This window comes from Cibotium barometz, chromosome 31 (genome assembly GCF_041138505.1).
Source record: "Cibotium barometz isolate CiBa-2024 chromosome 31, ASM4113850v1, whole genome shotgun sequence".
Lineage (NCBI taxonomy): Eukaryota > Viridiplantae > Streptophyta > Polypodiopsida > Cyatheales > Cibotiaceae > Cibotium > Cibotium barometz.
The window spans coordinates 19,574,285-19,646,373 of record NC_141076.1 but is presented as its reverse complement, the minus strand read 5'-3'; the positions used below and the strand labels follow the sequence as shown (position 1 = coordinate 19,646,373).

The following is a 72,089-nucleotide window of genomic DNA, read 5'->3' as shown; positions in this document are numbered from 1 at the left end:
CAATTTGCATGCCATTATTAGTTAAATTGGAGGTCTTACTCTAGGTGGTCCATGATGGAGATGTTGAAAGATGTACATAGTAAAATGTATGTATCGATAAGGAAGTGTAACTGTCTAATCTCGAAGCGTGCAACAAACCTTGATACTTGCGAGATATCCTAGCCAAGTGTTCCCATGTCCTTGTCTTTTCTTCCATAGCCTTGCTTCTTGCCTACATACGATTATCTTTGCCAATGGCCTATAAGGTCACTCATTGTGCCCAATCTTCCACTTTCCCATGATTGTTATGACCATGGAAGAAACGAATCAAATTCACCTTTGGGAAAGTCTCTAGTCTCAAGTCTAAGTGATGGATGTTATAAATCTCGATCTTTTTATGGTTTTTAGTGATTTTCGAGCCTAAATCCCAATTAAGCCTAAGCATTGCCTTTAATTTTAATGGATGGAGAGCACATTTTTTTTCGAGCACTGCTTTGGGTGTGAGATAGTGCACAGGCTTCACATCGTGAAAGCATGAGAACCGGAAGAGATGACTTTCTAGTTTACACTAATTTTGGCCTTGTTTTAGTCTCGAGTAAATTAATTCTTTTTTTCAGTCGTACGTGTCTTGTCGTGTATTATTGGGGCTTGTGTAACGTGGAGATGTAGGAGAGGGATGACCAAACAATGCCCCAAAAGGCGAAACTACCTACGTGGTTCTGGGCCTTCTGGCTATACTTTCTCTAGGCAAAAAGCCAAGCCGTCTTTGTTTTTTTTTAATATATAAAATGGATAGGCGTCAAGCCAGGCCATCTTTTCAAGCATGCACACAAATGAATCTTCAAGGCTGGATTCTCTTACTTGAATGCTCCTACCATCTTGACAACTAAAGTAGTCATGTGTGCATGTATATCCTTACAAAGTGTATGTGTATAATTATACAAGTCTACAAATAATGAATACACTAGAAGTTTTTGTGTGTAGAATATTTCCAAGTAGCCAAGTCTCTGTTGGCGTCTTTGTATTCCACCTGGCTTGATTTAAACGTTCTGCCCTTCAATCAATTGTAATTTTACACTTTCCTGTGTGTTAAGAACTCTCACGGTTTCCTTCGATTTCTCATCTTCAGCAATCACATGATTTCCTTTGTAATCAGGCACCTGCATCCAAGCAGCTTCAAGAAGAATCTCTAATAGATTAATCTATGTGGCACTGCATTATATTAATATCTAGTAGTTTTTAGGTTTCATATATTTGTGTCTGGTTTTCTAAAGTTTAGTACACTTAGATCGCAAGTTTGATTAGACAATCTAGATTATCATGAGAAGCTTGGCACCGTGCGCCGATGAATATCATCCACGGCAGCCATGGCTACCACCTGGCTTTCGGTTCCATCCAACGGACGAAGAGCTGGTAAACTTTTATCTCTCCAAGAAGATTGAGGACGCCCACTTTACGGTTCCTGCAGTTGCAGAGGCGGACTTTAACAAGGACGAGCCATGGGAGCTTCCTGGTAGGATTAACGGCCTCGGAGGCTTGGACTTAGCCTAACAATTAAGAATGCAGGGTCTGCGGTCTGTGTATAGGACCGTCCTGTGATGGCGGCAAGAGGTGTTTTGTCGAGACAAGGCTTGGTTCGACAGCTGTTATAGCTCTTAATGTTTGTTGTCATGCTTGATAGGGCGAGCTACGATGGGGGAGAAGGAGTGGTATTTCTACAGCGTGCGTGACCGGAAGTATCCCACGGGGGTGCGCGCCAACCGGGCCACTCAGGCGGGCTACTGGAAGGCCACCGGCAAGGACCGCCAGGTGATCAACACTACCAATGGGCGGCTGGTGGGCTTGAAGAAAACGCTGGTTTTCTACACGGGCCGCGCCCCCAGGGGCAAGAGGACCAACTGGGTCATGCACGAGTACACAAAGACCGACACTCGCGTGAAGGTGACAGTCATAATTTCTTTGCACACAAACCGTTGCTTGTGCAATACGTTAGCAATGCATTGCATGACTTCACAGTTCAGTTACCATTGATCTTAACGTTAAGGTATACGATTCTACACTTTTAATGCTTTGATATGTTCGTCTATTGTGTACTGCTTGGAATAAAAAACACACATTCTACTGCACTGGCGATTCCATTTTAAACGAACCAACATCTTTACGTTCGACACACAAGCACTTGATTTTTGTTTGACAAATGAATGACTTGCAAAATCTCAAACTAATTACTCGAATGGAGAGAGCTAAAATAAATTAATTAACCAATACATACACAATAAGAGAGAGAGGGGGGGGGAGGACCATGAAAAAGGAGGAGTTAATAATTATTTTTTACCATATACTTTCCCCCCCTTTTTTTCTTGAGATGTTCTTTTTTAAAAACCAATATTAAGTATATATATTATCTCAAAACTGAATATACAACTAGATTTTTTCTTGAGATGTTCTAAGCAAATGGAACATATCTTTGTGTGAAAAAGATTTCTTGGCTTCTTTATATAAGAATAGGATTGTTAATGTAGGTCTTTGGGACTTAATGGTCCTTTGAAGTGGAAGCAACTGTGTATCTAGGTATTAATGTAATGAAGGAATTAAGTTTTGCATTAAATATGGCATGGAAGTACCTTCATGCACAAACATAAGGGGGGTTTTAGAGCCACAAATCCTTTTCATTATCACAGCCGATGGTGTAGGCTTGGTGCTCTACGTTTGTTCAAAGACCATGCCACCCTTCAACCGACTATCCCAAGAGAATTCATTTAGACTAGGCCTCTTTAACAAGATTAAAAAACCATCTTGTATAAGTGAAACCTAGAGACTTTAAGATTCGAATCTTGTTGCGTAGCGTGTGTGCTCAACACCACATTTTTTATATACATCAATGTAGACAAATGTGTACTTTTGTGCATAATGAGATGTAGATTTTTTTTGTGTGCTAAGGTTGCCCTTGAATCTACTACAATGCACTCTATAATTCAAGACAATATAGATCACCCTTAATTGTTCTTGCAATTCAGGAGGGAAAAACCTTGATTGCAAGATAAAACATTGAAACACATATGCCAAACAATTAATATAATAGAGATTACTTGTGTGACCTATTTTGATTTTAACATCTAAAAAATGGATGTCTTTGTTTACACAGATATGAATCAAGATGATTCTTAGCTTTTCAATTCACGCATTTCTACTATAGATATAATGCATCTTGTAAAGGCATTATAAATTCTAATGGTCTAATCAAAGTTCTCATGATGTCGCAGGTTGATGAATGGGTTCTTTGTAGAGTATTTTTCAAGAGTGCTGGAGGAAAAAAGGTATTACCACCTAAAGTGCATGAGAACTTTCTCGAAACACAAGTCTACACTAACCCTTCATCATCTTCACACACTATTATTCCCACTAGCTTTACACCTTATCCACCCCTTGATGTGATTTTTTCCTCCCCTTCTTCTTCTCTCCCTTTGTTTTCTCATGAAGAATTACTAAAAGATCTTCTTCACGAATACAGCCACCAATGTAAACCCCAAAATTTTTGCATACCCTCACTTAGCATTGCGGAAGATAAGTTTGCAAACACTAATACTGTTGATGTAGAACAAGATATATCACCACAACACCAAGAGCATGACCTTCATCACCAAAGAAGCTTTAAGAGCATGGCTCTTTTTTCTTCTTTAGAAGATAAAGCAATTACCAATAGAGCTAGTGCTTCCTCAATAAACAACCATGAATTGCACCTCTCTCCTTTCCACGTTGACCTTGAAAGTTTGTTTGATTGAAGTGTAATGCTCATAGGATTTAATTGTGCTTAATTAGCCATCTCATTTCAAAGATTTATGATCCCTAGATGATATATAATTACCATATTTACGAGAATCGTGTATTTCTACATGCCCATACATTGTAACAAATTGGAACTTCATATTGTATTGTTGCTTTTAATAAAAGGAAATTTGTGATTATAGATGTTTAATGGTAAAACACTTTGGTCTATGAAGAAAACCATGGTTAAACTCTATTCCTTTTGAATAAAAATTAGATAATTAAGTGTGTTAATGGTGAAATATGATCTCTTGGCTCGAATATTACCACGTCCATGACAATTCTTCAAACATGTGTTCTCCTTGATACCAAAGGATTGTACCAAGCAACACACAATCCTAAGTTCTTCTTTTAATACATTGTCTACATAATACAATGCACAGTGTGATTATATATATTTAATGAAAAACAGGTCTAGCCTTTATAGTGTACCATGGTGGAACTTTTCTGATTTTGAATAGAAGCATAAGCATACATTGGAATCTTTTTCTAGTTTTGTTGTGCACTCTAAAATGCTTTAATACCTCTTTTTTAGACTCATACAACTAAGACAATTATTATTATGCATACATATAATATTGTAGTTATTATAGTTTATTTAATAAAAAAACATATTTTATTTGCTAAATTTTGTTTAAAGATAAACTTCCTATGGGGGCTCCTTCAAAAAAACAAGAGACATGTTTCCTCCTTGGTAGACGTATAATCATGAACCAAAATCTATGGTGACCTAGAGTACATTTTTGTTGTTTGATCTCTTTCACATAATTCATCAAATTTTTTGGTCTAGGCTTCTATTACTCAATATTTCTTTTTAACAAGAATAATCTCAACTTACAAATGTATTTTAGAATTCTAACAAAGGTTTTATACAAAGGTCATTACAAAATCTGTATGCCTTTAATATCTAGATACCAATTAATGATATTTTTTGGTCGAATATCTTGAATATCTTGATAAGCCTTCACCAATTCTAAAAAGAAAATAAATTATTCTTTCAAAAGATATTTAGCTTAAGTTTAACTTTTAAAGAAGTCATTAACCTTAGTCCTTACTAAAAGAGAATACAAAATCTTATTTTCACTCTAGTTTAGTAGCCTCCCTTGTTTTGGTCTAATCTATAAATATATAACAACCCAAAGGGTGAGAAATATGCCGCCATAATCTTTTGTTGAGTTCTTTTTGGTGGGAGATTAATATTTCATTAAACCATTTAATAGCTATCAAAGCTAATGTGAATATGATATAAATAATGAATATATTTATGATGGATTCAATTGTTTTAATAGATAAATTAGTTCAACCATGTAACACACTTATTAACACTATTCTCATTCTAGAAATCTATCATCTTATTGTTGAAGTTTCACTAACTAACCTAGTAATTATTCAAATAGAAAAGGCCACATAAAGACACAAGGGAGTCGAATCCAAAACCTGATGTTTTCCTTCCATTTATCACTATGAGGAGATAAAACTTCAACTTTCTCTCTATGTGTGTCTGTGTGTGTGTGCATTTGCACATGTGCATTCATGCATGTATGTCTAGCAATTTGCATGCAGCCCTAGCTAGAGGGACTAAAATACTAAACTATGCTTTTTAAAACCTCTTCTACTACCACACTCTATTGCAAAACAAAAAAAGAAAGTTTTTAATATCCACCTTCCATGCTTCTTGGGTAGTTTTATAGGTTGGTGCACTCTAGAAAGTCTTCAAATAGGTATTTTAACACCTTGAAGGTTCATTCTCTCCTAGTTAGGATAGTAATTTTGATTTGAGATCTTCTAATGAAACATGTTACATCACACATAAAGTGGGGCACCAAACGATATAGTCCGATGAGATATCTCACAATGTTTAGTGCATGTCTTATTACATGGATTGCTTGGTTTTGTTAGCTAGTTTTGCACTTTGGACATGCAAGATACTAAGTGCTCAAAATTCTTATAACCTTTTCACCTTAGCTTCAATGAGTTTCCCACTTTAAACTTGACAATTTTACATAATGTAGAGCTTAACTTGATTTAGTGAGATTTGTTTGGGGTGTTATGCTAATTTTTATAGTTATTTTATGGACTTTCATATGTTCAAAAGTTGTAAATTATTTCATACATGATCCTAGCCATTGCAAAGCTCAATTCAAAAGATAAAATTGTGAGAAGATATAGAAAGGTTCGTAGAGTTGTAGGGCTAAAGTCTAGTTACAGTTTTAATGATTGAATTTTCATAGATCTAATCTAGAAAATTCCTTTCGTCTATGAGAAGGCATATGAAAGTTTCATAGTTTAAATATCAAAACTTATAATTAATGCAAATTACTCCATTCTCTTATGGATTAAATAACATGTCATGATAAAAAATCGATCATTTTAAGTAAAAGAATGTCATTTTTCACCCATTTAAATGCATAATACTCTTATTGTGCCACCCAAAGTATAAAGCAAAGCCTAGTTAGGTTTGGTAGTTTAAGCTTGGAATTTCACCCAACCTCGAGCTCATGCATGTGTCAAAGTCATTAGCTTTGGTAACCTAGGATTAGTAGGTATACCACCTACATGTCCATGCAGCCTTGTATTAGGTACAGTCCACATAACCACCTTGCCACCTCAACATGGAACCTCTAAGTTGAGTTGACACCACTTTTTCCACCTTGCATGCCACCTCTTTTATCCTTGCATGGAATACCACCTCACAATTCAACAACATACGTGCATGGGTGCCTACCACATCATCATCCCTCCTAGTTTAAATATTATGACTATAATTATTTAATTTGATAATTAATTTGTTATAGATTGGGAATAAAATAGATATTATATTTATTAGCAAAAAATATCAAACATATATATCTAAATTTATAAATCTAATATAATTAAACAATATAAAGATAATGGAAATATTTTTTTAACTTCTTAGTTTCTTAATTTTAAAAAAATAATAAATTATTTTAAATACCTCTTTTAATACATATTTATAGTTTCATATATATATATAGAGAGAGAGATTGGATTAATAGGGTTTATTTAATAAATATAATATTGGAGCTTATATTTACTAAGTTAAAATATTATATATAAATATCTAGATTATACAATGGATGGTGAGGATGACCTTAGAACCTCGATAAAGGTAATGGACAATGAGGATAAACTAGATAACTCAATCAACGTAATGGACAATCCAGATTATCCACAAGATCATGTCACCTTCTCACGTGACAAAAGAGGTAGTAGTCTACCTATCTAGTGGGACCTCAATCAAGGTAGTCCATATGGCATCTTCGAGTCTATGGTGGTGGGGAGATGTGGTGGTAATGAACTCAATCGAGGTTTGTGATGTGGCTTAGCAACTTAGTGACAAGACCCATGTTGGTCATAATATGTTGATGGACACGCCTCACTTCAGGGTGGTCCAGAATCCTTGATCAAGGTAATTTGGATCTTGATCGAGGTGTTTCTATCCAGCCTCTTTTGGATAAGGAGAATGTCCCACTTTGTCTCGAAACTGCCAAAAATGGCACCCCTTATCTTGTAACCACCCTATAGTGAAAAAACCATAAAGGAATCCTTGGTCACTTTTGGAAAAACATTGGCATTAAAATGTGAGACAAATAATTGGTGTCTTTGACACTTACAAGTGTTAGTGTAGACTGTTATCAACTCTCAAGACAACTTGGATCTCAAACCCAAAACTCTACAATATGTCATAACCAAGGCCCTTAAGTTTTATGGGAAATGACAGCATAAAGGTAATCTAGTAGAACATGTTCTCATGCAAAAGAGTAAAGGTCACTTACTTGATTGTCTCCAAATAGGATTACTAATATCCCCATCACTATAATTTGATGTGCTCAAGAATATGTGGATAAATGAGGTCACCTAAGACTTATAGTTTCGATTTCAATGTTCTTGGAAACCCTTTCTTGTTATTAATATCCTTACATGAACTCCTTATGATTTCAATCAAGGGAAAAGAAAATTTTCTATCACATCACTTGTGATTAATAAAATTGTAAGATGAGACATTGCTCTTTCAAGACTGTTGGAAATAGGGTTGCGACAATGTACACACAGAAATACACACAGTGGAGAAGCTCAAGGGAGAATACAATAAAATGATAGATAGATAATAAATGTGTGTTGTAGAAATATGATAAGTATACCCCTAGATGGGTGTATACTAGCATGGGAGACTACTAAATATGGCTATAAATCCCCCATTGAAGTGATGATGTGAACAAGGAGTGAGCAGGCAGCACTAGAAGTAAAGAGATGTGCCAGGCTCTTTGGACTTTGATAGAGAACCCAGATAAGTCCCCAAAGGGAATTAAGTTTAAAGCTTTGCAAAAAGCGTTAAACTTATCTCGTGTGAGAGAGACTTCGTGAACAAATCTACGAAGTTGTCGTATGTTTGCCTAACATAATGATAGTGTACCTTAATGTGCTTTGTGTGAGTATAAATAATTGGATTCCTAAGAATTGCCATACTACTATGATTGTAAGTGAAGATGATAGTGGTTGAGGACTCACTAATACCCAAATCACCAATAAGGTGCTTGAGCTAAACACACTCAACTATAGCAGTAACATAGCCATGTACTCAACTTCACATCTAGAAGTGGCCACCATGGGTTACTTCTTGCTGAAAGCAATGATATACATGAATCACCAGGGCAAACAAGAAAACCACTCATGGACATGTGTGTGTCATAACATCCAGCCTAGAAAGAGTCTATAAATGCATGCATCTATGATTTACCCCCCTTGGGATAAAATACCCCAAAGTGATTGGTTCCCTTTAGGTAATGGAACACTCATTTGATAGATTTCTAATGCTTTGTGCCTTGGCTATGCATAAATCTACTCAATATTGAGACCATATAATGGATGTCAAGTTTGGTGTTACACAAAAAGATAAGGCATCAAACAACTTCTTAATACAAGCTAGCATCAAAAGGGTCACCTGCATCTTTAAGAATTAGTCATAAATCTAGCTCCATAAGTGTAGCCACATGTTTACAATCTTCAAGATTGAAACTCTTCAACAACGCATCTATGCATTTTCTCTCCAGCATAATAATGCTATCATTATGCTGCTAAAACACAATTCCCAAATAATAGTACAATGGTCCAAGATTTGAAATCCTAAAAGCCTTCTCTAGATCAACTATAAAAGTTGAAATATCATCAAAATTAGAGCCTATGCAAGTAGCATGTCATCAACGTATAACACAATGGCCAAAAAATGCCCTTAGTCTTGTTGATATAGAGGGAATTGTCTGTTGGGCTATTGTAAAAACCTATGTAACCAAGTATGCATGTATCTTTTTGTACCATGCTCTTGGAGCCTGCTTAAGACCATATAAAGCTTTCTTTAATGTATGTACTTTTGATTCCTAGATTTCATGAATGAAATCATCAGTTGAGATACGTAAACCTCTTCATGCAAATCTTCATTCAAGAAAGTAGTTTGGATATCCAACTCATGTACAAGCCAACCTTTATGTGTTGTTAATGTGCAATGATACTTTGCATATGGTAGTCATATGACATGTGGGTGTAAAGGCTTCATCACCATAGTCAATGCCTTTCTTTTGTGCATAACCCTTTGTGACAAGCCTAGATTTGTATCACTCCAATACTACCATCTGTACATTTGAGCTTGTAAACACATTTTGTACTAATGGCATACTTGCCAAGAGGCAAGTCTACCAGATCGCATGTACCATTTTTGAGTATCAAATCTTACTTAAATTGTAAAGCATTCATCCAATTTTCAAATTCCTTCGCTTCATTAAAGGAGACATGTTCCTCTTCATTACATAAGCTGGTAATAAGAGCATGGCTTGCGTCAACATGAGATGTGTGACAAGAACCTCGATGTGTTTTGCTAGGCAAAGGAGTGGCCAATTTTCTGTAATATAGTGTATGCACCAGCCATTTTGGCATAATTTTTAACTCCTCAATTTCCCTTCTTTCCTTATCAAACTGTGCCATCATCCACATTTGTCTCATCAATAAGCTAATCTGTGGGCTAAAAAACGTGTTAATTTGTACCTGTGTGGGAGCCTAATTTTTAACATTCCTTTGAACACCCAAATGCTCTACATCAATGTGTCCTGCATTGAACAATGGAAGGAGAGTGTTGAATATGTCTTGTGAACATAATGTTTTCTATTTAATTTTCTACATGAGAGTAAGGGCTAAATTGTATCTTCCACAAATATAACATCTCTACTCACAAGAATCCACTTGGTATTAGGTTGATAGAGGTGGTAACCTTTACTTTCTCAGTTGTACCCCACAAAAGTACATTTAAAAGCTTTATCGTCATCAAGCTTCTTTGTGAGTTTGCTCAGGCACAGGAACATAAGAAAGATAGAAAAAAATGCATAAGTGAGCCATATAGGGATTTCTTCCATTCCAACCTTCAAAAGGCATAATGATACGCAAAGCCTTTTGTAGGGAACTTGTTTAAAACATATGTTGCACACATGACTATTTCTAGCTAGAAGCCATGAGGTAAATCTTGACTTTTGACCATAAAACGTGCCATCTCTATGAGGGAACATTTTTTGCATTCAGCTACACCACTTTTTTAAGATGTATAGGGAAAAATAAATTGGTGTTGTATCCCATGATCAGCCATGTATGCATGAGACGTCTTAGACATATAATCCCCCCCTTGATTAGTACGTAGGGTACCAATCTTACATGTAGATACATTTTCAACCATGGTAACAAAGTGCCTAAAGAAAATAAAAACCTTTTGTTTTTTTTTCAATGAATACGCCAAGGTATGTCTGGAATAATCATCAATAAATGTTACAAAATAGAGGTATCCCCTAATAGATGGTGTCCTCATAGGACCACATACATCACTATAAGCTATAATATTTAGATGGCTCTAGCTGTTGAACCATCTTTGGGAAATGATGCTTGCTTCATTTTTTTAAGAATACAGACCTCACAAACATATTTGATAGGGGCTTGAATATGTGGCAGCTTAGACACCATGTCATGTTTATGCAAACACAACAAATTGCCAAGGTTCAAGTGATCAAAGCGTGTATGCAACAACTTAGCATCTCTTATTGCCTTTGTGGTTGAAGCTGTACATACAACATGCCTTTATCTTTCATATGCATCTAGCCTGTAAAGTCCATGAGACAAAGTACAAGAAGAAAAAATTATAGTGTGGTCATTGCGATCATGAACAATATATCTATCATCCACAAAATAAACCACTAAGCCAGCCTTAGTAATGGCAGAGATAAATAACATGTTCTTCTTCATCCCTGGTACATATAATACATCTGAAAGCATGATTGTTTCACCATTTGCAGTAGTGAGAAAAATTTTGCCAACTTCTTTTACATTATATGAGGAGTTTTTTACACATGTTATAGTGTTTCCCTATGGAGAAACTTCAAGTGACGAACGAGAACAAACTACAATGAGAGGTAATGTGCTTACCTGGAGCCACTATCAAAATACTATACATATACATATATAACAACCATGCATACATCCTTATGCAAAGGGTCAAAACTACACTACATAATAAAATCCCAATCATCATGTGCAGAGTCTATAGGTTCTTTGTTTTTTGCATTAGATGTTGATGCATCAGCTACAACCATACTCGGGTCTTTCTCTTTCTTCTTTTCTTGAACTCAGTAATGAAGTGACCAAGTTTCCTACAATATTTGCATTTGCCATTCTTCTTTGGCTTGTCAGCTTCCTTGTCTATAGGCTTGCCCAATGAATGTGATTTAGTCTTGTAACTACCATGAGGAAAGGATTTACCTTTGCCTCTTTGTTAGTTGGAGAAAAAGCCTGATCTCATGTATGCATAAAAGATGTTTTTCCCTTGATTGCTCTTATTGCAAGTTCACAAGAAAACAACTTCTCAAAATTTAAGGAATTTGGATTGCCTTTCATCATGAGTCTAATGTTAGAAGAAAAATCTTGATATGAGTCCGGCAACGCTAAGGGGGATTTTCTAAAAACTGGTCTCTATTACCTCCCAAAAGAACCACACTAACAAAGACAAACACTATAGAATTCTTCATCTTAAAAGAAGCATATGGAAGAATAAATTAAATGTAGTATGGGGATTTGTAGTACTTGGCCTAGATGTGAGGCTTGAGAAGGAAGGGGCATCACACCAGATTGGTTGTTCTCCCATAAGATCAAAGCTCATGGGCCATGCATCTAGGTTGGGGCAAATTTATCCCCGTCATTGCATGTCTTAGGGGGTTCACCTAAAAATATTTAAGTATAGCACGTGAGTTCAAATGAAGGGGTTTTTGAATTCAAAAATTTAAAGTAAATTTATAGAAATACATTTAGAGAAGGGTTTTTTAAATTGATTTTGGAAAATAACCATGACTTATAAAGAAAAAGGGGTTATTTTATTCATCAAAAATTTAATTTTAAATACCCCTTGAACACACATGATACATAGGGTTTCTTAGTAGTGCACCCTCTGAGTTTCCTATGCGGGGGTGTTGCCTTTTCCAAGCATCCTACTTGGCATGGATGTAAAGTCTGAGGACATGGATGTCCATTCGATACATGACCTTGGTAAAATGTGCGTGTTGGACTTGGCGACCAAGAAAGATTTGGATTGCCTATTCAAACTCTCTATGACCCATAGGGTTACACCCAATTGAGGGGATTGAGTGGAGGATCCATTTCATCCTGATCTTGTGGGGGATGCGAGGAGATTTCTCCTTTCTCTAGGGGAATAGTACACAATGCGGACCTTGTACTGCGTTGTTATATTCTTGTCGATAAATAATACAATCATTTGGACAAGCATGGTGTGTGTTGTAGTCCATGCCAATCGAGTGCAACATTGCTTTTGCTTAACTACGGTCCACTGTCTCCTCATTATCTTCTAGAAATATTTGATGTTTCAATAAGCTGTTACACAAAATAGACATGCTAAGAAAATGCATATAAAGGTATATAACTCAATAATTGCATATGATATCATCACTTACGCAAAAAGTTTTGATACGCTCGTATCAGACCATCCAAAAATTGATTGCAAGTTCAATATGGATAGGCAAGCACGTAAAACAGACACATGTGCTCCACGATATAGTGGAAAGACGCGCAAGCCTACGTAGCTCTTTCTCTTCTTGGGAAGAGTATTCCACATGTCATGTGATTTCTTCTACCCCTTTGTGTTCCAAACCATGATCTTTTGTTCCATCGTGTAAGGCATTTATCATGTCATCTATGTCATGTTCTAGTATTTGCTCCGAATTCGCCTCAAGTTCCTCGGGTTGTTGGATCATGTCGTTTATGGCTACTCTTGTTGGTCTCCATCGTTCAGGCCAGATATCCATTGGTTCATCATTGTTAAAACATGCATTGCCACTAACTAGATGTTCTAATCGCTCCATCAGAAATATTTCCCATTTTTTTGTATGATCATTGCAAATTCGTCGACATAGAGCCACTTGATTTTTGCTCAGTGATGACGAGTACATGGGCAAAGTGTCTTCTCCTCTAAATCAACAAACTTTGAGGGTGTGGCATCGTTCATGGTTTCCATATTGATTTTCAATGGGAACGGATGCTTATTTTTGGAGGGAAATCCTCCTTTAAGTATTTGTGGAGGGTGGTAGTCGGTGATAGGTAATTTGAAATGTCGGGGCGCGCAAGATCTGGAAAGATTTGAATTTGAATGAAAAGTAACGATCGTCTTGAAATAAGCATCGCAAAGGTCGTTGGAATAGCTGTGGAAAAGGGCATGGAAATTAGTGTGAAAAAAAGCGTTGAAATATTCCTCAAAAAAGCATGGGAATTTTATTTTTTTGACCCTTATTTCCATGCTCTTTTCCACGGACGTTTCGACGCTTTTTTCCACCCTGATTTCGACGCTCTTTTCAACGGTTATTTCAACGCATATATCGACGATGCAAGTTTTTATAGTAAAATAGAACCTCACTTTTTTCTGTGTTTTTGTTCACGCGCGTGCGTTTTGCTACCTCATTAGGTACGCCTCCTTTGCCCTCACTTCCCTCTCCTCTTGGTTACATACATGTGTTGGAAAATGTCTGTGTGTGTGATTAGGGGTAATTTTCTTGTTTTTTGCTTTCTTCTTTGTTTTGCATGTTCTCTCTCTCTCCCAAGCTCTTCTCCACTTGCCTACCACTCAAGCAGGTTCGCCTCCTTCTTTGACCTCCCTCCCTTCTCCTCTTGGTGGTGAGATGTGTGTGTATCAGGGTTGAGGGATAATGAATGTTTTTTTTTGTTCTTTGTTTTACAGGTTCTCTCGCTCTCCCAAGCTCTTCTTCACCTCCTTACAACTCAAGCAGGTTAGCCTCCTTCTTTTCCCTCCCCTCCTCTCTCCTCTTGGTTGTGAGATGTGTGTGTAGTATCAGGGCTGAGGGATAATGAATGTTTTTATTTTTTTTTGTTCTTTGTTTTGCAGGTTCTTTCTCTCTCCCAAGCTCTTCTCCACCTCCTTACCACTCAAGCAGGTTCACCTCCTTCTTTGCTCTCCCTCCCCTCTCCTCATGGTTGTGAGATGTGTGTGTGTGTGTTGAGGGATAATGAATGTTTTTGTTTTTTTTTTGGTTCTTTGTTTTGCAGGTTCTCTCTCACTCCCAAGCTCTTCTCCACCTCCTTACCAGTCAAATAGGTTCTCCTCCTTCTTTGCCCTCCCTCCCCTCTCCTCTTGGTTGCATGTGCGTGTGTTGTGTGTTGTGAGATGTGTGCTCTTATTCATGTGTATGCTCTTATTTTAAGTGCCCATGTGGGCTTTGTTATGTGTGTGTGGAAACATGTCTCGCACTCTCCAGATATGAGACATCGGCTTACTCTCCATCCTTCTCTCCATATGCCATGTCGCCTAACCAGTTTATGGGTTTTTTAGCACAAGCCACGCCCGAGCAAAGAGCAACGGCACAATAATATTTTGGGGGAGCGGTGGGCACTTCGACCGCACCATCGAGCACCACCACCTGTAGAAACCCCACAAAGAGCCGCTAGAACCCCTCCGTTAGGTCGCTCGTCCAACACTCTCGCAGAGAGGACAACGCTCGAGTGGTGGAGGTGTAGGCGGTTGTTGTCCAAGTGGGGGCACAGATGGGTCTACGCCCCCATGTGAGCATCCTTTTCCATCTAGTGCCAGAAGCACTCCATTCTCGCCATCATCTTGCGACGTTTCGACACACAGCCCACACCTGCTGATGGGGAAAAATGTTACACAATTGTCAATGGCAATGTGGTTTTGGATGATGTCGGGCAAGAGATGAAGAGCCGCATCCGTGAGCTTTGCTACATTGTCTTTTCTAATGAGTTTATGACTTTATGGAGGACAAAGTTGGATAAAGCTAAGAAAGATAGAGTCATTAATCAAATCAAGGATGAGTACAAGCTAGCCATCAGTAGTGATGTTGTCTCCATAAGGTGGATAAAGGACCACATGGTGGACGTCATGAAACATTGGCGGGGAGATGTGACTAGGAGAGTGAAGGCAGGGGGTGGTACATCAGCACCAAGGACTAGAATGAGGAGAAGCAAAAGTATGCAAGAAATCCCCAATGCTATAAGCAATAAGAGGATGTAGGCAAAAGCCCGAATGGAGAGCGTAGGAAGCTCTCACCTTGGAAGTGGCGGTTGGGATACATTCCATGTCTACTTTATAAGTATCAACGCTTATCTTGTATGTTTCATTTGATATTATGTCTACTTTGTAAGTATCAATGGTTATCTTGTTATTTTGGTACTTTTAGAATCAAGTGGTTGGTCGGCCGGTAATGGGAGAAGAGGAGGGCATTGCTCGCCGCCATAACACGTACTTTCTTTTGGAGAAACTTGAGCGAGAAGGCGCCAACCTCAATTGGGGGTGCATTGCACATATGGTAAGTGCAGCAAGCCTTAACCTTATGATTTGTATACTTGCTTTGCCATGTCATGTTAGATCATTGTTTTTAAAAAAAAGCATCTTGTATGATTTTTGCAGGGACCAATACTTGACCCTGAGTGAGGGCTCTACTACATAGAGTGGCCTTGCCCATGTCTTTCCTCTTGTACATATATATTTTGGTCAGCTCACATCTTTGTTTGAGCTTGTTTAGCTTGTATGCAACTACTTTATGCAATTTTGGTCATCGAATATAGCTTGTATAGCTTGTATGCAATTTTATGCAACTACTTTATGTAATTTTGGCTTATCTCATCAGAGCTTGTAATATGGTCTTTGATATGCAAATTTCACATCTTGCAATATAATTTGGTCATTGTTTACACTTGTGTACAATGTACCTACTTTGTAATGTCAAAAATGTTATGGCACTCCAACTTTTCCAACAAATTTGCTTCATTCTTTACATCAGAGTATAGTTGCCTTTGATACTCTATAAGTTTCACATCTGAGTACAGTTGCCTTTGATACTCTATAAATTTTGCATAATGGTGCATCTAGCTACAAGACCGTACCTGGCTGCACCATTATGCCAAAAAACAAAATTATACCTGTACGCGTCGAAAGTCTCTTGCATCCATCGAAAAAAGCATCGAAAGTTTCCTGCATCCGTTGAAAAAGCATCGAAAGTTTTCTTTTCGTCAAAAAAAGCGTCAAAAGTATCTTGCATTTGTTCAAATACTCCTCGTAATAGTAGTCAAAATAATAGTAGTCCAAAAAAGCGTGGAAATGGCAGTTGAAATATTTGTTCAAAAGTCCGTCGAAACAAGAGTGGGAAAACATGTTTATTTCGACGTGTATATCGACGGCCGACGGCGGGTATTTCGACGTTTCCATTTCGACACTTTTTTCCATGCGTATTTCGACGTTTTGGGGATTTTTAGCTTAGTTCTAAAGCGTCGAAAAAGGCGTGGATAATGGTCCCACCTCTTTTAGTGTTTTAGCTCTACACTTTCTTCCACAGATAAACAATAAGGAGCTCTACATATAGGTTCTGCACCAAGTTTGAGCTCTATTTCATGATTTCCAAATCTATGCGGAGGAAATTCAGTCAAATCATTAGGAAATAAATTCTGAAATTCTTCAAGCATAGGATGATCATCACTCACCCTTTTTCTGTTCCTTAAGACTTTCTATCTGCAATTCCATGGCATATACATGGCAACCTTTTCTTGCTTTGCTTTAACAAATTGTATAGCTGACATTATTCTAAATTCTCTATCACATCCTTGATCCTATAAACAATAATCTTTACCATCATCTCCAATCATACACACCCGCTTTTCATGACACATTATTCTAGCCTTTCTCGGTACTAACCAATCCATCCCTAAAATGGCATCATACCTTGCTAAAGGCAACACATGGAAATCTGCTTTTGGCTTGAGGTCACCTATGATGAAAGGCATATTCTTGACATAATCCTTACATGTCTGTTGCTTTCCCAAAGCAAGCTCTACCATAAGCTTCTTTTGACAAAATTCAGTTATTCCTAACTGTTTTGTCACGTGGGGTGATAGAAAACTATGGGTGCTTCCCGACTCAATCAACACTTGAAAAACATTATTTGTAATATTGATAGGAATTTTTATAATTGAAGCTCGGTTTTTGGCCTTACCTGCATGAACAACAGCATTGACATGTGCATATTCCTCAATATTCTCATCCACATTTGCAGCAAATTTTCATTTTGCTCCACGAGCATTGTCATTACTTGAAAATCCACATACATTCTCTTGCACATTTTGTATTATTTCTGATTCTTTGTAATTAGTCCCTCACGTTCCTCACGTATTGCTGGTTTGTTTCTGCACATCATAAGTCTTATGACCCCTTTGTAAACAACAAAAACATAAGCCTTCATGTCGCACCTTTTCTACCATTTGTGGGGACAAATATGTGAAAGGTTGATTACCATTGTTCTTCTTGCTAGTCTGTATTCTCCTATTCTGCATAGAATTTCCCTTCTTATCATAAAACAGATTTGATCTCTTTCTTTTATTTCCAAAACTTTCTTCATTCTTTCCTATCATGCACGAAATCATTAAAGATAGAAAATCTCTTCTAAAAACATGCATTCGAACCAAACAGTGGAAAGTGGTGTCGGATTCATTTCGCAAATACCGACCACTCCATGTGGAATCTCCCAATTATCCTTTAATTCATCTCTCTAACAAATAAAGATATCTACACCCTCATGCGAGGCCGTTACTAAAAATTAAGGGTCAATTTGGTGTTCCGGCCCCATTTTCGGGCGCTCAATGCGGTTATATTTATTATGTAAAACCCCATATGAGTTTCCTTTAGGCTAAACCACTCACTATGACCCTCTTATACATTATCTAACATTGTTAAGTATAGAATAGAAATCACATACAAATGACACCATAAAACATGCATAAAAAGTCCCAAAATTGACATATCTAAATTACTAAATTTGTGACCAAACTTAATCTTTTATGTCCTCTAAGTATTTTCTACTTTTCAACATTAAATATAGATTCTAAAAATTATCGAATCAAATGGACCCAAAAAATACGTACATATGAGTACGTTACATTCTCCCTGAGTAAAAAAAAGACCGATGTCCTGAGCGCATGAACTAAGGATAGTGAGTCCTCATATGATCCTCGGACAACCAAGTGGCATCTTCAACTCGATATGTCTTCCATTTTATAAAGAGATTGACTATGTCCCAATGTCTAAGCTTTGTAACCCTGCGATCCAAAATTGTCTATGGTTCTATCTCAAAATTGTCCCTTTTTTCCACCCTTGTACTGTCACCCAATCTGTGATTTGGATTAGCCACGTACTTCTTCAATAAGCTAATGTGAAATACATTATATGCTTTAACTTCTTCTAGAAGCTGTAGGCGATAAGCTTGTGTTCCAATCCTCTTAAGTATCTTGAAAGGTCCTGCATATCTAGGTGCTAATTTCTTAAGTATCTTGAAAGGTCCTGCATATCTAGGTGCTAATTTCTTAAACTTTCCTAGTCTTAAAGAACTCTTCTTTGGTTTCACATTTAAGACTACCATTTCACCTTCATTGAATTCTCTTGGCTTTGTTCTCTTGTCTGCATAACTCTTGACGACTTTGAGCAACTCATGCATTCCCTTATCTACATCTCCATTTCATCAAGCATCTGTTTACTTATCTCAACCTTCCCAACAGGATCATACAATAATACAGGTGAAATGTAATCTTGTCCATATAATGCTTTCAATGCAGACATTCCAAGAGTAGACTCTGGACTACTATTGTGCATATTCCACCACATGTAAGTATTCATCCCACTTTGTGAGTTCATCCATGCAATACATTCTTAACATATCCTCCAAGATTTGATTCACTCTTTCTGTTTTCCCATCACTTTGAGGGTGATATGCAGTACTCATATCAAGTGATGTCCCAGTAGCTTTAAAGATTGCATGTCAAAAATGTGAAGTGAATCGAGAATCTCGATCCGATACTATAGTTTTAGGCATACCATGTAACTTGAAGATATTCTTCACAAATATATCTGCCATATCCATAACGGTGTATGAACTCTTGATAGGCAAGAAATGAGCAGCTTTTGTAAGCCTACCACCACAAAAATGCTATCACATAACCTCCTTTAGTCCTTGGTAGCCCAGTAATAAAGTCCATTGATATACATTGCCATTTCATCTCTAGCACATCTAATGGTAACATAGAACATGGTTTCTTTACATGATCAGCTTTCACCTGTGGCATTTTAGACATTTCGCCACATAATCCCTTACATAAGCTTTCATTCATGGCCAAAAAAAACTCTTTCTAGCCTTAGTGTATGTCTTCTGAAATCTTGGATGTCTTGTTTTGGAAATATCATGAAGGTCATGCATCAACTTACTCTTGATCTCCACAACATCAAGTATGCATAACATTTTCATAATATAATATTCCATCAATTCATACTTTGCAAATGCATCTATTTCCTCTTGTGACCTATATTTCTTTGTCAAATTGCAAAAGCTATTTTGAAGAAATAATCTCTTGGAATCTCACTCTCTACCTATTCTCCCCCCAAACTATTATGTATGACAGTGATTGCACTCACTAAAGCAACTTCTGGTTTTTTGCTCAATGCATTGGCCACTTTGTTTTCTCGTCCTGGTCTATAAATGATTTTAAAATCATATTCTGGTAAAAATTCTATCCACCTTCTTTGCTTTGCATTCAATTCTGCTTGGCTAAACAAATAGGGAAGAAGGGAGCGAGGACGTGGAGAACTTAGATTAGTCATAGAAGTAGTGCTAGCTACTCTTTTTTGTACTTAGCCACTGGCTTGGCTTCGTGCCTCTTGTATATACACTCCTCTTATTTTTGGTACTTGAAGCCACAGGACGTGGCTTAGCTTCGTGCTATATGTACATACAAGCACTTTTTGAGCTATGAATTAACATACACTCTTTTTATTTTTTTGGCTTTCAATTTTCTTGTGCAACATTCTATCAATTAATGCCTCGTAACTAAACGTTTTGGAGTTGTAATGTTTTATTTGGAATTGTAATTAATGTCGGCTATATATGTGCTTGCAAGAGTGCTAATTAAAATGCGGTTATCTGTAAGAATTGAATTACACAATGTGGAAATGGGATTCCTGTAACTACATAGCATACACAACATACACAGCATTCTGTTCAAGCACACAAAATTTAAAAAATATTATATAGCGCGTCTATAATAAATGGGTCTATATACGCGTCTGTTTGTTCGAGAAGCGTCTATTTGCACGTCTACAAATGTGTCTATAAATGCGTCTATAAACACATCTATGCATGTGTCTGTCTATTTTTTAAAATTTCTAGAGCAGAGCGTCTATTTGCGCGTTTATATGCACGTCTATAGGCACATCTGTTTGCTATCTTTTAAACATGCCTTTAGACGCGGGTCTGTAGACGCGCTAATAGACGTGCAAATAGACGTGCCCATAAGTTTTTTTTTTAGTTGAGTAAACGCATCTGTGTGCACGTTTGTAGATGCTTTGTCTTGTTGTGTTCGTAATGGTTTTGTCACGTGGGGTGATAGAAAACTATGGGTGCTTTCGGAGTCAATCAACACTTGAAAAACATTATTTACAACCTTGATAGGAATTTTTATAATTGACGCTTGGTTTTCGGCCTTACCTGCATGAACACCAACATTGACATGTGCATATTCTTCAATCTCCTTGGCCACAGTTGGAGCAACTTTTCCTTTTGCTCCAAGAGCATTGTCATTACTTGAAAATCCACGTACATTCTACTGCACATTTTGTGTTATTTTTGGATCCTTTTTAATTAGTCCCTCACGTTCCTCATGTGTTGGTGGTTTGTTTTTGCACTCATAAGTTCTATGACCCCTTTGTAAACAACAAAAATATAAGCCTTCACATCGCACCTTTTCTACAGTCTATGGGAACAAATATGTGTAAAGGCTGATTACCATTCTTCTTCTCACCAGTCTGTATTCTCCTATTCTCCATAAAACTCCCCTTCTTATCATAAAACGGATTTGATCTCTTTATTTTATTTCCAAAACTTTCTTCATTCTTTCCCATCTGTTCATATGTCATGGCACGTAGCATAGCATCTTGGACTGAGGCTTGTTACCCTTAACGAGAAATTTGATTTTCCTGTTTAATCCATTCACAAATTGGGAGGCTCTTTCCTTTTCTGTTAATGAGGGTGAAGATTTTTGCAAGTTTCAAAATTTATCATGATATTCTCTGCAACAGTAAGTGCCCTCTATTCCAAGTTTAAAAACTCGTTCATTTTCTCCATATAGTATTCTGGTGGACGGTAATAATGAATCATATTCCTTTTTATTAGAGGCCACGTGATGTCCTCATTCCGTAAGTCCATGCTCCACATAATAGACTTTCACCATAATTTTGCATAACCTTCAAAAACAAGTATTACTGTATTTGCCTTAGCTTCCTCTATGAAGTTACATGCTCGAAAATAATCTTCAAGCTACTCAATCCATGCTTCTACTTCTTCACTCCGCTTCCCCTTCCCATTAAAGGTTGGTAGTGACCTTTTCTTGTAACTTGTTTGAGGGCAAAATCATCTACATGTCCCGATTTAAATCGTGTGCCCATAGCAGTCTTCATGGCCTGCACTGTATCCTGCAACTCCTTAATAGCTCGATGAATTGAAAGGTCGAAGCCAACCTATGCAACAACTCTTGGTTGAGGACTTATAGGAATTTCACCAGTTCTTCTTGTTGCCTATCAAAATTTCTTACTCCTTACCGTTCTTGTTGACCATGTCTATCATCAAAATTTAAATGATCTTCCATCTCCCCATCTTCTCGGTCATCTCTATCTTCTTCATTCAAATTCATGGATGCATGACTCTCATTCTTTCCTTGAATTCTTGAATCCTGTCAATAAGTCCGATAACTTCACCTTCATTGAATTCTCTTGGCTTTGTTCTCTTGTATGCATAACTCTTTTGACAACTTTGAGAAACTCTTATGCATTCCCTTATGTCTCTTGTCTGCATCTCCATTTCATCAAGCATTTGTTTACTTATCTCAACATTCCCAAGAGGATCAGACCATAATACAGGTGACATGCAATCTTTCCCATGTAATGCTTTGAATGGAGACATTCCAATAGTAGACTGTGGACTACTATTGTATGCATATTCCACCATCTATAAGTATTCATCCCACTTTTCGGGTTCATCCATGCAATACATTCTTAACCTATCCTCCAAGATTTGATTCACTCTTTCTGTTTGCTCATCACTTTGAGGATGATATGTAGTACTCATATCAAGTGATGTCCCAAAAGCTTTAAAGAATGCGTGCCAAAAATTTGAAGTGAATCGAGAATCTGGATCCGATACTATAATTTTAGGCATACCATGTAACTTGAAGATATTCTTCACAAATGTATTTTCCACATCCATAGCCGTATATGAACTCTTGATAGGAAAGAAATGAGCGGCTTTTGTAAGCCTATCTACCACCACAAAAATGTTGTCATAGCCTCCTTTAGTCCTTGGTAGCCCAGTAATAAAGTCCATTGATATACATTGCCATTTCATTTCTCGCACATCTAATGGTAACATAAAACGTGGTTTCTTTACATTCTCATCTTTCAGCTGTTGGCATTTTAAACATTTTGCCACATAAGCTTTCATTCCTAGCCAAAAGAAACTCTTTCTAGCCTTAGTGTATGTCTTCTGAAATCCTGGATGTCCCGCTATGGAAATATCATGAAGGTCATGCATCAACTTGCTGTTGATGTCCACAACATCACGTATGCATAACCTTTTCTCATAATATAATATTCCATCAATTACTTCATACTTTGCAAATGCATCTATTTCCTCTTGTGACCTATATTTCTTTCTCAAACTCGCAAAAGCTATTTTGAAGAAATAATCTCTTGGAATCTCACTCTCTACCTGTTCTCCCAAAGTATTATGTATGACAGTGATTGCACTCACTAAAGCAACTTCTGGTTTTCTGCTCAATGCATCGACCACTTTGTTTTCTTGTCCTCATCTATAAATGATTTCAGAATCATGTTCCTGCAAAAATTCTATCCACCTTCTTAGCTTTGCATTCAATTCCTCTTGTCTAAACAAATGCCTCAAAGCAGATTGATTAATTTGCAACTAAAACTTAACTCCAAGGAGATAATGTCTCCATACATGCAATGCATGCACAACAGCCAATAGTTCCAAATTATATGATGAATAATTCCTCTCATGAGGTTTCAGCTTACATGACTCAAATGCAAGCCGACTCAAATGTAACCAGATGACCAAGCGCTATAATACGAGCATCCGTTTACAACCAAGAAGGTTTTGGAAGAGTTGGCTTCGGGAAAGAAATAGACATGTAAGGATTATGTCAAGAATATGCCTTTCATCATAGATCACCTCAAGCCAAAAGTAGATTTCCATGTGTTGCCTTTAGGAAGGTATGATGCCATTTTAGGGATGGATTGGTTAGTGCTGAGAAAGGCAAGAATAATGTGTCATGAGAAGCGGGTTTGCATGATTGGAGATGACGATAAAGGTTATTGTTTACAGGGTCAAAGATACGATGTAGAATTTAGAATGATGTTTGCTATGAAGTTTGTTAAAGCAGCAAGAAAAGGTTGTCATGTATATGTTGTGGAATTGCTGACAGAAAGACTTAAGTAATAAAAAAAGGGTGATGATCATCCTATGCTCAAGAATTTTAAAATTTATTTCTTAATGATTTGACTAAATTACCTTAGCATAGATTTGCAGATCATGAAATAGAGCTCATACTTGGGGCAGAACCTATATATGTAGAGCTCCTTATTGTTTATCTATGGAAGAAAGTGCAGAGCTTAAAATATAATTGCTGAAATTACTTGAGCAGGGATTTATTAGGCCTAGCATGTCGCCATGGGGTGCTCCTGTTCTCTTTGTAAAAAAGAAGGATGGGACTATGCGGCTGTGTGTTGATTACAAGGGGCTCAATAAGTTAACGATCAAGAATAAGTACCCATTGCCAAGAATGGGGGATCGTTCTGATTGGATTCAGGGAGTTGCATATTTTCTAAAATCGATCTACGATCTAGTTATCATCACATTCACATCAGAGAAAGTGATATAGCAAAGACTGCATTCAGAACATGATTTGGGCATTATGAATTTATTGTGAAGCCATTTGGATTAACAAATGCACCCGCTACTTTTCAATGTGTGATGAATCACATTTTCTAAGAGAACTTGGATGGCTTTGTGTTGGTATTTTTGGATGACATATTGGTGTTTTCCAAAATTAAAGAAGAGCATTAAGAACACTTGCGAAAAGTGTTTCACATATTGCTAGAGCATAAGTTGTATGCAAAGAGGTCCAAATGTGAATTCTTTTTAGACAAGGTGGAGTACTTTTGGGACACATTATATCTAAAGAAGGTATTTCAATGGATCCCAAGAAGATTACAGCCATTGTGGCCTTCTTGATTTCTGAAACTTGCAAGTTTTTACCGAATCTTCATTTTTGAGTTTTCTCATAAAGCAAGTCCTATGACGGACCTTTTAAATAATGGTAGAATATTCATATGGACTGTACAATGTGAGTAGAGTTTTTAGATTTTGAAGCATGCATTGAATATAGCCCATGTGCTTAAATTACGTGAGCTTGAAAAAACCTTCTTCTTTTTGTACAGATGCTCGTATTATAGCACTTGGTGGGGTTTTGATGCAAGATGGGCATCTGGTTGCATTTGAGTCATGTAAGCTGAAACCTCATAAGAGGAATTATTCAGCATATAATTTGAAATTATTTGCTGTTGTGCATGCATTTCCTGTATGGAGACATTATCTCCTTGGAGTTAAGTTTCAGTTACAAATTGATCAATCTGCTTTCTTCTCCGCCTCCTTCTTCCTCGTCTTCTTCCTCATCTTCTTGTGTAGGGTCCTGTAAACAAGGGACAACATATATCAATGTATGAAAAATCAAATCTTTATTTATAATATTGACATTATTTAATTACTTTCAAATACCTCGGGGGACTCTCCAGTAGCCTGGATATACTGCTCCTCATTCAGTAATCAACCCGTCATTATAGAAGTGCCTCCATGTATCTCCTCCTCCGATGGTGGTGGTGGTAGGCTGTCTCAACAGGAGCAGGGTACCTGCCCACGATATCAAGCTCTGCAAGATGACACAATTTGCGGAGGGGTTAGTACAAAGAAACAACCTCCTAATAAACTACATAAACAATATAATTTGAGATCGATACTTACAAATTGGGCCTCCCATGATTCAACACCCCCTGCTCCAAAATGCACGCTTCCATATTGCTCCATTTGGATCCTTCGTGCCTCCACATGCTTTAGACTGGGTTCCTCCTTCACTGACTTCGTTGCTTTCTTCCACTCATGCTTGTGAGCGGTGTGGGGCGGGCCCCTTGGTGGTTGACTTCCCTGGAGCCTGGCAAGCTCCGCTAGTGCATGCCTCTTAAGCGAAGATCTTTTATTGCTAAGTATCGTAACAATCTTTGACTTGGCCCATTTATTTGTGAACTGAACATTGGGGGGGTTAGGATACCTAGAGCGAACAACAGCGAGGGTCTCATCAGCCAACCTCTTTGAATGATCTTTGTAGTGAATAAAGCAATCTCTGTAATTGTTAGCAATTACAGAGCGCATGAAGGCCATGATGTCCTTCCCCCGTGCATCCATCAAGATGCCTCCTGTCTGAGTGATGTCATAGTAGATCGTATCATCACCCGAAGGCACATCTAAATCATCTGAATAATTCTCGTCCCCACCACCACCCCTCCCAAAGCACTGTGCCATGCATCCCCCACCGCTCTCCCTGCTACTACGCCTACTATTGTGTCGTGTCGAGCTAGTATGTTGGCCACTCGTAGCTGGAGAACCAAGTATCGACTGCACGGGAGTATGCCGACAACTCTGTGAGGCAGAAGGGCCTCCTGATGGCATGGGGGAAGGGGCATAGGATGGCATGGGGGAAGGGGCTCAGCTATGTAGCCGGCTGGGCTGTGTTGACTCCGCTGGGATAATCTCAGCTGGTGTGGGGTTGGCGTGGTTTGGAGTCTGTAGTGCTGACTCCTGCGGGGTGTTTAGAGTACCCGTCATGTAGCCGTATAACTCCCCAGGACTCGGAGGGTGCCCCAAAAGGTTATATAACTCCCGAAAGATGGTCTCCCAAAGATCAGGTGAGCCTGAAGAGCTCTCTGGCCACATGATGAACTGAAAAAAAGAAAAAAAGAAGATTACTGATGAACTGAGAAGAGAAAAAGAGAGAAAAAGAAAGAAGGAAAGAGAGTAGAAAAGAGAGGAAAAGCGGGGATAAAAGGGAGGAGAAAGGAGAAAAGAGAGGACAAAACGAGCCAAGGATAAAAGAGAGAAAAAGAGAGGAGAATAGAGGAAAAGAGGAGAAAAAAAGAGAGAAAAAGAGAGGAGATAAGAGAGAAAAAGAGAGACGAAAAGAGAAGGAAACAGAGGATAAAAGAGAGAAGGAAAAAGAGAGGAAAATATAGAGTGCAATCTATTTTTTCAATCATGCTTTCCCTTTCCATCATTCATGCAATCCCCTTCTTCAATCATGCAATCCCTTTCCATCATTCATGCAGTCCCTTTCTTCATTCATGCAATCACTTATTTCCATCATTCAATATGCAATCCTTTTCTTGGAAGTGGAAGTGGAAAGGAGAGAAAAAGAGAGTAGAAAAGAGAGGAAAAGTGGGGATAAAAGAGAGGAGAAAGGAGAGGAAAAGAGAGGAGAAAGGAGAGGAAAAGAGAGGAGAAAAAGAGAGAAAAAGTGGAGATAAAAGAGAGGAGAAAGGAGAGAAAAAGAGAGGAGAAAGGAGAGGAAAAGAGAGGAGAAAAAGAGAGAAAAAGTGGGGATAAAAGAGAGGAGAAAGGAGAGGAAAAGAAAGGAGAAAAAAAGACAGAAAAAGAGAGGAGAAAAAAAGACAAAAAGAGAGGATAACAAAGTGCGTCTATCTTCGCGTATAACAGCGCGTCTATAGACGCGGCTATTTGTTTCCAACATAGAGTAGACGCGCTCTTAGATGCGCTTTTAGATGCGCTCTCAGATGCGTCTATAGACGCGCTCCAACAGACAGACGGACTATTTTAAAAACTCGAAAAGGACATGCGCCCGACACAAAATCACAACAGTTGTACCAAAAACATTCGTTTCTTGGATACGAAAGAGAGCAACTTTCAAAGAAGATCAACCGTAAAGAGACTTACCTTGGATAGAGGTATGGAAGCTTCTTGTCCTTCTTCAAAGCTGCTTCTCTTTCTTCTCTTCCTTGTTCACCCTTTTCTTCTCTTCCTTGTTCACCCTCTTCTCTTGTGTGCTTGGAGATGATTGTGTAAGCCTGGAGATAAGTGTGGGTGCTTGGAGATAAGTGTGGATGCTAGGCTATGTCTGTTAATAGCAAAGCAAGCCCGTTAAAAGTATGTGAAGAAAAGCAAGCGCGCTAAAAGTAGGTTTGAAAATCGCGTCTATAAAAGCGCGTCTAATATCGCATCTGTTCTGTGTAGTGCACGTCTATATATGCGTCTAAATGCGCGTTTAATTGTGCGTTTACAACACGGTTTAGACGCGCCTATAGACATGCACCACATAGAACAGACGCGGTTTTAGATGCGGTAGACGCGCCACAGAGTTTTTAGATTAAATATTTGATACAAGAGCAATTTTTTGGGTTGTTTATTTGTAGAATGTCTTCATCTTCAACAAGAAGATGAAGATATTTGATTAAATATTTGATACAAGAGCAATTTTTTGGGTTGTTTATTTGTAGGATGTCTTCATCTTCAACAAGAGGCTCCAGTGAGGATGAATCCCTCCGTATCCACCATCGCGAAATGTGGTTGGAGCAAAAAATCAAATGTATGTGTGATCGATGTCGAGGAAACATGTATCGTGCACGCAGGATTACACTCAATCACATCTCAAAGTATGGAGAATGGGATGCGACTATAAACATGGTAAGTGTTAAAGAGTTAAGGTTGATTGAGATACCTATGGGTGTTCATATGTTTGAGTTATGATCCCGTTTTAATTTGATACAGGATGCAGTGCCACAGCCGCATATGTTGCCCTATGCTCGTCGCGTGAGGAGGCAAAGCATCGTCGATATGAGGTGAGATCTTTAGGAGGGACCGTTACACGGATGCATGGAGTGATGGTGGTGATAGTAGCCCTCCGCCATTACCTCATGAAGCCATGGAGGAGGAGGTGTTTGATGATATGGTGCGCGATTTATATGTCCATCAATCCGAAGGGAGGGAAGATAGCATGAAGTATGATGATCTTTTTACCGTAGCATCGACTCCACTGTTTGAGGGGTGCACATTCTCTGTTTTACGTGCCTCCCTTGAGTTACTAAACTTGGTATGACGAATGTCATTTTCCAGGAGAACTTAGATGGCTTTGTGTTGGTATTTTTGGATGACATATTGGTGTTTTTCAAAATTAAAGAAGAGCATGAAGAAAACTTGCGAGAAAAGTGTTTCACATATTTCTAGAGCATAAGCTATATGCAAAGAGGTCCAAATGTGAATTCTTTACAGACACGGTGGAGTACTTGGGACACATTATATCTAAAGAAGGTATTTCAATGGATCCCAAGAAGATTGCAGCCATTCTGGAATGGCCAACTCCCATTTCTGTTAGAGAAGTTCACGGATTTCTGGGACTTGTAGGTTTTTACCGAATCTTCATTTTTGAGTTTTCTCATAAAGCAAGTCCTTATATGACGGACTTTTTGAAGAAGGGTAGAATATTCATATGGACTGTACAATGTGAGCAGAGTTTTCTGATGTTGAAGCATGCATTGACCTGCAATATCTAAGACCTGCAATATCCGCAATCAAGTACGCATTGCCCAACCTACGCTCTGAGACGAATCCATATTCTATTTTCTAACACAAAATTTCTCAAATCTTACAGAAAAATCACTCATACTTCAAAAAAACGAAGAGATTTTTAATAAATCATATTCAGTTACAAATCCAAAGTAACAATAATATTCGTTTCAATACAAAAATCTCAAAAAGGTCAGAGAGATAATCACCAACAAAAGATCTAGCCAATAGGGCCTTTCTCCGATGCCCGTCCATCCAACCACCACTCTGGACGTACGGCTATCCTAGGTATGCCTCTAGTAAATCTCGTTGACTCTCGATTCTACCAAATGGCTCCCAGAAGAGGGCATAAATCACAATCTTTGTCCAGTGTTCTCTATCTAAGGACAGCCGGCCCGAATCTCAAAATCTCTCTCTCTCTCTCTATCCTGCACAGAAAATCCTCAAGGCTTTGAAAAAAAGCCAAAAAAAATAGCACACAAGAACTAGTAGACCATCATGCACGAAATCGTCAAAGATAGAAAATCTCTTCTAAAAACATGCATTCAAACCAAATTCGAGAAGAATCTACGTTTTTTTTAAAAAAAATTAACACTGGAAAGTGGTGTCGGATTCGTTTCGCGAATACCGACCACCCCATGCGGAACTCCCAATTACCTGAACATGGACTTTGTTCATCCTGTGAGATGAACTAACTTTCTTTAATTCATCTCTCTGACAAATAAAGATATCTACACCCTCATGTGAGGCCGTTACTAAAAATTAAGGGTTTCAATTTGGTGTCTGGGCTCCGTTTCGGGCGCTCGATGTAGTTATATTTATTATGTAAACCCCCATATGAGTTTCCTTTAAGATAAAACACTCACTATGTCCCTCTTATAAATTATCTAACATGGTTAAGAATATAATAGAAATTGCATACAAATGACACCACAAAACATGCATAGAAAGTCTCAAAATTGACCCAAAATTGACATATCTAAATTACTAAATTTGTGACCAAACTTAATCTTTTATGTCCTCTAAGTATTTCCTACTTTTCAACATTAAATATAGATGCTAAAAATTGCCCAATCAAATGGACTTAAAAAATACGTACATATGAGTACGTTACACAACGTTACACACACTATGCCTTGTATTATGTAGACAATGCATCAGAAGAAGAACTTAGAATTCGTTGCTTGGTACAATCCAGAGGTATCAAGGAGAACACATGTTTGAAGAATTGTCATGGACGTGGTAATAATCGACCCAACAGATCATATTTCACCATTAGCACACTTAATTACTCTAATTTTTATTCAACATGATTAGAGTTTAACCATGGTTTTCTTCATAGACCAAAGTGTTTTACAATTAAACATCTACAATCACAAATGCTCTTATTAAAAGCAACAACACAATATAAAGTTTGAATTTGTTACAATGTATGGGTATGTAGAAATACACGAATCTCTTAAATATGGTATTTATATATCATCTAGGGATCATAAATCTTTGAATGAGATGGCTAAAACAATTAAATCCAATGAGCATTACAGTTCAATCAAACAAACTTTTAAGGTCAACGTGAAAAGCAGAGAGGTGCAATTCATGGTTGTTTCTTGAGGAAGGACTAGCTCTATTGGTAATTGCTTTATCTTCTAAAGAAGAAAAAAGACCCATTCCCTTAAAGCTTCTTTGGTGATGAAGGTTATGCTCTTGGTGTTGTGATGATATATCTTATTCTACATCAATAGTATTAGTGTTTGTAAACTTATCTTCTGCAATGCTAAGTGAGGGTATGCAAAAATTTTGGGGTTTACATTGGTGGTTGTATTCGTCAAGAAGATCTTTTAGTACTTCTTTATGAGAAAACAAAGGGAGAGGAGAAGAAGGAGAGGAAAAAATCACATCAAGGGGAAGATAAGGTGTAAAGCTAGTGGGAATAACAGTGTGTGAGTATGATGAAGGTCTAGTGTAGACTTGTGTTTTGAAAACATTGGGCAAATTGATGCTAGCAATGTGGTTGTAGTCGAGAAAGTTCTCATGCAAACAAACTTTCAAGGTCAACGTGGAAAGGAGAGAGGTGCAATTCATGGCTGTTTATTGAGGAAGCACTAGCTCTATTGGTAATTGCTTTATCTTCTAAAGAAGAAAAAAGAGCCATGCTCTTAAAGCTTCTTTGGTGATGAAGGTCATGCTCTTGGTGTTGTGGTGATATATCTTGTTCTACATCAACAGTATTAGTGTTTGCAAACTTATCTTCCGCAATGCTAAGTGAGGGTATGCAAAAATTTTGGGGTTTACATTGGTGGCTGTATTCGTGAAGAAGATCTTTTAGTAATTCTTCATGAGAAAACAAAGGGAGAGAAGAAGAAGGGGAGGAAAAAATCACATCAAGGGGTGGATAAGGTGTAAAGCTAGTGGGAATAATAGTGTGTGAAGATGATGAAGGGTTAGTGTAGACTTGTGTTTCGAGAAAGTTCTCATGCACTTTAGGTGGTAATACCTTTTTTCCTCCAGCACTCTTGAAAAATACTCTACAAAGAACCCATTCATCAACCTGCGACATCATGAGAACTTTGATTAGACCATTAGAATTTATAATGCCTTTACAAGATGCATTATATCTATAGTAGAAATGCGTGAATTGAAAAGCTAAGAATCATCTTGATTCATATCTGTGTAAACAAAGACATCCATTTTTTAGATGTTAAAATCAAAATAGGTCACACAAGTAATCTCTATTATATTAATTGTTTGGCATATGTGTTTCAATGTTTTATCTTGCAATCAAGGTTTTTCCCTCCTGAATTGCAAGAACAATTAAGGGTGCTCTATATTGTCTTGAATTATAGAGTGCATTGTAGTAGATTCAAGGGCAACCTTAGCACACAAAAAAAATCTACATCTCATTATGCACAAAAGTACACATTTGTCTACATTGATGTATATAAAAAATGTGGTGTTGAGCACACACGCTACGCAACAAGATTCGAATCTTAAAGTCTCTAGGTTTCACTTATACAAGATGGTTTTTTAATCTTGTTAAAGAGGCCTAGTCTAAATGAATTCTCTTGGGATAGTCGGTTGAAGGGTGGCATGGTCTTTGAACAAACGTAGAGCACCAAGCCTACACCATCGGCTGTGATAATGAAAAGGATTTGTGGCTCTAAAACCCCCCTTATGTTTGTGCATGAAGGTACTTCCATGCCATATTTAATGCAAAACTTAATTCCTTCATTACATTAATACCTAGATACACAGTTGCTTCCACTTCAAAGGACCATTAAGTCCCAAAGACCTACATTAACAATCCTATTCTTATATAAAGAAGCCAAGAAATCTTTTTCACACAAAGATATGTTCCATTTGCTTAGAACATCTCAAGAAAAAATCTAGTTGTATATTCAGTTTTGAGATAATATATATACTTAATATTGGTTTTTAAAAAAGAACATCTCAAGAAAAAAAGGGGGGGAAAGTATATGGTAAAAAATAATTATTAACTCCTCCTTTTTCATGGTCCTCCCCCCCCCTCTCTCTCTTATTGTGTATGTATTGGTTAATTAATTTATTTTAGCTCTCTCCATTCGAGTAATTAGTTTGAGATTTTGCAAGTCATTCATTTGTCAAACAAAAATCAAGTGCTTGTGTGTCGAACGTAAAGATGTTGGTTCGTTTAAAATGGAATCGCCAGTGCAGTAGAATGTGTGTTTTTTATTCCAAGCAGTACACAATAGACGAACATATCAAAGCATTAAAAGTGTAGAATCGTATACCTTAACGTTAAGATCAATGGTAACTGAACTGTGAAGTCATGCAATGCATTGCTAACGTATTGCACAAGCAACGGTTTGTGTGCAAAGAAATTATGACTGTCACCTTCACGCGAGTGTCGGTCTTTGTGTACTCGTGCATGACCCAGTTGGTCCTCTTGCCCCTGGGGGCGCGGCCCGTGTAGAAAACCAGCGTTTTCTTCAAGCCCACCAGCCGCCCATTGGTAGTGTTGATCACCTGGCGGTCCTTGCCGGTGGCCTTCCAGTAGCCCGCCTGAGTGGCCCGGTTGGCGCGCACCCCCGTGGGATACTTCCGGTCACGCACGCTGTAGAAATACCACTCCTTCTCCCCCATCGTAGCTCGCCCTATCAAGCATGACAACAAACATTAAGAGCTATAACAGCTGTCGAACCAAGCCTTGTCTCGACAAAACACCTCTTGCCGCCATCACAGGACGGTCCTATACACAGACCGCAGACCCTGCATTCTTAATTGTTAGGCTAAGTCCAAGCCTCCGAGGCCGTTAATCCTACCAGGAAGCTCCCATGGCTCGTCCTTGTTAAAGTCCGCCTCTGCAACTGCAGGAACCGTAAAGTGGGCGTCCTCAATCTTCTTGGAGAGATAAAAGTTTACCAGCTCTTCGTCCGTTGGATGGAACCGAAAGCCAGGTGGTAGCCATGGCTGCCGTGGATGATATTCATCGGCGCACGGTGCCAAGCTTCTCATGATAATCTAGATTGTCTAATCAAACTTGCGATCTAAGTGTACTAAACTTTAGAAAACCAGACACAAATATATGAAACCTAAAAACTACTAGATATTAATATAATGCAGTGCCACATAGATTAATCTATTAGAGATTCTTCTTGAAGCTGCTTGGATGCAGGTGCCTGATTACAAAGGAAATCATGTGATTGCTGAAGATGAGAAATCGAAGGAAACCGTGAGAGTTCTTAACACACAGGAAAGTGTAAAATTACAATTGATTGAAGGGCAGAACGTTTAAATCAAGCCAGGTGGAATACAAAGACGCCAACAGAGACTTGGCTACTTGGAAATATTCTACACACAAAAACTTCTAGTGTATTCATTATTTGTAGACTTGTATAATTATACACATACACTTTGTAAGGATATACATGCACACATGACTACTTTAGTTGTCAAGATGGTAGGAGCATTCAAGTAAGAGAATCCAGCCTTGAAGATTCATTTGTGTGCATGCTTGAAAAGATGGCCTGGCTTGACGCCTATCCATTTTATATATTAAAAAAAAACAAAGACGGCTTGGCTTTTTGCCTAGAGAAAGTATAGCCAGAAGGCCCAGAACCACGTAGGTAGTTTCGCCTTTTGGGGCATTGTTTGGTCATCCCTCTCCTACATCTCCACGTTACACAAGCCCCAATAATACACGACAAGACACGTACGACTGAAAAAAAGAATTAATTTACTCGAGACTAAAACAAGGCCAAAATTAGTGTAAACTAGAAAGTCATCTCTTCCGGTTCTCATGCTTTCACGATGTGAAGCCTGTGCACTATCTCACACCCAAAGCAGTGCTCGAAAAAAAATGTGCTCTCCATCCATTAAAATTAAAGGCAATGCTTAGGCTTAATTGGGATTTAGGCTCGAAAATCACTAAAAACCATAAAAAGATCGAGATTTATAACATCCATCACTTAGACTTGAGACTAGAGACTTTCCCAAAGGTGAATTTGATTCGTTTCTTCCATGGTCATAACAATCATGGGAAAGTGGAAGATTGGGCACAATGAGTGACCTTATAGGCCATTGGCAAAGATAATCGTATGTAGGCAAGAAGCAAGGCTATGGAAGAAAAGACAAGGACATGGGAACACTTGGCTAGGATATCTCGCAAGTATCAAGGTTTGTTGCACGCTTCGAGATTAGACAGTTACACTTCCTTATCGATACATACATTTTACTATGTACATCTTTCAACATCTCCATCATGGACCACCTAGAGTAAGACCTCCAATTTAACTAATAATGGCATGCAAATTGTTGTTTTTCATTATAAGTTTTATTGATCCAAACATTCATGATTATTGCCTAGCTTGCATCTCAATCAATATGAAGAATCTCTCTACATGAATATCCATTATGCATTGATGTATTATAGAGAAACTTGAAAATTCCTTTCTCCACTTGCTACCATAGCAATCAATGATTTATTGGACATCACTATTAAAGATATTTATGCTTGACTTGTGGATGTAAAGTAAATGAAATTCCATCATGAAGTTGCAATTCAAAATATCACATTCTTTAAATATGATGTACAAGATCAATACTGAAATATATAGTCAAAGGCTACATAAGTAACCAATTCAAACTACTATAGTGAACATCCAAAAAATGCTTTTTTAGAAAGGAATGTCTAATTACTTACTTCTACATCAAACATGAAGCTCATGTTGTTGGGAGTGAATTGGCTGCCATGGGTTTGAGAGTTTACTTCAAGGATTCTTTATAGACTTGAAACTTGTTTTCATATAAATATGTGATCCAAAATGAAAGAGTAATTCTATTCAAAAATATTATGAAAGGAGAAATGTTTACCTTACTAATCTAGCCAAAAGTTTTCCATACACAAAAGCATATAAAAATGTAGGTTAACTCACTATAGATAACATTGTTGTGTACACTATCATTCTTGTTTAATAAGCTATACCTACATAACTATCATAACCCAAAGAAACAAAACTTACTACAAGTTACTATAAGTTCTCTCATTAAAAAAAAAAAAAACTAGGTTAACTTACTACAAATAAAACCTTTATTAGTGAAACACACTATCATCCTTGATTAATGAGTTAAACTAGTTATACCCACAACACCATTAGTAACCAAAAGAGATAAAGTTTCACTCATAATGCTTTGACCACATCTTCTATTCTAGGTTTTGCTTGCTTGGAGGAATAGCCTCTACAAATAAAATTTTGCATTTGTCATAATTCAGAATTTATTTCGTTACACAATGTTTCAACTTTTCCAAAACCTTCCTATTTATTGTACCAAATTAAAATCTTTTTTTTTTCGAAAACAATACAGGAGAAAAATAGATTCCTAGCAGCAAATTAGGTCATGCCTGATAAACAGGGCAAAAATTTTGATGGACTACCACATAGGTTCCAGAACAGACCTAATTGGCAAAGACCACAAGGTCAACAAGAGGGTCCACCAGGAGTGCAAACTTGTGATTACTGTGGTCTTAGAAGTCACAGGGGGTTGGGCCATTATGTGAGCTATGGGTTAGGCATAGAGATGAAAGAGGGATGCCAGTGAATCGAAAATCGGGTTGGGTTCAGACCAGCTAGTTCCAGAGCCTCAACAGTAAAACAACCACCAGCTTCAGCAAATGCAGTGTTGGTGGAGATGCATTCAAAAGGTGACTCCTAGTAGAGTAGGACTTTCTAAAATTTTTGTACCTGGATGTGTAGATAACTCTTTGGTGTTCTGGAAATGGGAGAATTGGTAGAGCTAGTTCTCTTAAAACAAATTCTGTAAATCACTATAATTGTGATTATTTATCATGTATCTAGAGTGAGGGGTGTCCAAAGGAAGCACCAGCTTTTGCAGTGAGACTAGTGTCAAAGCGAAAGTTAAGGGACCACTAGATTGGCTAGAACAGGATAAGGTTCAACAAGGGGTGCCGAAGCAGATCAATAAGATCCAAAGAAAGGTAGTACATCCTCTTGATACCCTTGTATTTCAAGCTGTGTCTGAAGGCAATAGTGGTCCATCAAGTTTCAAGCAGGAGCCTACCCGATGAAGGAAGGTAGGAGTGGTTCGTCTCAGAACTTTTTGAAGCTTTGTTAAAGTCTTAGATTCATCTAACCTTTGAGCAAGCATTGGATTTCATACCTAGTTTCTAAGAGAAACTGGTAGCAAAGCTTTTGACAACGGATAAGGTAGAGCCAGTTAGGTAAGAAACTGTTCAGTGCAATCCAAAGGATCCAGTAGCCTTGCTGACCCTGGTAGAAACTGATGTGGTGGACTATAAAGTACGAACCATCCAGCCTAAATTGAAGGACAAAACATTGAAGGTGGTTCTATTAGATGGTGATTGAGAGGAAAATATATTGTTAGAGGTAGTTTATAGGCATAACACGTTGGGGGTTTTATAGCCAGCTCCATTTTGAGGTTAAAATAGCAGACCAAAAGAGACTGTAGCTACTTGGAATTGTGAGGAATGAGGACATTAGACTGACAGGTTTGAAATCTAGAGGAAATTTTATGGTTCTCAAGATTGTTGAGATCTCGAGCTCATCTAGTGAGGCGGTGGACACTGATGACCCGCTTGGGGGATAGGCCCCACATTTACACCACCGGCATGGTTGGTGAGATCATGGGTGATATGTGACTAGTGGGATGACAGGCTACGTGATAGCCATTTCTGGCATAGTTATAGCGCCAGCTCATTTAGTTGGGTTCACACTATAGAGAGTCCTAGTATGTATTTGGTTGAGTACCTTTTTATATTGTGTGTACTCTTATCTTTGTATATGGTGTGTTGAGTGTTGCATGAAGAAGAAGAAGATTTTCAGCCTCTCACCTTGTGTGTTCTCTTTTAGGGTTTTGTGAGTGTGTGTGTGCTTGCAAGAGCTCAAGCTCTCTTCTCCCGTGCATCTTTTCATGGTATCAGAGCCTAGTTCATTCTACTCTATGCAGAACTCTGTTTTAAGAACTGCAGGAAGACAAATTGGTTGTGCAGACATTTTGTGTATTGCAAGGAGGTAAATAGCTGCCATTGGGTGTATGTATGCACATTGAGGCCACTGGTTGTTACATTTGAGTGTAGTACAGTACCGCTACAGAAAATACAGCAATTTGTGCAGGACAAACCAGAGTGCTATTTTTGGTAAATTTGTGTGTTTGGCAAGATGTCAAATGATGGCATAAACCAGACTGTTATTGCTGAGAAGCTTGACAAGAACAACTTCCATGCTTGGAGGTTCAGGTAGACAAATTTCATGATGGGAAAGGATTATCGGGACTACATAATAGAAGGTGAGCATGAAGAGGCACCAAAGATACCGGAGATCAATCTGACTGTTGTGCAGATGTGAAAGAGTTCAAGGATTGGAACCAAGGAGCCAGAAAAGTTATGTATTGGCTCTTTATCAGTATAAAGGACACCATCATTCATTGGGCACATATAGGATGCCAAGACTCCCAAGGAGGTGTGGGACACCTTGGTAAAACTCTATGCAATGAATACCAAGGCACGAAAGATACAGTTGAAGAATGAACTTCATATTGTGGAGAAAAAGAGTATGTCTGTGAATGACTATGCATTGAAGATCAAGGGTATTGTGGAATCCCTTGCATCTATTGGTGTTTCAGTACATGATGATGATAAGGTAGAAGTCTGTCTACATGGTCTCAGGCCACAATACAAGGCATTCAAGACGTCTATTCAGACTTGAGAAAACATTCCCAATTTCACAGATTTGGTGTGTATGTTGATTATGGAAGAGAAGAGCTTGGGGGAAGACCAACAGACTTCACAAAACAAAAACAGTTCAGAGCAACAGGCCTTCTACACAAGTTCAGGAAGAGGAGGCCGTGGACACTTATTTCAACGTGATAGAAATTTGAGCAGAAATGCACTAGATGTTGTGCATTCAGATGTATGGGGTTCTACAAAGACCATGTCTATGGGAGGCTGCAGGTATGATGTGACATTTATTGATGACCACACAAGGAAAGTGGGTATACTTCATGAAGGAGAAGAGTGAGGTGTTCACTCATTTTCAGAGTTTCAGAGTTATCGTTGAAAAGCAAATAGAGAAAGATGTAAAGTGCCTAAGGTCAGATGGAGGGGGAGAGTACTTCTCCAATGAGTTCTCTGAATTTTTACAGAAGAATGGTATTCAGAGACAGTTTACATGCAGATACACTTCGCAGCAGCAAAATGGAGTTACTGAGCGAAAAAACAGGCACATTGCTGAGATTGCGCAAGCATTGATGGGAGAGAAGAATATGCCGCATAGCTATTGGGCTGAGGCTGTTTATACAACACTTTACATCATGAACAGGACTCCAACAGTAGCCATACATGATGTAACTCCAGAGGAGAGGTTTACTGGCAGAAAACCTGATTTGTCTCATCTAAAAGTCTTTGGATGCATTGCATATGTGCGTGTGTGAGATGAGCTGAGAGCTAAGCTAGATCCAAAAGCTAAAAAATGTGTGTTTATTGGGTATTCCCTTGAGAAAAAGGGATACAAGTGTTATGACCCTGATACACGTGAGTTGAGGGTAAGCAGGGATGTTGTTTTTGATGAGATTATCAACTAGTATGCTGCTGAAGAAGAAGCTGTTAGGACTGATGTGAGTGGAAATGTGGTTGCACACAATGCAAGTCAGCAATCACAGCCTTTGAGTGGACCTGGAGAGTCCTCATCTAGTGGTTCACTTGATAGACCATGGAGTGGCAGGCTGCATCATAATACTTAGTACATCACATAAAGGCAAAGAGAAAGTGGTTGAGCCTGTTAGTATGCTTGACATTTCTGCAAGGCATTCTCATGTTGATGGAGAGTCTAGTGGCTCAGAGATGAGCCTTGATGAGGATCTTGGGATACCACCTGGTGTAAAGAAGGCTATGGAAGCCATGAATGCAAAGCTGCGAAGATCTGGGAGAGTGAAGAATCCTGTGTAGAGGTTTACCTATGATGGTTATGTGGCACATCACTATGCATACATGGCAAAAGTTATGCAGGTTGTAGAGCCCACATGTATTGATGAGGCTATTGGAAATGTGTGTTGGGAGAAAGCTATGGATGAGGAGATGGATGCACTATATGGAAATGAGACTTGGGATTTAGTGCAATTGCTTGAAGGCAAGAAAGCCATTGGATGCAAGTGGGTGTACAAAGTAAAACATAATAGTGATGGAAGCATAAGCAGGTACAAGGCTAGATTGGTAGCCAAAGGATCCACGTAGACATATGGCATTGATTATGAGAAAACTTTCAGCCCAGTTGCCAAGATGGCAACAGTGAGAGTTGTGATAGTAGTGGCTGTGTCAAAGCAATGGTCTTTACATCAGATGGATGTAAAGAATGCATTCTTGCATGGGGATTTGCAGGAAGAGGTGTATATGTTGCAACCACCTGGTTTTGAGGATGTGAGTCACCCCGAGCATATTTGCAAGTTGAAGAAAGCCTTGTTTGGCTAAACAAGCACCAAGAGCATGGTTTGACAAGATTTTTGAATATCTTGTCACTATTGGCTTTCATGTAGCCAATGCAAATTTCTCGCTGTATGTGAGACACAGTGATAGAGGGGTTGTGCTTATTGTCATCTATGTAGATGACCTAATCATTACGGGGGACCATGATGCAGAGATCTTTGATGTAAAGATCTTGCTTAGACAGAAGTTTGAGATGAAGGATCTGGGGGAGCTTATATATTTCTTGGGCATTGAGGTGATTAGATCACCACATGGTATTGGATTACTGCAGAGACAGTATGGCTTGGATATGTTGTCCAAGTATGGTATGACAGGCTGTAAGCCTATCTTAGTGCCAGTTGAGTGCAGGTTCAAGAGAGATTTTGGAGGATCCTACTATGTATAGGCGCATAGTAGGAAGCTTGATCTACATGACGATCACCAGGCTAGATTTAAGCTATGTTGTTGGGTTGGTGAGTCAATTTATGTAGGTTCCTCGGAAGCCGCATTTGGATGCATTGAGATGCATACTGAGGTATGTGAGGTCTACTTTGCATTGTGGACTATTTTATGAAACATGGATAGAGATCTGTGTACATGGATACACAGATGCTAATTGGGCTGGTAGTATCTTAGATAGAAGATCTACTAGTGGCTTTATGTTTTCTTAGGGGAGTGCTGCTGTGACTTGGAACAGCAAGAAGCAACCTACGGTTGCTCTATCTAGTACTACAGAGGCCGACTGAAGAGGTGCTGCTATGGCAGCATGTAAGGTAGCTTGGTTGAGAAAGCTACTTTTTTGCAGATTTGGGTCTATCAGTGGATAGACAAGTTGTCATTTTCTGTGACAACATTAGCAGTATACAGTTGACTAGGAACCTAGTTTTTCATGCTCGCACCACGAAGCATATAGAGGTCCACTACCATTTTGTCAGAGCAAAGGTTTTGGCAGACGTTGACCTTGTTTATGTCAGCACACAGGATCAGGTCGCTGACATCTTCACCAAAGCATTGGGTACAGAGAAGCTCTGCAGATCCAGGGCTTTGCTTGGTGTACATGAGATGGAGTTGAGCTCGAGGGGGAGTGTTGAGATATCGAGCTCATCTAGTGAGGCAATGGACACTGATGACCCGCCTAGGGGATAGGCCCCATACATACTCCACTGGCGCATGGTTGGTGAGATCATGGTTGATATGCGGCCAGTGGGATGACCGGCTATATGTGACAGCCATTCTAGAGACTCACATAGTTAAAGCGCCAGCTCATTTAGTTGGGTTCACACTATAGAGAACCCTAGTATGTATTTGGTTGAGTACCTTTTCATATTGTGTGTACTCTTATCTTTGTATATGGTGTATTGAGAGTGTTGCATGAAGAAGAAAAATATTTTTAGTTTCTCACCTTGTGTGTCTTTAAGGGTTTTCTGAGTATGTGTATGCTTGCAAGAGCTCAAGCTTAGAAAAAGGTGTAGAGAGAGAAAAAAGAGAGTGAAGATAGAATTGGTGAGAGAGAGAAAGAAACAAACCTTAAGATTTAGAAAAGTAGAGAAAAAGCTTTTTTGAAAAGAGAGAGAAGGGTTTTGTTTGGGAGAGTATAGAAAAGTACAGTTGGTGAGAGAGAACAAGGGTTGGTGAGAGAGGACAAGGGTTTTGGGAAAGAAAAATAAGCTTTTTTGAAAAGAGAGAAAGGGATTTTATCTGGGAAGAGGAGTATGGAAAGTGCTATAGAGGGAGGGAGAGAATGCTTTTTTTTTTGGGGAAGGAGGAGGGCATTTTGAATTTGGCGGGAGAGGGAGAGAATGCTTTGTCTTTTTGGGGAAGGAGGAGGGCATTTTGAATTTGGCGGGAGGGGGGGCTTGGAGAAAGAGAGAGAGAGAGAGAGAGGAAGAGAATTCTTTGGGGGAATGGGGAGGGGAAAGAGAGACCACGTGGAACGTAGGGAGAGAGAAAGAGAGAGGAAGAGCACGTTCTTTGTGAGGGGGGGGGAGAGAAAGTGCATGGAGCGCAGGGGGGAGAGAGAGAGAGAGAGAGAGAGAGAGCAAAAGCACGTTCTTTGGGGGGGGAGTGAGCGTGTGGAACATAGGGGGCATGCCCCCCGGGGAGAGAGAGAGAGAGAGAGAGAGAGAGAGAAAGAGAGAGAGAGAGAGCAAAAGCACGTTCTTTGGGGGGGGAGTGAGCGTGTGGAACATAGGGGGCATGCCCCCCGGGTCAAAAACCCACATTTATAAATCTTGAAGAAGATAACTCATCACATCGTCCAAAGTATGTCATAGAAAACGAGCCACGTAAGAAACAAGGTAGGTGATTCAAATTTCCAGGTCCTCCTATTCCTTTAACTATACAAGTGGTGAAAAAAATGTAGAGGGAGAGACAAGTGAAGCAGAGCTATAGGAAATTGTGAACAGTGACATACACGATTCAATGTGGGATATATGTCGAACATCTGTACATAGCAAGGTAACTTGCCGAGGATGGTTAGGTGGCCAAGATGGCAAGTGCAAAAAGAGCATCAAGAATTACGGGCACGGTGTTCCAGCTCCTTCTTGAGAGTATGTAACACCATTTGTCAATCACCTGCTAGACTTCGATTGTTTGGCCAGTGGGACGAGGTACAAACTTGACTGTGGATGAGATTTGAGAATTGGAGGCTGGTCCTTCATGTTGCAATAATAAAATGTGTGACTATTTACTTTTTTATTTTTTAAAATGTTTCAGCATGGCTATATGTCAATTCCTTGAATATGTTCATTCCATTCATCTACTTTTTTAAAAAAAAAGTGGATAGACATGCATCTACTTTTCTAAATTTAGGGAAAAGCCATGCATGTACTTTTTTGAATTTAGGAAAAATCCAAGCATCTACTTTTCTAAATTTAGTGGGTAACAATGCAAAGTAGCTTTTTGCTTTGTGTATCTATAAATTTGACCCTTTCCTCTTACTATAATCCTCACTTAAAAATCTTGTTGCCTTCCTCTCCCTCTTATTGCCTCCCTCACCCCTCTGATTGTATTTCTCTCCCTCTCTATTGTTCTCTTCCTTACAACCCTCAAGACCATGAACTACCTTTGTTCACCTCTAATGGCTTCTTCTGATGGCCCTAGCAATACTTTGAAGGAAACCCTAGAAAGGGTTGTAAAGATTTATGCAACAAAATGGGCAGAGGTGCAAGAGAACATCTCAGAATCATGGTAGTTGATTCTCAAGATTTGTTTGTGTGAAACATGAAAATTGGAAGCACTATCGGTACTTGGCAAAGTTTTGGATATATTGCAGAAGAGGTGGAGGAGGCCTTATGGGAGGAGTTGAAGAATAAAGTAGCCCAAAAGAGTGTATAGGTGTAGGATCCGTAAGGTAGTTATAGTATGTTTTTAATTTTAAACAATGTTAGATTGCAATAGCCCATGGAATAATCTTTTTTTGGAATAAAGTAGCTTCAACTCTAGATCGTGATGTCTTTTGTATTAATTGTGGATTTGTTGTTGTTATAGTTAATTATATCAAATTTTAGGTTTATTTTATGTTTTGAATAGTAGTGTCATGTTCTTATCTCTCTCACTCCCTGTTCCTCTCAAAGAATTAGGCCATGATCTTTGTCAATAATTGAAAAATTATTGATCTTAATAAATTTACATTCTTCATTGCTTCTAACGCAAGGCATTGTAGATAGCTTGTATGTAATAATCTTGAAATTATTCACCTTGTTAATTGTACTCACATGCAAAGATATGCCATCACATGCACATACAATAGCATCCAGATGCAATAACATCCTTATGTAATAACATCTGGATGAAGAGATTATGTATAGGGAGGGTGGGACAAGGAGAGAGAGAGAGAGAGAGAGAGAGAGGGTGGGTGGGAGAGTGAAAGGGAGGGAAGAGGATGGGAGAAAGAGAGAGAGGGTAGTGTGGGACAAGGAGAGAGAGAGAGAGGGAAGAGGGTGGGAGAAAGAGAGAAGGGAGAGCAAAAGGGAGGGTGGGAGAGATGAGAGAGAGGTAGGGTGGGAGAAGGAGAGAGAGCGAGGGTGGGAGAGAGGGACAGGAGAGAGAGGGAGGGTGGGAGAGTGAAAGGGAGGGAAGAGGATGGGAGAGGGAGAGAGGGTAGTGTGGGAAAAGGAGAGAGGGAAGAGGGTTGAAGAAGGAGAGAATGGAGGGCAAAAGGGAGAGATGAGAGAGAGGGAGGGCAAAAGGGAGAGATGAGAGAGAGGGAGGGTGGGAGAAGGAGAGAGAGGGCAAGGGAGGGAGGAGAGAGAAAGGGAGAGAGGGAGGGTGGGAGAGATGAGAGAGAAGGAGGGTGGGAGAAGGAGAGAGAGGGAGGGAGGGAGAGAGGGAGGGTGGGAGAGTGAAAAAGGGAGGAAAGAAGGAGAGAGAGGAAGGGTGGGAGAGAGGGGGAGGGAGTGTGAGATAAGGATAGAGAGAGAGGGATTGTGAGAGAAGGAGAGAGAGAGAGAGGGAAGAGGGTGGAGAGAGGAGAGAGAGGGAGGGTGGGCAGTGGTGGGTGGAGATGGTAGTGGCAATAGTTAGAGAGAGATAGTTCAAGCAGAGAGAGTCGGGATACCTAAGAAAAGCTCCCTCCACCAAGATCCCTCAAAAATTACACTCTTTATTTCTCCTTGCACCACACACACTGTGGGTAGTGGCAATCCTATTCCCCCTTCTGGGACCAACTCCTTGCCTAGAGGAATTCTTAAGTTTCCTAAGAAACCTTTCCCTTTTCTAGGACCTCAACATATAGCTCATGTAGTGACACCCATGAGAAACGTCGAGGAAGGACCACTCATTGAGGATGTTTGCCATTTATATGCCAAAACTAGATCCCGCACAAAGATCGATGGGATACAACTGATACCCTATGCTGAGTACAGATTGTGATGTAGAGTTTGTAAGGATGTCTGACAATAGCTCGGCTCCTGTTTACAAGATGTCAACCTTTGTCACTTGGAGAAACCAATGGGTTATAAGCCACGAGAGTTGAATTATATGACCCTCAACCAACCTTTAGCTTGCGATACTTATGGTGTCTAAGTTGTGGCATAACTCACATCATACAGGATTTCTCAAACAAACCTCCTCCAGGAAGCCATCAAGGGCCCACAACTCAATTTAACATGCTAAGTGCACTAAGAGCAAATAGCTCTTCGGTGATCACCAATGTGATGGTCCTCACATGAGCCCAGGCAAAGGTCATGGCTCTTTATAGTTCAAAAGACAAGGAGAGTGTTCCAAAGGACAAAAAAAGCGAGAGAGGAAACAATGTATAAAGTCTTGACCCTCGATAGAACTCATTTCTAGAGCTAAGAAAGAGGGTAGTGTGATCATTGAGAGTGACAATGAGGATACAAAGACTTCTTCTTCCTTAGAAGATGCACCTAGCGATGAAATCTTGACATGGCCGAAAAAGTTGTGGCTACAAGTCCTAATTGGAAGAAATCCTAGGTGCTTCCCGCGACAAATTGACCAAATATCCAAGTTCTCAAGAAGAAACAGTGAGATTCAATTCTTGCTAGAGGGACCTCTAGGACTAGTACAACCAGATACATACAAATTTAAACCCAAATTGCCCTTACATATACGATAGTAAAAAGTTATAAAAGAAAGCCGTCCTCAGTTTTCCAAAAATCCCCAACAACTGATTCCGGTTTCAAATTTGGTTCAACCAAAACATAGGTAGTCCAAAACCTTTAAAATATCATCTTTTTCATGATTACCTAATCAACCAAGCCACAGCCTAGACCTCTCAGTTTCCATCAGAGCAGCCAGATGAGTCTAAACCTAACTCTTTAAAGACTATTCCCTTGTACCTTGGCTCTGAAGGTGCAGTTACCTCGATGAGTCTCTTTTCGAGAAAACCAAGAAAGAAAAGGACACAATAAGGATGTTTTCAATTCTGTTCGCTCCAATCATAATCATATTGGGTGAGTTCCTATCAAGAGATCCCAGTCTTTGGCAAGATGTAAAGGAATGGATGCATGTACTCTTGGGACGACTCGAACCTAATGAAGATAGCCACTCAGAGACTGAATAGAGCGAGAGTGATGACAATACTAGGGAATTGTACAAGGATGTTTTTATCAACAAGATTTGCAAGTACTTTGAAGGTGAAAAACTTAATGCCACCATGCCCTTGAGACTACGAACCGAAACAGACACAGCCCTGGCAAGGCTGGAGTGAGTATCACTACCAAAAACTAATGGGAAAAATAGGGATCACCTACACTAACAAAAACCACTTTGAAGATAAAATTAGCTGATGGTAACCTCACTTTACCCATGGGAGTGGTAAGAGTGAACAAGTTGACCTTATGTGGATTGACTTTTGTTCACATATTTGTAATCATGGACTTCAAGAAATTAACCACTTAAGATGTGAACTTAAGCAGGCCTTTTATGAGACAAGTTAAGATGATCCATGGCTGGGGCACTGACCACATGTTCTTGCAAAAGAAGGATAACATCATGAAGGTCAATCTTCGAAATTGGAGTTTTCACCCAACATCTAAACACCCACTCGACACGATAATGATTCAGTTACCACCTGGAAGGAAGTAGTAAAAATGATGCCAGGAGTGTTTGCCTTGTTGAAAAGTTCTGACACATGATCTCTTATCTTTTAAATTCAACATTAATGTGAATGACTTTCCTAAACCTGTAGAAGATGAGAATTGGTTGCACATTCTAGTAACAATTGATACAGTACTACCTAAAATACACGGTTCTCATTTTTGTGATGATGATGGAAATGAGATATCTCCTATCATGAGACGATGGACGCTATTTTGGATCCATGAACTATACAAAGAGTTGAGTTTAAAAAATCAACAGCTCAAAGACTCCTTAAAAAGGACACAAGACACCCTAGTTCAGCTTTAGTCATCACTAAATCTCCTCGAAAAGTCACGTGTAGTTCAAAACGACTACAATGGATACTTGAGAAAAATCAAAAAAGAAAAATGTCAAACTCCTCAAGGTTTTTGGTGAGGCAACGGAAAAGAACCTTGAGGGAGGGGGGGAGCGAGGCCCTTGGTCAAAGATTCCACATTTTCCACTATAGAAAAGCACAAAACTAAGACTATAAGGATAAATAAACAGTGTAAATTTATGAAGCAATCACCTAAAGATAAGCCAAGAATAAGCTTTAAAACCTACTGCTGCACAATGGGTACAAATAGTTGTGAACCTTGGTCCAGCTTGAAACTCTGAAACTCTCAACATGAGCCTCATGCTTGCACTTGGATAATTGTATCCACCAAGACTGGTTGCACTCAATTGTTGGCAAATATTGATCAGAGTGCCTCTTTTACAGCTTGTTGTAGAAAGCATGGTTATGTTTAGGTTCACCTGACCTGCATATCACAGATTCTTTAAGACAAGGGTTAAGTGAAGGATTAAACTATTGTTTAGAAATTTGTTTAATCAAATCTTGGAAAAAATCATGTGGAAGGAAGTTTTGTGGTTTTTCCCGTAGGATACCTAAATGAGGAAATTGTGTTTGATAGAAAATGGATTCAACGGTACTAGCTTGTGTGTCATTAATGCCCAACTTCAACGGGAAACCCTCACAATTTCCTTGCTTCCGCTCCACAACCCCAATGATTACAGAAACATCTCTAGAACATACTCCTCTTCAGAAAGGATACCAAACCCTTCCCTCTCAAGAGGAGATGACTCTACTTAGGAATCAAGTAAAGAAGACCTCTGCAAAGAAACCCCAAAAATCACCAATTCAACAACCACAAGCTCAATCTTGCCAACAGTGGGTGCATAAGGACACATTGAAGAGCCATAAACTCCAATAGGAAGTCTAGTCACCTTCATCTCAAAACACTTGCACTCTTTTGCTTCTCTATCTAGCTTTGATCAAACAATCCAAACATCAGAGAATAGGAGAATACGCACACAAAAACAAGATGTAAACTTTTATACTCTACAAGCACGTCACCAACATCAGATAGGTCACAAAGAGCCCACACATTTTCATTCATTTAGGTGAAATATGGACTCTCATGTTTTCCCCTTAAGGATTTCCACGCATCCTCTCTCTAGAAAAATGGAATCATGGTGGAATTTTTGCAAATCAAATCAAAAGTTGGTGGAGATTTCATATTTAGAATCTACTCTTTGAGACCTTTCTAATGATATATAGCATGATGGAGTAGTTTTGCATATTCAAGGACTTCTTATGTATACAAAACTACCCATCATGCTATATATCATTAGAAAGGTGTGGAAGAATAGATTCCAAATGTCCAGAATCCACTCACTTCTGAGTTGATTTGCAAAAATTCTACCATGAGTCCATTTTTCTAAAGAGAGGAGGTGTGGAAATCCTTAAGGGATAAAAATGAGAGTCCATCAAGGATTTCTAAGGAAGTCTTGTTAAAGCTTGTATATGACACAACGGGTCGGGTATTACTTCTCAATAGCATTAGGGAACCTCAGCTATCCAACTCTTCTAGATCACAATAGAGTGGCAGCAATCAAATGATCATAAAATCCAAGGTATTCAAGGTACCCCAATATAATAGACACTTGTTGGCACAAAAATTTCCATCATTTGTCTCAACAAAAATGCACCAGCATTGGAAAATCAAAGCAAAGCTAGTTGATCTAGACAAGGGAAAAGAAAAGGTTCTCCATCAACTGTCACTTGAGGAGGAGATGGTAATTAAAAGCTTCATTACCGAAATACTCTCCACCTCAACCTCACCTTTCTAATGAGAGATTGAATATGATGACTAGTCTGAAATAATCATCTTTAAAAATAGGCTATTCCCTAACCCTTCCAATTAATAAACGGCCACAACCAAGATTAGGAAGGGAGGAGTCGTACACTCACAATCATTTAAGTCACTCGAAGCCCAGAATGTGGTGGTGGAGAGTTTAAAGGTTTTAAATTTCCATCTGAACTAACTTATTGTATTATTTTATATAACCTTTGAGTTTGTTGTAGTTTTGTCTTGTCACTCATGCTGGATGAGGTGCGCATAACACTTGAGGGGGGACAAGCATAAGAATAAAAAATACTACCACTTCTTTGTATGGAGGAGAGAGGAGCCGTTTTATTAACTTTTGTGCCACCGTCTACATCATACACACACTTGTGCACTCTCACATCCCACACATAGTACATTCAAACATGCACGATGCACTTGTTAATAGAACCTCAACTCTGACAGCCACATCACTCCTCATGTTTCTCTTGCACTGCATATTATTTTGAATGTTTCCTCAAACATATAAGTAGATAGGTGCTTGCATCTATCAAGAACATGCATTTGACACTCTTTTTAACAATGAACCATGAGCTCCGAAGACACATCTAGCTTGTGGTGGAAAAGATAAGAAAAGGTTTTGGATGTTTGCAATCAAAAAGGGGTGGTCATTCTCAATTGGTTGCCCGAACCATGCAATGTCTACCCAGAGCAGGGCTTTAGATGTGTGTAACATGGCCTATTCTCACATTTTCATTTCATATTGTACTCAATGAGGATGGCATGGCTTGTATAAAGGCCATCATCCTATGCACTTCATGAGAGATCTCAAGTTACTTCTCATTAGTTCACCTTTTAAGTGTTGCAGTGAGTATGAACACCTCTGGCCATTAAGTGGCATGCATATAAGCAACTTTAAGTAATGGGAAAGGAACAATCCCTTGAGTGTTGAGAGTCCTTGAGTGTTGATTGAGAGTTTTCTCTTGCTCCTTGTGCTCTAGCTCTCTACCCTATCCTCTTTCCCTCTAGGTAGTGCTTGTGTGAGAGTCAGTGTGTGTGAGAGTCTTTCCCTCTCGCCTTCTTGGTCTTTCCATGTCTTTCTATAGTGAGAGAGTGAGTGAACTATTGTCTTGCATGGTGGACCATGGTCTTGCAACAACAGGGAGTGCCAAGCTCTATCGAGGTGGGTCTTCTAAAGTGCTAGCTTGCATTCATGTTGTTGCCTCTCACATAAGATGGAGGGTAAGCTACTAAGTTTCCCATGACATGCAGAAGGAATGTCCTCTTCAATAAGCTAGCTCCTTGTTAGTGAGTGCTGTGTATTTGGGCTTTCCATTTCACTATGCAAGACCATAGCCATCTCTCTCGATCTTGTCTGCACTAGAAGACATTGCTCTAATTCGTCTTGGCCGCCCCAGGGGTTTTCAAGGGTGCTCTACAAGCTGGTGAAGATGGTTTTTGGTTTCATCAAGTCTATAGTGAGATCCAAACTCTTCATCAAATCTACAGGTGACTTTGGTAAAATAGATATTAAGCATTCAATGTTTGGTCAAATCTTGTGTTTCTTGGCTTAATCCTCTACTAGACTAATTGCTATTGATGGCCTTGAAAGAGGTTGAGCTCATTTGAATTCTAAGGCCCCAGATCTGGACTCCCCGCATACTCTGTTTTTTACACATAAAACAGAGGGTTAATCTGTTAATCAGTGATTAATCAACACTAATCACTATATTTTGGTGCAATTGAGGGTTCAAATTAACCATTGGGTATCTGATACAGATCCTTATAACTTCAGATTACAATTCGGAGATAGTTTGATACTCCAACCATTCAGTACAGATTTGTTACCCTTGGTTTAATATATTTATGCTGATAAATCTATTGTAATCACTAGATTGATTTGTAAAAGGGTAGACACTGCCCTTGAATCTTGAAATTGGATCAAGAGGTAAGACCCCCTTCACATCATCACATGAGCACAGTACAAGAGATAGCCAAAGTTATTGGGGAGCAGTTTTATACATGGCAAACAAAAACCATGTATTTTATGAGGAAAAATCTGTGGGGGCTAGTTGAGGGAAGAGATGAATGCCTAGAGGTGAGTGGGGAAAATGAGTGGAAGTGGGTAAAAGATGCATGGGATGAACTCAATAAATTATTTGGCACTCAAGTAAAAAATTTGAAGATGAATCTGTTAATGCAATTCTACAAACTGGATATGAAGGAAAGTGAACCTTTAATCACACACTTGAACAAATATAAAAGCATTAAGCAACAAAACTGGCAGCCATTGGCAAAAAGGTAGAAGATGATGAGGCACTAGCAGTGCTTATGAAGAGTGTGGACAAAGGAGAATATGAAAACATTGTAGCAACCTTAAATAATGTACTTGAATTGAAGCTGCACGAGATAGAAAAGGAGCTCTACTAGAGCAAGAGACCAGAGTCAAAGAGAAGAAATGGCTGGACTCAACAGGCAGGAGAACAAAAAGCACCCGAGGAGGATTCTCTCGAGGACGAGGACAAGGAAGAGGCAGAGTAGGAGGAAGGACCTTCACTTGCCACAACTATGGAAATCCAAAATCCAGGACACATGGCAAGAGACTGCTACAGCAAACCCAGTGAAGAAGGAACGACATCGGCAAACTTCATCGAGGCTCCTATGGAAGTGGAGTCAGATCATCTTTTATGAGAGAGAGAGAGTGAGAGAGAAACCCCACAACCCAATGTAGCCTGCCCCAATAGAGTAAAACCACCTCTGAGCCACCGATGATGTAGGCCATGTGGTAGATGTATGTGTGAGCACTTTAGTCAAGGTCACAGGCACTTTTAGTAGCCTTGGACACATAGAGAGAGAGAGTGTCAAGGACTATGAGTTTAGGGACTTGAGGCACTGGTCATGGACTATCAAGTAAGAGGGAAACTTGGTATAGAGCCTAGGTGTGCTAGGATTATTCACTTGAGGGGAGGTGTTGAAATATACAAGTGAATAGGGTGTGTGCGGGAACAAGCCCTTAGCAAGAGAGTGTAAAAGAGAATCTGTAAATGTGAGAGAAGCTGTGAAAAGGTGAGAAGTATCTACTAGGAGAGAATAAAGGGTAGCATGAGAAGATTTAGGAGGTGTGAAGATATTCTGGGAAGAGGTGGAGAGAATGAAGCAAAAGAGGTGGAGTTGATCAAGGAGAGATCAGTGGGATTAGATGCTTGGATGTAAACTCTATAAATTGAGGCATTGGCCTAATGAGAATTTGCTGGTTTTTTATTATCCATGCCTACATTAAGCTTTCAGTTAATTGCTCATTAATCACATCTTAATTATCATCTAATCTCTTTCTAATGATGTTTATTCTAGCATTTGATCCACCATAGCTCATCACATTGCTGTAAATTTAACAAGATCTAGATCACAAGGAGTAAGAGCACACTCTCGATCAACACCCAATAACTCATTGGGCACCCACTTATTATCTAACCTTATCTAGTCTAGTCTAAGCACACATTGAGTGGATGCCATCACTTTCACTTGGCTCAGTTATCCCTTAATGAGTATATCATTAATAAGAGAAATTATGCAGAAAATATAATGATTGGAACAAGTTATTAATTTCCACTTGGGTGCACAAGACAGAATGAGGGTGGACAAGGACCTTTTAGGCGGTGCCCATTATGTGTGTACATCCTTTAGTGACTCTGCACTACTTCTGTATGCTCCTGGCTCATTGTAGATGGTTTGTCTCCATGTGTGACCAATGCAAACTTCCACTAAACTTGCGAATGTAGGTGTGTGCATTGTTGATACATGTCAGTGGTCCATGTTAACCTCGAGTTAACAATAGGCTTTCAGTGCCTTAGTGAACTTAAGGGTATATGCTCTCTATAACAATTGATGCAGGAAAATGATGTAGAAAAATGATGTCTCTCTCATCGGCATAGAAAATGATCAGGAGATTCTTTCTTTTGCACACAGATAGGCCCGGTGCTAAATCATCGACCTTACATAGGAAACTCTTCTCTCTTGCATACATAATTGGTGAAGCTCTTTTCCTAGCATGTCATATGCACAATAGAGTCGGCACAACAACATAACATAGTAAGAGTGGTGAGTCTATCATGATATCTCTTTCAGTTCCCGTTTAATTACATATATTATACAACATGATGCTAGGGCTCATAGCAATTTCACATGAGCTTCAATATCCACGCTTATATAGGCAATCTCGACCAACACTAGACATCACCTCGCGGGGTGCACTACTAAGAAACCTTATGTATCATGTCTGTTCAAGGGGTATTTAAAAAAGCCCTTACCTATGAAATTTTCATGAATAAAATGACCCCTTTTTCTTTATGATTAAAAAAACCCCTTCTGTAAATATATTTTTATAAATTTACAGTAAAATTGTGAATTAATAAACGCCTTCATTTTAAATCATGTGCTATACTTAGATATTCTTAGGTGAACTCCTCGATGACATCACTGAATATACATAAGCTAGGGACTTGAGTGCATCTGATCTCTAGCCACACAATTTTATACACAGTCATCGGTACATGAAATAAATAGAAGGCAAAGCATCACACATCCTCATGCGCAAGTTAAGACAAACACAAAGGTGGCATAATACACATAAACGTTGAAGAACTAGCATAATCCAATCAAGGGAGACTTTCTTTCTCTTTGCATTAAAGATTATAGAGCCGGCCAACTTGTATTCAATAGAAAAAAAAACTTTGTAACCACATTTTCTTGCTTTTCACACATGTAATAGCCTTTAAAAATGTTTACTAGAAGACCCTTAAATCTTTGCATTAAGGTTTACAAAAACCTTACACATTACCTTAGACAAAAAGGTTTATCATAACCTTAGAGAATAAATGAGGTTTCATAAGACCTTATAAAAAAGTGAATACGTGAAGAGGCTATATACATTCAGGCATATAAATAATAAAAACACATCCCTTTAAGAAAAATAAACCCCCACTTAAGTTGCCTCATCATTGCAAAGAGAGGAGGCATGGACGCAACACAAAGATGATGACAAAGACAAGTACAAATTAAAAGCTCAAGACAATCTCAGGAGACTAAGGAGTGTTTGCACCACACATGGTGGCTCAAGGATCATCTAATCACACAAATCAAGTGGAGTGCGACATGATCTAATTATCTTATGCTTGGAATTTAATTTACATTTAAAGTGATTGAATTCTTATAATAAAAACCAACACACACATTATTTATCTTGTCTTGTATCTTTGTAAAAATTATTAATATATAGCATAGCATGAACTCATTATCGTTAATCATCTTCATTGATTAAACTAATTATCTTCTTGAAAATTGTAATTCAGTAACATCTTAATTATCTTCAAATTAATTATCTTCAAATTAATTATTTCATTATTGCCTTGTGATTGAGTGTTCGTAAAGTAAAGAATTAATAAAGAATTGTGTGCCGTAATACACGTTATTGAGAAGAGGAAATCAAAACTATCACCACATATTTATTGTGTATCTTGCATATTCTTTCTACATCGTGACTTTTCGTTGAATTCAAGCTCATGGTTGCTATCACCATAGTGTTGATTTTTTGTATTCATGAGGGTTACGATATTCTCTTAATGGAACAAATAACTACTCGACAACATGCACAATTCAAACATAGATATTATTAATAGTAATATACAATGCATTAGTGATTGGTAGGGCACCAAGTAGAAGTATTTATTTTCATGTTTCTCTATGATATGTGGATGTAAGATACATATTCATTTAGAGAGATTCTCCATGCTCTTTAAAAAGCAAGATAGGCAATAATCATGAATATTGAGAACAATGAATTAGGACAAAAACAATTTGCATACCATTATTAGCCAAGTTGGAGGTGCTATTCTAGGTGGTGCATGATGTAGATTTTGAAGGATGTGCTATTCTAGGTGGTCCATGATGTAGATTTTGAAGGATGTGTAAAGTGAAAAGTGTGTATACAGTGTTTGATTGCATAGTGTGCAAGTAACCATGATAAGAGGTGAGATGTCATGGCCTTGAGACGTCGCATGTCCTTGTCTTTCCTTCCCTTAGTTTGGTTTTTGCATACATATCATTATCCTCACAACAACTGGTCTCTAAGAATATCGCTCAACGTGTCCAGTCTTAAATTTTCCCATGATTGTTACCTTCACCACAGTAGTAACTCCAATTCTCACCTGTAAGAAAATCTCAAGTCCCATGGAGGCTTAATTTTTTATGAACATCAAAAATCAAAATTTTGGGATATACATGTATATATGTATGTGTGTATGTGTAACAATAATTTAAGTGAATCTATTGACTTGCATTTAGAAGGAGTTGAAAGTAAAACGGCTGACAAAAATGATGCGTGGTCTGATGTCCCATGTGAGGGGTGAGTATGGACATCTTAGAAGTTAGAAAAATTGTGCATGATGAGTGAGGCACAAATCGATAAGGCATGTGACTTAACAAAGTTATTCTAGAAGGTGATTCAACCCGAACTTGGAAGTGTTTTCTCAAGCTCTTGGTACTTGGTACTATCCACACTCCTACCTTGAAGTTGTAAAGATTGCCAAGTAAAAATGAATTCCCAAACATTGAGTTACTACACGGTAAGATTGTCGTGAGAAATCTCGAGTTAACTAATCTTTCTTTGTTAATCAAGACGTACGCGGCTTGCAGTGTATTATTATAGGGCTTGCAACGTGGAGATACGGGAGAGGGATTGCCCCACAAGACCAAACCATCCACGTGTTCTATTAAGCTGCAACAAGCCAAGCCACGTTTGTCTCTTTTGAGATTCTATTATATCAAAAGGATAGGCAACAAGAAAGCCATCTTTTCAAGCATGCACACAAATGCACTTCTGGGATGCATACGCAAGGCTGGATGTACACTAGAGGTTCTTGAATTCTCTTACTTGACAGCAAAATATCACTTAATTGTTTGAGTAATTAAGTGTGCATATGTATCCAGATGATTATGGTATGTGAGTGGAGATAGAATCCCTGTGTGACAAATATATTGGCATCTCTTTCCATCCCTGTGTGACAAATATATTGGCATCTCTTTCCATTCCACCTGGCTTGATTTAAATGTTTTGCCTTTCAATTGTATTCTCTTTACTTTCCAGTCTATTAAGAACTCTAGTCTTCCCTTGGATTTCCCAACTTCATCAGTAATCAGATGATAGCCCTATACTTAAATAGGCACCAGCTACATCCCACCCATTTCAAGCAGCTTTAAGAAGAAGAATGTCAGATAGCTTTTAGGTGGGCCAAAGATATTGTATATACTAAACTACATTCAAAGAGTTTGAACTAGAGGAGTTCATAATATTTGTGTATTTGGTTCTCATATTCAGAGACTGAGACAGAATCATAATTAGGATATAATATTCACAGATGATTATCATGGAAAGCTTGCCACCGTGCGATGGATATCATCTAGTACGGCAGCCATGGCTACCACCTGGCTTCCGGTTTCATCCAACGGACGAGGAGCTGGTGACCTTTTATCTCTCCAAGAAGATCGAGGACGCTCAGTTCACCGCGTTAGCAATTGCAGAGGCAGACCTTAACAAGGAGGAGCCTTGGGAGCTTCCGGGTAGGTTTAACCGCCTTGCACTAATCCTGTGTAGAGATACCGTGCTACGATGACGTCAATTCTGCTTAATGAGCTTGCGTAAGGTTACTAAATACGTCATAATAATATTTAGGGACAGGGCTGAAACTTTCAGTCCTTTACTGCAGCAACGTACTTTCTTCTGTTAATGCGATGATGGTTGATAGGGCGAGCTACGATGGGGCAGGAGGAGTGGTATTTTTACAGCGTGCGTGACCGGAAGTATCCCACGGGAGTGCGCGCCAATCGGGCCACCCAGGCGGGTTTCTGGAAGGCCACCGGCAAAGACCGCGAGGTGATCGACACCACGAATGGGCGGATCGTGGGCTTGAAGAAAACGCTGGTTTTTTACATGGGCCGCGCGCCCACGGGCCGAAGAACCAACTGGGTCATGCACGAGTACACGAAGCTAAACACTGACGTGAAGGTGACATACGTTGATTCGATCACACAAAAGCACACGAATAATGATTAAAATGTTGCTTAGCAATGCGTTGCATTACATCCTTAGCATACATCTTGCTCCATATGTTCCGATTGAAAAAGAAAAAAGGATTCATGGAGTAAAAAAAATAACCAATAGTAAGAGCCGTGCCTCCAAGGACGACTTGCATTGTAAGGTGCCCCAGGACAACTTGCATTGTTTACATTACTTGCCTTGTGGTCTAACCAAGGTTTTCATCATGACTTGCACTCCTCATATTACGTGCCTCGTGGTCTGACCAAGGTTTTCATTATGTCACAGGTTGGTGAATGGGTTCTTTGTAGAGTGTTCTTTAAGAGTGCTGGAGGACAAAAGGTACCATTACCAAAAGTGCATGACAAACTCTTTGATTATAACCATTGTGATGGTGCAATTTTGTCTACCCTTTTGGAAACACAATTCTCAGCTACCCCTTCGTCTCCACACAAGACTACTATTCCCAATATCGTTTTACCTGTTTCTCCTCTTGATATGTTTTGTTCCTCTCCTTCCTCCTCTCTACCTTTGTTTTCTCAGGATGAAATACTCAAGGATCTTCATGACCGAATACACGCACGAATATTGTAAGCCGATTGCATAATAAATAGTATGTGAAGCTTTGAATGTACCCATTTAAACTTCATATTGTTTGGCTGCATAATAAATAGTGCGTGTAAATATAGATATTCAATGGAGAATAACTTTGGTCTATAAAGAAAACCTATGGTTTTACTCTTATTTTTTTAAATAGAAGTATGAGAAAATGTGCATTGCTTAAACAACTTTTCCTTGTAAACGAGAAGGTGATCTATGATACCTTGTCTAGATTAATGTTACCATGAAGACAAATGTTTCATGTAATCCTTAATACCTAGTGGTAATACCATGCAAGTGCAAGTGTATTGGTTGCAATATTCTCCTTCCATGTACTAGTTAAATAATATAGCTTACATATGTGTATACAAAAACAAATTATAAAACAACTATGGGCTTGAAAGTGCACCATGATTCAACTCTACTCCTTTTGAATAGCAACATGAAAGAAAATAAGCATCACAAACTATTTTAATTGTAAACATTAGGTTACTTTATGACCTCTTAAATTTACATTTACTACTATTACAATACTTTCCGAAAAAAATATTTATCATGTATTTGTGTTTACTTCATTCTAGGTTTTTCACAATAAACATCTTATTTCCTCCAGTTAGTAGTGGTTTTATTACTCAAGTATATGTATGCCATGAGATTGTAGATACTAGATAATGAACTTATTTGGTTAAATAATTTGAACCTTGAAAGGCCTTGGTTAATTTTTAGGGGTTCACTCTATAGAAAGCCTATATATCACATGCATTCAGGGATTTGTTTAAAATCACCTCCCTATAGATTTAAAGTGTTTAAACAAGCAACCCCTTTTCTATACAAAACTTACGATTTGCCCATTAAGAATACCCTTTACATAAGTACATTTATGTCACTACAACATAACCCACCACCCGTAGCGACGCTTCTTTGCGTCGCTACTACAGGTGTCACTTCAGGCATCGCCATGGTACATTGCTTATGTGACTCTGGTAGTGAGGTTAAGCGACGCATACATCATGTCTTAAGTGATGCCTATTGTTGCTTAGGCATCACTTAGAGATGAATGTCTCAGTGCATCGTGTAAACGATGATAGGAAATGCATAAGCGACACGCAATGCATATTTTAAATGATTAAAAATTGGCATTACAGTGTGACAATTCTTTTTGTCGCTCTAACATCTACACAATACAGTGCAATGGTTCTCTCTATCTCTCTCACACACACATACATACAATTTCAAAGTACTCCTTTTCTCTCTATCTCTCTCGACTCAATTTGGGTTGAGCACACAGTAAAGAACTGTCTCTCTCCCCTCGAAGGTCAAGCACATAAGTGAGAAAAGATCAGTTCAACATGACTGATTATAACATCAGTAAGCACATAATTATACTTCAACAATTTACATCTGTGCACAAAGTTGAATAAAAATAAAAGGTTATGTAAATATATGTAAGTGTACAAAGTATATAAAGTGATCAAATATCTGCAAATGGTAAAATATGATGAGTACAAATGGTAGAATGTGAGGCCAGCATAGTCTACCTAATCCTATACTTATGTCTATGGGTAATAGTACCTATAACTATATACAACACCTCCAAATACAAAATGGGGCTTGAAACAATCTAGGGATCTAGAGAAAGGAGGAGGAGGGTCCTCTAATCTCCATGAAATGTACCCTCATCATCCTCATGGTCATCCTCCTTTGGCGTAGGTTGCTCCGTTCAATGTAGATTTGTGCCCAGTGGCACTCTATCGATCTACCTCATCTCGTCGTGCAACTCCTATGGTTTAGAAAACTTAATTAGTTGATGCTTGAATATTAGAATCTAAATGAAATTTAATGTAGATTACTTACAAAAGTTGTTAATGGAGGTAGCTAGGTCTTCATATGCCCATAACCTTGATAGGTGGTTTTTTCTATCTCCTAAGGAGTGTATGGGCTCCCGACCATAGTCCTTCACCTGTCATTTAAGAAACACATGAGTTATGAGTTTATATAAAGAACATATGATGATACACACCTACATGCACATATAAGACAAAATGTTAACATTCTAATATGAACATACAAAAGTGGCAACAAAGCCCTTCTTGCCCATCCTTCCAAGACGTGATGTATGCCCAGCCTGTAGCCTAGCTTGTGTTGCATCCTATAGACATATGTTCGGAATCAAAAAACATGTGTACATAGACCTAAGATTTAAGCAGACACTAGTACATAGCTAGAGAATAAATATTACATATCTTTTGCTGATCCCAATGTGTCCTGAGTCGCATCTCTCGCCACCAACACCAAAAGGCTCTCCATGACTAAGGATGCATACTAGTGGGGTGGTGGGTATTCTCCACCACCACTGAGCAATATCTCCTACGCATTTCGAAGTCACATCCAAAAAGTTAGAATAAAAAATAAATGCATGATCAACAACTAAGAACTATGGAACACTCGCCTAGCAAGGTGTCACCAAATTTCATATCTTGTAAATATAGGTTGCAACAAACAATGAGTCTAAATATAGATTACAACTAGAGATAATACTAGGTTCATATGAGTGAAATTGAGCATGCTATGAATACTTTTACTACAAATTCATACATAACTGACTTTAACAAATAGGTGGTGTAATTTTTATTTTGTTCCAATGGAAAACAGGTTCCCACTCATCCTCCAGTATACTACCTCCTCTAGCATGTCTATGAGCTCCTATGATAGGGCGAGGAGGTGTGTCCTCATCCTTATCGATATCTTCTGTGATTCCCCCTAGATCTTTGCAGCATGAAGTTGATGAGGCACATACATACTATGAGCAGAGAGTTCCATGTTGGTGTGTGAATTGTCGAGGCACTCACAAAAACACAATGGCAATGTTGTATCCACTTTGGAAGATGTTATGATACACCAGTACCACAGAGACAAGATCAGTCTATGGTAAGTCATATTTCTTTTTCTAAGAATTCTACATTGACTCGTTCAAATTCAATATCATCTTGATAGATGAAGTGATATACAACATGCATTTAGGTACAATCATCATGGAAAAATATACTTGTACATATTTCTGATGTGAAAATGGCTTTCATGGGCTTGATAGATCTATGCTTCCTCGCACACGTGCCACAATCAAACTGCTCTTTAGAAAATGGAGGCATGTGTGCACCAATTATCTCCTGGTTCTCACTCTGAGACGTCTGGCAATCATGTTGGAATATGTTGGAATTTATGATCAATGTCATGGTCTAAGGTTAAAGCACACAATAAAATGTAAAAGGACCATGTAATATGAAGAGAATCCAGGTGAATGAAAGGGTCAAACCCCACTTGAAGTAGGCGAGTTTTAGAAGATTCCCTGGAGGCTATATTCTAGGGAGCCATGTGGGGGGAGATGGCCTTGGATGCTCTTGATGAGATGTAAGCAATGATGTCATTCAAGCATGTACACTTTGGCTATAAAATGGTGGCCCTCCTAATGAGAAAAACACGAATTTATATGCTATGTGATGCTCCTTATTGTGCTATCATTATGTTCTCTTAATCTTGGATTAAGTACTAGTTAATTACACTTTTTTTCATGTGACCACCATGGCTTATCTTGAACCACCATAGCTCTTTCATCACTCCATGCTCTCATTAAGCTTGTATTATCACTCATTATACTTTTCCCAACATGGTATCAGAGCCATGATTATCCCTAGGCATAGTAATTAACCACATTGATTAGTTTTTCATTTTTTCAAGCTTTCCATTAAAGCTTCAATGCACCCCCTACTGGTCTTTTGCTTCATATGAGCTCTATATTACATCAAATCTCAAGCTTTTTGATTCAAAAGAGAGCTAACAGCCGGCGCAATCTACACCTAGCTCCATTTGAGCTCCCACGAAGTACACGCGGCGAAATCAGCTCTGCAAACAGCCCGCCTCTGCGCTGCGAAATTCATCAAATTGACGCCGTACGAAGAATGGTTTGCTAATTCCTCTTGTGAGCATAACATTGATGCTATGAAGCTCCCACGTGTTGATTTTCATGAGCAATGGTCCACTGTAGCTGCTGTTTGAACTAATTTATCAGTGACAGTACATGCTGTGTTGCAGAGAAGATTTACAGAGATTGAAGCAACATCTTGACATGTTTGAGTGCTGAGCTTAGAGCCAATACCTTGGTTTTCACTTGGTTTAAAGCATTTTATGTTTCTCATTTGGGAAGAGCTTCATTCAATTGCTCAAAGCTCACTCTATTTTTGGGGACAGTTTTTCCTCTTTGAATTAATCATCTCCACTAGTCATCATATAATTAATAGTAATTATCTATTGAGATGACATTCTAATATGCATACTGAGTTGAATATCTCTTTGTAGTCATGCATTCGGATGCTGAATCATCTAATGAAGATTATATCAAGAAATCATTGAAACCCAAAAGCAAAACTAGAAAACCTAGGATGAAAATCAAGTCTAGGCCCAGTTATTATCACTATGCAAAGGCTTATGGGTTTGGGGAATTCTTGAGTAATTTCATGCATCTATATGGTGAAGGGGGATTCTAGCTTTTAATCTATTGCATTGTTCAGTTCCAATCATGGAGTCAACTTACATATCATCCTCTTTCATCAAGAAATTCAACGGTCATGACTTCCACACTTGGCAAGTCAAAATGAGATTTTTACTAGTGAAAGGAGTTTGGGGCATAGTCAATGGTACTATACCTAAACCTGCCACACGAGAAGGAGAAATCTCTTGGCAAACCAAGGATGAGAAAGCATTAGCTCTCATTGCCCTTGGAGTTGAAGATAGCTATATACATTACATTGGTAATGGAACATCTTCACAAATTCCTCGGAATTCACTACATAAATCCTTTGGTGCTCAAGGCCTCCACAGCAAAATCAGTCTCAAAGTAGACTTTTATAGTCTAGAGTACAAGATTGATGAGACACTTGCATCTCACATCAACACCATGAAGAGCTTGATGGCCCAGCTCGAAGCCATCAATGAACCAGTCAAGGAGAGTGATGCCATAGCCATCCTCCTAAAGTCAATGCCATCCGAATATGATACACTCATGCCGACCTTAAAGTACATGCAGGATCCCACTTTGGAGGGAATAGAGAGTGTTCTCTTGGAAGAAGAGAAGAAGTTGAAAGGTAGAGCCATTGATCTTGTCTCAAACCAGGCATACCTTGTTCAAAAGCAAACCGGCAAATCACTCCAATGTACACATTGTGGAAGGACAGGACATCTTGCCAAGAATTGCTACCACAAAGACAAGCCAAAGCGAATATGCACCAAATGTGGAAAGCCAGGTCACCTCGCCGACAAATGTTACACCAACCAGGAAAATATGGCAAGCATTTCGAATGATTCCGAAGAAGCAATTCAAGCATGCAACAATGTTACTACCTCTTTTGATGCAGAGGTAGATGCAGAATGGGCTTTCTAAAGCCAACAATGTTTATGCCCTCTCTTACCCAAATATTTATGTATGGACACCTCTAACCACCGGCCGATGATGTAGGTTATGTGTTACTATGATGCCCACAATATCTCTCAGTAGGCCATGTAGCCCTCAAGGGGGGACTGATGGGGAGTTGGGTCTCCATGACCAACAAATGATGATGATGATGCCCATGGATATGATGATGATGATGCTATGATGATGGGGTATGGGAGAGGAATGTTTTCATGTTTTCATGACATGCTATTTTCTTTTCGCAATGTAGAAGCTATGCTCCCTATGAGCGATGCTAATTTCTTTTATGTACTGTAGAGCTATACTCCTTATGAGTTAAGCTTTTTCTTTCATGTAATGTCGCCTACTACCTCCCATAGAGATATATAATCACAGACATTATGGTAGCTGGTTGAGGTAGCATCACTTCCAGCTGATGGAGAGGTTTTCAGCTTCTGGGGTCTCGCTATGTGATTGCATGCCATCTACGAATGCCAACGGGCATCGAGGTTTTCGCTACTAGGGTGCTCGCTATATGTGATCGCACCATCTAACGTCAGCGGGGGGGTTGATGTCTTTTTATTGCACATGATTTACATGTCTTAGTTTGCCCTCAGGTCACTCTAATGACATTTTATGGAGCTATATATTCATGGGGTCCGTGGCATCAGCTTCCTCACTACATCTCAGGAGTATGGCCACATATGGGCTATGTGCTAATGCTGCCTCTCTTGCTGGAAGAGGATTACTCATAAAACAAATCAAAGAGCTTGTACATCGATGGCAGACCATACACTCAAGGAACTGGTCATAAGCCAGTGCACATGATATTGTAGTCAATGATATTAGATCATTGTAGTCAATGATATTAGATCATTGCATGTTGGTGAGGAGTTTCTAATGAATTATGATTGGTGTAGGTGACTGCCTGCCAGCTCCACATAGAGAATAGATGTATTTATAACATTTTTAGTGTACATGTCTTTTATAATGGGCTTCTATCCATGACATTCTAGTAGTATGTTTAAATTTTTCACTTGTTATATCTTGTGGTGCTAAAAGTCCTATTAATTTGGGTATATTTGAAACAGCATGTGTACATGATGTCAAAATTTAATTTATGATGAGACTTTGCAAATGTGTTTACTCATGCTTTGTTGTGACTTGTCTTATTACTTTGTTGGCACTTGTCTTACTATAAATCATTATGTCTTTATGATTCTCAAATTTATATGGATCGCAGGTTCCAACTATTATATTGCATATAGGATCTGCCCTTATATCATCAATTTTATGCATCATTTTATGAATAAAAATCAAATTTAATAAGAATAATACTTTTGTAATAAAAAAATTCCTTTGTACATCTTTCTATGCATAAAAATCAAATTTAATAAGAATAACACTTTTGTAATAAAAAAAAACCTTGATGCATCTTTCTATTCAAAAAATTTCCTTTATGCATCTTTCTATGCATAGAAATCAAATTTAATAAGAATAACACTTTTATAATAAAAAATTTTCATTATGCATCTTTCTATGCATAGAAATCAAATTTAATAAGAATAACACTTTTATAATAATAATAATAAATTCTTTTATGCATCTTTCTATGCATAGAAATCAATTTTAATAAGAATAACACTTTTATAATTAAAAAATTCCATTATGCATCTTTCTATGCATAGAAATCAATTTTAATAAGAATAACACTTTTGTAATAAAAAAATTCCTTTATTCATCTTTAAAAAAATTTCTTTATGCATCTTTCTATGCATAGAAATCAATTTTAATAAGAATAATACTTTTATAATAAAAAATTCCATTATGCATCTTTCTATGCATAGAAATCAAATTTAATAATTAATATCAGTGATATCCATGCATATTCATAGGTGAATATGTACATGGAATAATTAGAATATTTCTTTTAGATGCAAAAATGGTGGGAATTACTCTTTTGGAATAACATAAAAATAAACTTTCTTTTTCACAAAATTCTAGAAAATTTGCCATAACCTCCTTTGTATGGCTAACCATTTCTCATTTTTATCTTTCTTCACTTAACTTAATTAACCCAATTTAGAATTATAGAACTCTAATCTACATAATTTTCCAAATTCAAGAGAGTAAAATAATAAGAAGAGTTTAATTAATCACTTAGTTAATCTTTCTAGGATTAAAAAAGGTTGGAATGTAAAGAAGAGAAGGGGGTGGCCTTTTTATCAAAGGCATAGCATTTAATTCAATCATTTGCAAAACATAAAAATCAAGAAAACCATAGATTTTTTATTAAAATTCGTAAACAAAGTAAGAAAATTAGCTTACATGGAGCTTGTAAGCTCTCCTTTGTCTTGAGGGATTGAGGGTTCTACTCTTGTTTGAAGCAAGAGTGGCCATCAATTCACTTTGAAAAGGATTGAGCCAAAAACAATTGAATTATTAAAAAAAATCAATGTAGATAATCAGGACAAGAGTAGAGTAATAGTGCATAAACACCATTAAGCTTTTACAAAGGGGGAGGCTTCTATTTATAGGAAAAAGTGAGCCTCTAACCAAGCAAACTAATTCTAGAATTTTCCAAATCAGTTTGGTCAATTTTTGACTGTTGGAAATAAGTGCACACTAGGTGTACTCTTTTCCTAGTCTAGTATAAACTTTTGTCTTGAGTCTTGTGTGTCTGCCATGTGGCATCTTATTTGTCCCACATATCAGCATGGCTACTATCTCTTGTACTACACACCTATATATTGTGGGTGTCACATCATAAGAAGTATAAAGCTTGTGTCTTGTCTACACTCGTCTCAAGGTAACTCTTTGTCCTTCAATCTTGTTGTTATTTCATTTCTAGTCTTCTAGTTTCTAGCTCTTGCTTCCATATTTCTACATGGTATCAGAGCCACTGCTTCCTTGCTCCTAGAGATTGAGGAGAGGGAGGCCAAAAAGAGAAGCCATGCCCTCTCTCCCTTTCTCTAAGTGCAAGAGAGTATGCTCTCTTTCCTCTTGAGGACCTCTACTACCTACGTGGAGAAGCGACATCTTGAAGAGGAGGCATCTCCATCTTCTGCCCGTCTTCTCCATGATTACTGCTATTCAGGCCGTCACCTCTAGCTGCTGCCGTTTCTGTTCAGGCTATCTCTACTGCTGCAGATTTGCATGCCACTTCTGCCCCCTTGCAGCCGCTCTTCTCAGAACAGAAATCTGCCACCATTATCTTGCTCAGTTCCGCTCTTATTCTCAGCCACCACTCAGTCTCATAGGCCTGAACTTCTTACTGCACGCTGTCATTCGTGGAGAGAGAGCTAAAGCAGCAGCAGCCGACCAGCATCTATTTGCTACCGACTTGCTGCTGCAGCAGCTCAGCAAATTTCCACCGTTTTTTTTTGGAGCCGCCTCAGCTTTGGACATTCATCGTACTACCCTGATACTTTCCTTTGGCTGCCTTCTTCATCGACTCAAGGGGATGTCTCTGCCTGGGATTTATTGCGCTTGAAGAGTCTACAAGGTACTGTGCATTGTCTCCTTCAGTTTGCTGGCCAGTACTTTTGCAATTTGAATCTCTTCTTTCATTCATTTTTGCAATCTTATAAGGGAATAGACACTGCCCTTGCATCTTAGCAAGAGGTAAGACCTTCCCTCATGGCCTCTTCTACTCATTCTCTCATGTCTATCGACAAATTCAATGGGTCCAACTTTCATACTTGGCAAATCAAAATCAAGTGCCATCTTATGAAAGAAGGTCTTTGGGACGTTGTTCACCATGCTGCTCCCGAAGATTCCGACATTGAGCAAGTTATCACTTACGTTCCCACTGCCAAGAATGACAAAGCCTATGCTATCATCTTGCTCGGTCTTGGAGATGATTACATTCATCACATCTCCGACATACATTCTGCTTCTCAAGCATGGATCACTTTGGATACCCTTTTTGGACCCCACTCTAAAAACTCTAAGATTGCACTTATGATCTCATTCTTTGATCTACATATGTAGGAGGGAGCTACTATAGCCTCTCATGTCAATTATCTTTGCAGTCTTATGGTTCAGCTTGCATCAGTGAAGTCCCCCATCTCCGAAGATATTGCTATTGCTGTGCTTCTCAAGAGCTTACCTGACACCTATGCTACTCTTGTCACTACCTTCAAGTATCACAATAATCCTACTCTTGAAGGTATCATCAATGCTCTCCAAGAAGAGAAAAGAACTCAACAACAAAAGGTAACTGACACTGCATTTTTGGCAAAGAAAGGAAGTTCTAAAGTAAGAAAGCCTTGCACCCATTGTGGCAAACAGGGATTTCATTAACGTCTTCACAATTTCGTGATCACGTTAACAAAACCTATTGTTAACATATTAAAACTTGTGATCACATTGTATATTCACATGACCTGAGCAATGACCTGCCAGAACCCACTAGTCCCGTAACACCTCCGGGCTTTTGATTTTCCCGGCGGGCCTGTCGAGAAAAGTGCTTACCCCGGTGGGCCCGCCGGAAAAATGGGGAACACCGACGGGGTACTATTCTGTTTATAAACACTGCCCGACACCCATCGTACAACTTTTGGGGAGATAGTCCTTGTTTTGGGGGCATGATATCTCTCCTCAAAGTACTTGTAGAGCTCTCGAGTTGCTAGAAGTGTCCTCTTGGGAAGAACGTCCTTATCTTAGGGGTTGTTGTCTTTCCTTGTAGGCACTCCTAAGGCTATTGAGCCATTCGTCCTTAGTTCTTTGAACTGTGGGGGCAGGGTGTGTTTCGTAGCTAATACTTGCGGAGATTTAGGGACAAATTTGGAGTCATTCAGCTTTGCATTTGAGCCACGTACGTAATCGACCTCATTCTGCTTTATGAATGGTTTGATGGAGCCAAGAGTCCTGCTTAGGACTTGTATTGGTTCTTGATACTTGATATAGTTTAGAGTAGACAAGGGTCTATTGTCCTATACTAGAGTATTGAGCAAGCATAGATCTTTGATTGTGTAAAGTATCCTTAATTGGGTACAAAAGGCATCCTTCATTGGGGGTGCAATGTGCATGATAGTTTCGAAGTAGTTTTGTAGTAAGACCTTGCAAGATAGTTTGAAGTAGTTTTGTGTTATGTGATGATCTTTTATATTTGTCAAGATAGTTTCGAAGTACTTTGTCTGCTAATGTATGTTTTGTAATACGTGAGTGATTTGTTGTTTTTTCATTTGTGTATTCATTGTTATATGCTTGGTTGAATAGGTTATTTGTTGAGATGGAGGACAATGTTGGATCCACTGATACCTCCAATAGAGTCCAAATTTCAAATAGCAGGAAAAAAAGGCACCTGGGATAGAGTGGCAATATGCAATTAACATTGGTGATCGATTCATAGATTGGGAGTGTAAGCTATGCCATGCAGTAAAATCAGGTGGGGCGCCTCGACTAAGAGAACACTTTTTAGGCGGACCGAAGAAAAAGTCATGTACCCACCCCTCTGCACCTATAGTGGCCAAATGCATAAGAGAAGAAATTCAAAAGAAAGATTCAAGAAAACATGATACTCCTACCGTTAATGTATCAAGGCAGCAAGAACACTATTGTTCTAATCATCAAACTCCCGCTACATCGCCTACTTGTTCCCCGAACGACAATGTGCAACCAGAAAGTAATCTACCCTACCAGTGCATCTTCCTACAAGTGAAACTTTGACATAGGAAATATACCCATGCGTCAAACTTCATTGCAAGAAAGCCTACGTCAAGGTCGACTCGATGATGCACAACTCGCCCTTGCTGAAGCGATTTACTTTTTTGGGAGTGCTATGATGATGGTGGACAGTGAGCACTGAAAGAGAGCATGGAAGAAAATTGGTGAGTTTGGACCAGGGTTTTCATCGCCTACGTACCATGCTATGCGAAATGATCTATTAGAGAAATATTATGCGCAAGTAAAAGAACGTGTACAAAGAATAATTCTTAACAATATAGAGCTTTCTGGATGTAGTATAGTAAGTGATGGATGGTCTAATGTGCAAAGAAAACCATTAATTAATATAATGGTTATTTCACCTAGAGGTGAGACTTTCATCCGTGCCATGGATTCAGCTGGTTCAATCAAAACTGGGGCTTACATTGCTCAAGTCATTAGCTCTGTGATAGAGGAAGTGGGTGCCAAAAATGTAGTCCAAGTCGTCATGGACAATGCAAAAAATTACAAAAATGCATCCAAAATCCTACAGCGACAATATCCACATATTTTTCCAATGGCTGTAATACTCATAGTTTGAATCTTGTATTAAAAGATTGGTATAAATCTGATGATACCAAATGGTTTGCCTCAATCGTCGACACTGCTCGCCAGCTTGTGAGATTCATGCTCAAGAGACAGAGAGTGTTAGATATTTTTCGACCTCGCATGTCAGTTATGTTAAAGCTTCCAGCGGAGACTAGGTTTTGCACTCACTTTTACACTTTTGAGTCTCTTCTTAGAAATAAAGATGCAGTTTGTGAAACATTTACATGCATGGAATTTCATGACTGGGAGAACACTCAACTTGAAAAAGTGAAAGAGAAAATCAAAGTCTTGAAGGCAGCACTTACGAGAAGAAGTTGGTGGAACAGTGTGATGGATGCATACCATGTAATGATGCTTGTTATGTATGCCGTACGAAGTCTTGATCAAAGAGCGCCTAATCTCGGAAAAGCATGGATGCAATGGTGGACTATCCAGCGGAGTTTGGAGTGTCCTGAGAAATTAGAGCATTCAGTGGTGGAAAAGCAATGGCGTGTACCTTCTCCAGTAGACAAAGAAAAGTTCTATTGAAGTACTTTCATGCTAGATGGATTGGAGCGCATTCACCACTACACAGTGCTGCTTACATGTTAGATCCTGAATATTGGAATATGGATTTGATGTCCAACGTTGAGGTATCAAAATGCCATTCCTGAAACTTAATCTCCTGATACTGTATCATTACAAAATTGGGGTGAATGACACCGATAGCTCTACAAGAGGACGTTGTGCGTTGGGTCAGTATTTAGTGATCTAAAAAATTCAACTACTTGCAAAATTGATTTTCGCTCATCGCGATTAGGCAAAAACATCCAATTTTTGACTCTATGAATAATAGTATCCATGGTAACTTTGTCATAGAAACTATTATCCATCCACAACTCTTGTACTTTCTGCCAAAAGTCATATAAAGTTTGTAATAAATATCCCAAGGCAAAAACATCAGATGCAGGAGTGTATGCATCTGCCAAAAACAGATCATAAAGCTCCGGGGCTATCCACGGCCGTTTATTTTGCTCTCTGTCTGCGTAGGAGACCGCCTGTGCCACCTTCTCAGGGTTCTTGTCTGCTTCAAATACAAAATTGAGAGACACCCGTTTTTTGGGCGCTCTCAGCAGTAACCCCCAATCGATAATACCTATGCGTGGCTTCAACTCTTTTGTAAAATCCAACACTACATTGAATGGATGTAGGTCGGTATGTACAATTCCTGCCAGATGTGCTGCCGCTAGGCCTTCCACCAGGGCATGCATAATATGTGGCATGGTTATTACTATTTATTTTATTTTAGAAAGTTCTAGATGACTTAAAGGAATATTATTAGGCGGGGGTTGTCTCCATCCTCGATCCAGATGGAAAATTACTCTGGTGAACTCACTGAATCTGAAGGGAACCTTCAGAAGAGTATCACCAAGCGAGCCGCCATTATAGTACGGGAAAATAGTGATCCAAGGAGATTCTTTTGTGAAGGCAATACACCTGACAATCGATGGGTGTAGAACGTGCATGCCCTGCTCTGCCTGGAAGCTCTCGAACTTGGCGCTGCCTTCTCCTTTGTAGTGCTTTCCGCAAAAAGTAATGTGCTCCGGCAAAAATGATATACCTTTAACTGTATACTCTTTTACTGTGCCAAAAACACCAGAGCCTATTGTTCGCCCTTCGAACAGAGCCTCGTGCGGGATGCCAATGAGGTGTGTGCACATAGAATAGTAGATGCACTACTACATGTTAGCCTAATACCGGGGCTTATACCGGCGCTATTTAACGGGGTCTAAAAAAGCCTCGTCATCGGTATAAGCGCCGGTATAAGCGCCGGAACAGTAGCGTCGGTATAAGCGTCGGGTGGTAATACCGGCGCCTACACCGGTTAATATACCGACGCTCACCGGGGGTAATACCGACGCATAAATCGGCGTCTATACCGGTGCATATACCGTGTTATATACCGGGGTCAATACCGAGGTGTATACCGACTTTAATACCGAGAAAAATACCACTGTATATACCGACGTCAGTACCGGGGTATATACCGACGCTGTAGCAGAAATTTTTTTTTGGGCAGAATAGTGCTGCTTGGCTGTTGCCTAGCTGCCTGCAATGAGCAGGATCAACAACAGCAAACAGACAGCACCATTCTGTCTAAAATAGAGCACAAAAACAACCGTGCTCGTTTGCATATTTTCCTGATCGACAAACAAGAAATTAAATTAAACATTAATACTCAAGAATGTTTTGATCATATTTCATTAGTTTGAAGGTCATCTTACATCATGGTAATGCCTCCCCAATTGACGGTCTCTCCTTCTTCTTCAAGCATCTCAAACAAGGCCACAAGGCCATGTTTGTGAGCGTACTTCTCCTCTCGCCTACTTGGTGGGCGATTCATGGCCAACTCCTGCACACACGATTAACAATTATAACTTTTAGAAATCAACATTTAGCCCACATACATACATTTAAATAAATAAAATTGCTACAAACACTTACGAATTCATGGCGCATGGTTTCGTAACCACCACTCCGGAGATGAGAAGCCCCTACTGTTTGGAGTCTTGCCCTTGCCGCCTCTCTTTGTTGTTGAAACCTATTTGGTGTCTCGGTGAGCTCCTGAGCAATGGCTGCCCACTCCCTGTCATCTAGCCAAACAGGTTTCTCCTTCCCCTCTCTAAATGCGTCCCTCGCCTCTGACCTACGATGCCCCATCAAAATGCGAGCTGTATACTGTATCCACTCATTAGAGACGACATTCATAGCGTCAGATGGCTGGAACTCTTGCTTTATCTTTGTGTTTATATAATTTTTCTTCCCCTTGTGTTGCTGATCCCATTTAGTCATGACAGAGTCATGAAACTGTATAGTGCACAATTGTCGAATGCGTGTCTTCATTGCCTTCCCTGCACTATCCATT

At 38.8% G+C, this 72,089-nt stretch overlaps 3 protein-coding genes across 3 annotated transcripts; 2 read left to right on the top strand and 1 right to left on the bottom strand.

Moving 5' to 3' along the window:
• The first annotated feature begins 1,127 nt into the window (after positions 1 to 1,127).
• LOC147620587 (NAC domain-containing protein 100-like) lies at positions 1,128 to 3,920 on the top strand. Its single transcript, XM_086825440.1, has 3 exons — positions 1,128 to 1,492; positions 1,661 to 1,920; positions 3,243 to 3,920. Exons 1-3 carry the CDS (start codon positions 1,300 to 1,302, stop codon positions 3,759 to 3,761), a joined length of 972 nt encoding a protein of 323 aa, XP_086681566.1. The 5' UTR covers positions 1,128 to 1,299; the 3' UTR covers positions 3,762 to 3,920.
• Positions 3,921 to 29,698: 25,778 nt separating this feature from the next.
• Positions 29,699 to 33,777, bottom strand: LOC147620586 (NAC domain-containing protein 100-like). Its single transcript, XM_086825439.1, has 3 exons — positions 33,413 to 33,777; positions 32,985 to 33,244; positions 29,699 to 31,662 (listed from the first exon to the last, which is right to left on the bottom strand). Exons 1-3 carry the CDS (start codon positions 33,603 to 33,605, stop codon positions 31,144 to 31,146), a joined length of 972 nt encoding a protein of 323 aa, XP_086681565.1. The 5' UTR covers positions 33,606 to 33,777; the 3' UTR covers positions 29,699 to 31,143.
• A 21,974-nt stretch (positions 33,778 to 55,751) lies between these two features.
• On the top strand, positions 55,752 to 57,566 carry LOC147620585 (NAC domain-containing protein 79-like). The gene is made up of 3 exons (XM_086825438.1): positions 55,752 to 56,408; positions 56,594 to 56,853; positions 57,172 to 57,566. The coding sequence occupies exons 1-3, from the start codon at positions 56,207 to 56,209 to the stop codon at positions 57,475 to 57,477; spliced, it is 768 nt and encodes a 255-aa protein (XP_086681564.1). The 5' UTR covers positions 55,752 to 56,206; the 3' UTR covers positions 57,478 to 57,566.
• Positions 57,567 to 72,089: the final 14,523 nt, after the last annotated feature.

Coding starts and splice junctions, on each gene's coding strand:
- LOC147620587 (XM_086825440.1), top strand. CDS start 1,300: ATGAGAAGCTTGGCACCGTGCGCCGATGAATATCATCCACGGCAGCCA. Junction 1,493..1,660: donor CGAGCCATGGGAGCTTCCTG/GTAGGATTAACG, acceptor CATGCTTGATAG/GGCGAGCTACGATGGGGGAG. Junction 1,921..3,242: donor AGACCGACACTCGCGTGAAG/GTGACAGTCATA, acceptor ATGATGTCGCAG/GTTGATGAATGGGTTCTTTG.
- LOC147620586 (XM_086825439.1), bottom strand. CDS start 33,605: ATGAGAAGCTTGGCACCGTGCGCCGATGAATATCATCCACGGCAGCCA. Junction 33,245..33,412: donor CGAGCCATGGGAGCTTCCTG/GTAGGATTAACG, acceptor CATGCTTGATAG/GGCGAGCTACGATGGGGGAG. Junction 31,663..32,984: donor AGACCGACACTCGCGTGAAG/GTGACAGTCATA, acceptor ATGATGTCGCAG/GTTGATGAATGGGTTCTTTG.
- LOC147620585 (XM_086825438.1), top strand. CDS start 56,207: ATGATTATCATGGAAAGCTTGCCACCGTGCGATGGATATCATCTAGTA. Junction 56,409..56,593: donor GGAGCCTTGGGAGCTTCCGG/GTAGGTTTAACC, acceptor GATGGTTGATAG/GGCGAGCTACGATGGGGCAG. Junction 56,854..57,171: donor AGCTAAACACTGACGTGAAG/GTGACATACGTT, acceptor ATTATGTCACAG/GTTGGTGAATGGGTTCTTTG.